Source organism: Rutidosis leptorrhynchoides, chromosome 7 (genome assembly GCF_046630445.1).
Source record: "Rutidosis leptorrhynchoides isolate AG116_Rl617_1_P2 chromosome 7, CSIRO_AGI_Rlap_v1, whole genome shotgun sequence".
Classification (NCBI taxonomy): domain Eukaryota; kingdom Viridiplantae; phylum Streptophyta; class Magnoliopsida; order Asterales; family Asteraceae; genus Rutidosis; species Rutidosis leptorrhynchoides.
In genome coordinates, this window is record NC_092339.1 from 156978405 (window position 1) to 157050493 (window position 72089).

The following is a 72089-nucleotide window of genomic DNA, read 5'->3' on the forward strand; positions in this document are numbered from 1 at the left end:
GGTTAGTTTTCTTGATTTCAATCCAAAATTCTAATTCAAAAATCATTGCGACGACATAACGGTTTATATGAATTGGAGAAAATTCATTATCACTGAAGTAAGGGAGAAAATTGACGAATGACTCTAAATCGAATATGAAATCAATTTCTGCATCCCGATACTTGACAAAAATATCATCCCCACATTCTTTTAACTGTTTGTGAAGAGAACGAACTTGAGAACGCAGCTCTTTTAACAGATTGATCTGAAATGTTGAGAACGAGAACTCTGAGGAATAGAGGTTCCTAATGAATTCTCTATAGACGTCTAACCTTCTATTAGGATTTAACAGATTTCCAGTAAACGGAGCTTTTGTTTTATCAATGTGTCATTTCTCCTTGGGATTAAATTCAAACAAGTCTGGATAATTGAAAATAGTTGGATATTCTTCCCGTATTCCATCTTCCATAATCAGGAGTTCGTTAAGACTGAGCCTCCCTTTTGGATCGTGAAGAGGGTCGAATCCTGGTTCATTTGAGTAAAACTTATCCAAAAGCAATGAAATGTCTAAGTCAGATAAAATTATCCGGATTCTTGGGCTACAAGGATCAAGAACTAACTCTCGATGAGATTCATCAGGGTTCGGATTTGTTTTGGTTTTATAAAGGAAAACTTCTCTGTTTCTGAAGTCGTGGGAGAGCAATTGCCTTTCGCACTTTCTTCGTAGTCGGTTAAGTTTGAACTGGAATCTACAGAAATTAACACCATAATTAATATTTTGGTTTTATAATTATAAAAGGGTTTACTATAATGGCGACTTTAAATCCTATACCGACAAACTCCCAGTTTGTTAAGCATGTGTGGTTCTTATCAATTTTCTTTGAAACAAGTGGCCAGGCCGACAACGGAGAGGCATGATCCTTTTGGTTCCAATATAATTGGAGACTGGTCGAAGAATCCAACAACCTAGTCCGTATATAATTATCTTTCTTAGACACCACTCAAGAGTCTCAAATATTTTGACAGAATCAACGATTACCTTAACAGATAGAAAATAAGTGTAACAGACTGAAACCGGGGTTAGAAGTAAGATTACTTAATTGCCCTTAGGTTTATAATTGTGGTTAAAATATGCTTTTATTTTACTAATATGTTTATTATTAATTGATTAGTTGGTTAAGACCGGTTTATGACAAGGGTCACAGAGATGGTTTGTTTGTTAAATTTGGACTCCGTTAGGGTTGCCAAATTAAGTGCGAAAGATATTAGATAACTGATAAATACCCGTGTGTTGTGGGGTATGGGTTTTAATACCATCTTAATAGTGTAAACTGCTTTCTTCTTCTCATTTCTAGAGAATTCTCAAAACTAGTACGTACCAAACTCTTTCACTCTCAAACCCTAATCTAATCCAAGTCACAAATTGAATTAAGAGGCTTTAGGATCTGAATCTTATCATCCTTGTGATCAATTATCCAGGTTTGTTTGCTTAGATTCGTGATTTAATTCTTAAAGAAATGGGTTTGGGTATAAAGTGGGTTTTTGATGAAATTAAGCTTGAATCTTCATGATTTGTGTTTGTTATGTTTAATTGATATTAGAAATAGTTGCTATATAGTTATTATGATCTAATTATGCTGTGAATTGAGTAAGAACTTGTTAAAAATGATGAATTGTGTGTTAGAACTTGAGTTTATGATAAAGTGAGTATTTTGGGATGAATTAATCCCAAATCTTGATTGTAAATGATAGATTTTGATGTTTATAGTTAGGAAAAGTATTTATGCATAATTAGTATGTTTCCTTATGCTTGAATTTGGACTATAAACCTTGAAATCGAGTTTTTTTGGCTTAAAATCACTAAGTCAGCGAAGCTGATGGTGAAGAAGAATCCGCTCGAAAACAGTGCTCGAAACTCGCTCGAAAACATGTTACTGCTCGAAAAACTCGAGTTGCTCGAGAACCTTCTGCTCAAAAAACTCGAGTTGCTCGAGAACCTTCTGCTCGAAAAACTCGAGTTGCTCGAGAACCTTCTGCTCGAAAAACTCGAGTTGCTCGAGAACCTTTCGCTCGAAAAACTCGAATTTGCTCGAGAACCCCATGTTGCTCGAAAACCTTGCCTGTTATGTGAATATTTTCCATTGAATGTAAAGTTGTGTATTAATACTTGGATATAATACTAACTTGAGATATTATGTGATGATTCACAGGTGCTAAACAAAAAGGTGAAGGCTCAGAAAGATTAGACCTCTGAGAACCTTCAGTTGCTGGTAATCGGTGAGTGGGTCTATCTCCGGATAGAGTATTAAGTAGCTGACACGCTACTTGTTCAGACTCTTTATTACTATGATTATGTTCATTACGATTGCCACGCATAGTTAGATATTGCCATGCTAGTTAGGATGATTGCATGACTATTTATCTGTGATCTTATGTGCACACTATTTGTTGGACACCAACCAATGCGGCAAGGTTGGGAACCCACCGAGGCAGCAAGGTAGGGTTGATGTGAGGTCGACTGTGGTAGCCTGGTCGGGTCATGAGTTACTGATTGTTCAGTATAGCATAGAAGGATGCATGTGTTGCGTCTGGACGGTTATGCAGTGAAATCAGTAAAGCGAACTATCGGTAGACTGTAGCTTGATCAACTACGTCGTGTGCTCGTACAAGCCGCCGATCCTCATATTGTCAGTTATTCTATGCTAGTTCAGGACGTTAGCATATCTGTGATCCCTTGCATGTTCAGTTGCTTATGCTTGGTCTGTTAGATAGTATCCATTCACTTAGCTGTGTGCTAATTCCCCCCACATTTCCACCCCTTGCAGGTTTAGGTACTGCTGGTTAGGATGGGTGTTGCTGTTGGGTTGAAGACATGTTTGACTACGTGCTTAACTCTGATGTTTTCTGGTTTTATAATGTTTTCATGTAACACCAACGTTTTAGAATATTGTAATAACGTTAACTAAGCTAAATTGATAACTATGGTTTGTAAATGTTATCTAAGGGTATTTATGTAATTCAGTCTTCCGCTGTGATATATATAAAAAAAAATCAGGGTGTTACAAGTTGGTATCAGAGCTGGTTTAACCTGACTGGCAGGTTAATCGTAGAGGGGGTTCTCACAGTGGCAACCTGTGACGAAGCATTGGCTCTTACCCCTTGCGATCCCTTTATGTGTAAAGGGTTGGCAGGCTGTGCGGAGACGCGGGCTGTAAAACCAGGCTTTGAGGTACACTCAGTGGTCACCATGTGCGCAGGAACGGCACTGAGTGGGATGCGTCCCCAACTTGTTTTACAAGTTGGTATCAGAGCGTGGTTTAGCAGTAAGTACGTGCACGTATTTGTTCCTAAACCCTGAATTAAGTCAAACATGTCCGTGGGGTGGGGCTAAGTGAATATAGGATGTTGTGCATGTTAGTGTTTAATAAGCTAACAGTTATCCACTAAGCTTTTATGCGAGTGTTTTGTAGCGCAGATGGCAGATAACAGGGATGCGAACGTTACAAACCCGATCCACCCCGGAACCTTCAGTGCTCCTGATGTGGAGGATGAGGTAGAAGTATATGATGCTGATTATGTACATGAGCTTGAAGAAAAGTTTAAGGAAGCTCAGGAAAAGATTGCTGAGCTTGAGTTAGCTAGACAATCGGGTAATGAGGATACACCGCCAGGTTTTGCCACTGCACAGTCGCATGCCGTACCACAGATAACCCAGAACCACTACCAATACCCTTTACAGAACCAATTCCCTCAGCCTATCATGCCACCACATAACTACTACCAATACCAACATCCCATGATGATGAACCAAGTTCAGCCACCTACATACCAACAACCATTCCTACAACAGCAATTCCAACAACAATACCAGCCACCAAAAAGATGTACCTTTAAATAGTTCAGGGATTGTGGACCATCTCCTTTCTCAGGAAGTAATGACCCAGCCGTGACTCTCAATTGGTTACGGGAGGTTGAAAAGGCATTTGATGCATGTCAGTGTGAGCCTGAGTTAAAGGTGATTTATGCAAGCAGGTTGTTGAAAGATAGAGCAATGGTGTGGTGGGATTCTGTGATAGCTAGTGTCCCTCCAGAGCAAGTTAAGATGATTACTTGGGAACAGTTTTATGCGAAGGTATGTGAACAGTATTGTAATGTGTTTGACATGAATAGAATTAAGATGGAGTTCCTAGAAATGCGGATGACACTGCAGATGACAATTGATGAGGTGATTGAGAAGTACATGGACAAGCTAAGATTTGTGCAACAATGGGCGCCGGATGAACAATCCCGAATTCAGCACTTTGTAAACATGATCTTGCCATAGTATATGACCTTTGTGAGGTCAGCACTGACATTGTCTCACGCTTTTGTGATGGCAAAGATGGTGGAAAGTGATGTAAGAGCAGCTAGGGGTATGAATTGGGGAAATGTGGTACCACATGGTAGTCAGGCTACCAGTCAATCAGGTTCGAAGTCTAAGAAATCGTTTGGGTTTAGACAAAAGGGTAAGGGTAACCAAGGTGGATCAGGTTCAGGTTCTGGAAAGAAAGAATGGTGTAAAGGTTGTAAGTCTTCACATAGTGGTCAGTGTTCTGAGGCAACGAGAATATGTTTAAGATGTGGTATGGTAGGTCATGAATCTCAGGGGTGTTCCTTCAGAGAAAATGTTTGTTGGAGTTGTCATCAGCCGGGTCATCGTTCAGCAAGTTGTCAGGCGTCAAAGGGCGCAAGTTCCGGGGCAGGGTCAGGAGTGCGTTCGGCATCTGTCGGGGGTTCCACAGCCTCAAGTGGACATAAGAGAAAGAACCCACCGACTGCGGAAGCCAGGGCCTTTCAGATGACAGTTGAGGCCGCTACTAATAATGATGATGTCATAACCGGTATGTTCTTGATCAACTCAATACCTGTTAGAATATTGTTTGATTCGGGTGCAAATAGGACATTTATGTCTATAGATTTCTGTACTAAATTAGGGTTACCTGCTACTGTGCTGCCTGAGCCTGTTAGAGTAGAGGTAGCTGATGGTAAGACGGTTCTAGTCACAATGTATGTGTCTGGAGCTAGTATAGAAATTGATGGTAGACCGCTTGCTATGTCCTGTTTAATGTTACCTATCCCTAGTTTTGATGTAGTATTAGGGATGAACTGGATGAGCCTACATAAGGCCCACATTAAGTATGATAAGAAGATTGTGACTTTCTGTTTGACCGATGGAACCCGTATTGTGGCCCGAGGGGAACGAAGTGGGTTCAGTTTTCCATTGATTTCTATGATGAAGGCGAGGAAGTCACTTTCTAAGGGATGTGAGTCTTTTATGGCTTATGTTATTGATGCTAAGATAGAGAAGAAATCTGTTATTGATATTCCTGTGGTTTCGGAATTTCTTGAGGTGTTTCCTGACGAATTACCTGGATTGCCGCCGGTAAGAGAAGTAGAATATAAGATTGAGTTAGTTCCCGGAACAACTCCAGTAGCTAAGGCTCCTTATAGGTTAGCACCTTCTGAAATCAGAGAGATGATGTCTCAGATACAAGAACTGTTAGACAGAGGGTTTATAAGACCAAGTTCTTCGCCGTGGGGTGCACCAGTGTTGTTTGTAAAGAAGAAAGATGGTTTGCTGAGAATGTGTATAGATTATCGAGAATTGAACAAGAGGACCGTTAAGAACAAGTATCCTCTGCCTAGAATCGATGATCTATTCGATCAGCTGCAGGGTGCATCGTATTTCTCGAAAATAGATCTTAGATCCGGTTATCATCAGGTTCGGGTTGCAGAATCAGATATACCGAAGACAGCGTTCAGAACTAGATATGGACATTACGAGTTCTTGGTTATGCCATTCGGGTTGACGAATGCTCCAGTAGTCTTCATGGATCTGATGAACAGGGTTTGTAAACCATATTTAGATCAGTTTGTTATTGTGTTTATCGACGATATATTGGTATATTCAAAGACAGAAACTGATCATGCGACATATCTTCAATTAGTGTTAGAGTTGTTAAAGAAAGAGCAGTTATACGCTAAGTTCTCGAAGTGTGAGTTTTGGCTTCGAGAGGTGCAGTTTCGGGGTCATGTTATCTGTGCGGCAGGTATTAAAGTGGATCCGTCGAAAATAGAAGCGGTAATGGGTTGGAATTCGTCGAAGACGCCGACAGAAGTTAAGAGTTTCTTGGGTCTTGCGGGTTATTATCGCCGATTTATAAAAGATTTTTCTAAAATAGCGGGTCCGATGACCAAATTGACTAGAAAGGATGTAAGTTTTCGATGGGGAGATCAACAGGAACAGGCTTTTCAGACTCTGAAACAGTTGTTGTGTCAGGCTCCAGTGTTAGCATTGCCAGAGGGTTCAGATAACTTTGTGGTTTATTGTGATGCGTCATTTGCCGGGTTGGGATGTGTACTGATGCAGAGAGATAAAGTTATCGTGTACGCTTCTCGTCAGTTAAAGACACATGAACGTAATTATCCGGTTCATGATTTAGAAATGGCTGCAGTGGTATTTGTGTTGAAGCTTTGGAGACATTACTTATATGGTACAAAGTGTGTAATATGTACAGATCATAAGAGCCTCCAGCATATTTTCACGCAGAAAGAACTGAATATGCGACAGAGACGGTGGATGGAACTTATCAAAGACTATGATTGTGAAATAAAGTACCATCCGGGTAAAGCAAATGTCGTAGCAGATGCGTTAAGTCGTAAAAAGTCTGATGAGAATGTGAAATTTCTGCGTTTGAGTATAACTTCATATTTGATTGATCAACTACGAACAGTTCAAGCCTGTGCTTTGGAGGATGAACATATTAAATCTGAACTTATGACTAAACAAAAATTTGACCTAATTGATGATTCTCGTGGACTTAAGACTTTAAATAACCGTATTTGGGTGCCTATGCTTGGAGACTTGAGGGATTTGATCATAACTGAAGCTCATAAATCTAGATTGACAGTACATCCAGGCAGTAATAAGATGTATCATGACCTTAAATCTATGTATTGGTGGCCGACCATGAAATCAGACATCGCTCGTTTTGTTAAAAAGTGTCATATTTGTGCGCAAGTGAAGGCAGAACACCAGAAACCGTATGGTTCGTTGCATCAGCTGCAGATTCCAGAGTGGAAATGGGAGCATATCACGATGGATTTTGTGACAAAATTACCTAGAACTCAGAGAAAACACGATATGATTTGGGTAGTAGTTGAACGTTTGACCAAGAGTGCTCATTTTCTTGCTACTCGTGAGACAGCGTCATTAAGCGAACTTGCTGATTTATATATGAAAGAGATAATTAGTCGGCATGGTGTGCCATTATCGATTGTGTCAGACAGAGATTCTAGATTTGTGTCGAACTTCTGGAATAGTCTACAACAGAATCTAGGTACACGTGTGAATCTGAGTACTGCTTATCACCTTCAGACAGATGGTCAGAGTGAACGAATGATACGGACGCTAGAGGATATGTTGAGAGCATGTGTATTAGAATATGGTGGTTCGTGGGATATACATTTGCCGTTGGTTGAATTCGCGTATAATAATTCTCATCATTCGAGCATAGGGATGCCACCTTACGAAATGTTGTACGGCCGTCATTGCAGAACTCCGACTTGTTGGTTAGAAGCTGGAGAGAAACAGTTTGCTGGTCCAGAGATTGTTCAAATGACAGCCGAAAAAGTTGCTATCGCGCGAGGAAAGTTAAAAGCTACCAGGGATAAACAAAAGATGTATGCTGATCCACGTAGACGTCCGGTAAACTTTGAGGTAGGTGATCGTGTTTACTTGAAAGTTTCGCCGTGGAAGGGTGTTATCAGGTTTGGTAAGTGAGGAAAGTTAGCTCCGAGATTTATTGGACCGTTCAAGATTATTCAGAGGGTTAATGACCAGACAGTTGTGTTAGATCTTCCTTCTGAGCTAGCTGGTATTCATAATACCTTCAATGTGTGTTATTTACGTAAGTGTAAAGTCGATGACGAGACACAAATCGTACCGCTAGCAGATTTGAAAGTTGATATGAGTAACAAGTTGATTGAGGAACCTATCCGAGTGGTCGACAGAAAGGTTACTAAGTTAAGAAGGAAAGAAATCCCGATGGTTTTGGTAGAATGGAAGCACAGTTTAGGGTCTAACTTGACGTGGGAGACAGAAGAGTTGATGAAGACCCGTTACCCTCATCTGATTGACCAAGACCAGATTCCGAGGACGGAATCTCTTTAAGGGGGGTGAATTTGTAACAGACTGAAACTGGGGTTAGAAGTAAGATTACTTAATTGCCCTTAGGTTTATAATTGTGGTTAAAATATGCTTTTATTTTACTAATATGTTTATTATTAATTGATTAGTTGGTTAAGACCAGTTTATGACAAGGGTCACAGAGATGGTTTGTTTGTTAAATTTGGACTCCGTTAGGGTTGCCAAATTAAGTGCGAAAGATATTAGATAACTGATAAATACCCGTGTGTTGTGAGGTATGGGTTTTAATACCATCTTAATAGTGTAAACTGCTTTCTTCTTCTCATTTCTAGAGAATTCTCAAAACTAGTACGTACCAAACTCTTTCACTCTCAAACCCTAATCTAATCCAAGTCACAAATTGAATTAAGAGGCTTTAGGATCTGAATCTTATCATCCTTGTGATCAATTATCCAGGTTTGTTTGCTTAGATTTGTGAATTAATTCTTAAAGAAATGGGTTTGGGTATAAAGTGGGTTTTTGATGAAATTAAGCTTGAATCTTCATGATTTGTATTTGTTATGTTTAATTGATATTAGAAATAGTTGCTATATAGTTATTATGATCTAATTATGCTGTGAATTGAGTAAGAACTTGTTAAAAATGATGAATTGTGTGTTAGAACTTGAGTTTATGATAAAGTGAGTATTTTGGGATGAATTAATCCCAAATATTGATTGTAAATGATAGATTTTGATGTTTATAGTTAGGAAAAGTATTTATGCATAATTAGTATGTTTCCTTATGCTTGAATTTGGACTATAAACCTTGAAATCGAGTTTTTTTGGCTTAAAATCACCAAATCAGCGAAGCTGATGGTGAAGAAGAAGCCGCTCGAAAACAGTGCTCGAAACTCGCTCGAAAACATGTTACTGCTCGAAAAACTCGAGTTGCTCGAGAACCTTCTGCTCGAAAAACTCGAGTTGCTCGATAACCTTCTGCTCGAAAAACTCGAGTTGCTCGAGAACCTTTCGCTCGAAAAACTCGAATTTGCTCGAGAACCCCATTTTGCTCAAAAACCTTGCCTGTTATGTGAATATTTTCCGTTGAATGTAAAGTTGTGTATTAATACTTGGATATAATACTAACTTGAGATATTATGTGATGATTCACAGGTGCTAAACAAAAAGGTGAAGGCTCAGAAAGATTAGACCTCTGAGAACCTTCAGTTGCGGGTAATCGGTGAGTGGGTCTATCTCCGGATAGAGTATTAAGTAGCTGACACGCTACTTGTTCAGACTCTTTATTACTATGATTATGTTCATTACGATTGCCACGCATAGTTAGATATTGCCATGCTAGTTAGGACGATTGCATGACTATTTATCTGTGATCTTATGTGCACACTATTTGTTGGACACCAACCGAGGCGGCAAGTTTGGGAACCCACCGAGGCGGCAAGGTAGGGTTGATGTGAGGTCGACTGTGGTAGCCTGGTCTGGTCGTGAGTTACTGATTGTTCGGTATAACATAGAAGGACGCATGTGTTGCGTCTGGACGGTTATGCAGTGAAATCATTAAAGTGGATTATCGGTAGACTGTAGCTTGATCAACTACGTCGTGTACTCGTACAAGCCGCCGATCCTCATATTGTCAGTTATTCTATGCTAGTTCAGGACGTTAGCATATCTGTGATCCCTTGCATATTCAGTTGCTTATGCTTGGTCTGTTAGATAGTATCCATTCACTTAGCTGTGTGCTAATTCCCCCTACATTTCCACCCCTTGCAGGTTTAGGTACTGCTGGTTAGGATGGGTGTTGCTGTTGGGTTGAAGACATGTTTGACTCTGATGTTTTCTGGTTTTATAATGTTTTCACGTAACACCAACGTTTTAGAATATTGTAATAACGTTAACTAAGCTAAATTGATAACTATGGTTTGTAAATGTTATCTAAGGGTATTTATGTAATTCAGTCTTCCGCTGTGATATATATAAAAAAAATAAAAAATCACGGTGTTACAATAAGGTCCCCGGCAGCAGCGCCCAAAACTTACTTCTACTTATGATATGGCCAAATCGTACGGTTTTATTTATGCGATGTCGTTAGGTCGCAACACGTCAGAATTAGCTACCAAAAGAGAGTAATGGTTTTATTATTTATATTTAGCTGGGGCTTTCTAGCTATAACTCACCTACTTGTCTTCCTTTTAACGAGTAAGTGATAAATATAACTCAGGTTCGTATTTTTGTATGTTTGCTCAGTAACGTGGGACAAAAGTGCCTATATAGTTAACCCTAGTGACAAGAGGTGATAGATTAAAATTAACTAATAATGCGGTAATTTAACTATAAAGATAAAGATAGATGGGTATAGAGAATGGAATTCTGATGGGGAACTATCACAAGAGTTTAACTACCTAGGATGAACACTAAACCTCAATCAACTGGGCTATGAACCTAACTGATTTGTCACTAAGAGTTTAGGCTTTGAAGATTCTGGCTAAGATGGATATCCCTACTCCCAACGTTAACCTTAGAGAGTTTAAACGACCTTATGGATAAAATCCTAGGTACATGAACAAAGTGGTATATCCATAAAGGAAAGTCTCAGCTTTTCTTAATCCTAGTTGGTCTAACTAAAGCAATATTCCTCCACTTAATACTACGCTATGCCTTAACATTAACAGATGTGCAATCTTAGATATTCTAAGGTACTGTTAATTGGATTAGAGGTCTCTCCTTTGTGATCACTTATTCAACCCTGGATCATCTTACAACATCTCAAGAACGTTGCTTCTAATGCGAATCATGCTTTAGAGCATGCCAGTGTTCACTAAACTCTATATTACCTACTCTAATCACAACCTGAATGGGCAGCTCTTCTTTGACGAATAAATGGTTATTCGTACGTAGGTACTATATCCCTATTGTGATGTTAAGCACACATAACTACTTACCTTGTATCCTAGGGTTGATCAGGTCCTAATACTAGGTTATAGCCACGTGAATAAGCGGAAAGGGTGATCCGTAAATTAAACTTCTAAACCGTCAGGGTTTCAGCATAACAGTAGGATAAGTTTCAGATAAAGTATTCAACATATAATATGTGACAACCCGGAAATTTCCAACCAAATTTAAACTTTATTCTTTATATGTTTCCGACACGATAAGCAATATTTGTTAAGTTAAATTTCAAGAATTTTAAACTATGTTCATACATTCATTCAACCTCGACCAAGTTCCAACGATTCACGAACCATTAAACGAATATGATTATATATGTATGTGTGTATATATATTATAACTTGAAACGTAAACAAAATATTAGATTAAATACTTTACATGATTGTATCTGTTTCAAAATGTTTATCAATGGAATTAGAAGATAAGATCAAATGATTGAATTATCAGATATATTAAATTATGATTAAAAGTCTCTGTTGAAAGGCCCACATTGATTTGAGAAATCTTTCCAATTTAACAATAAATGGTAAAATGATTTATAAATAAGAACAAATTGTCAATCATTGAGAACTAGACAAATGATAGTGGAAGATTGAATCTCATAAAGACTCGATTGATCTATTTAGTTTCAAACGTACAAAAACATTTTCAGTTTAAAAAGAACTTTATTATTAAAACGTATATAACTTTTATAAATATCTAGAACCACTTTTGACAACTCATTACTTAACTAGAATGATAAAGATAACGATATTTATATTTTATTTTATTATATATATATATATAATGATTTAAATTAATATTATATATATTTATACACGTATTATACGTACATAGTTTTATACTTTTACTATACTTAAACTTTACCTTTATTTTATTTTTACTTTACTTTAACTTTAATAATTCATTTTAATAATTCATACTTTAATAATTCACTTTAATAATTCATACTTTAATAATTCACTTTAATAATTTATACTTTAATAATTCACTTTAATAATTCATACTTTAATAATTCACTTTAATAATTCATACTTTAATAATTCACTTTAATAATTCAAAAATCTATTATAAATAGAATTCAATAGGTTTCATTATTTCATAGAAACTTGAAAATATTTTTCTCTAAACTCTCTCAATCAATTTACATATATATATTTACTCCGTATTATTTCAAGATATTATTAGTATACATAAAATATTACGACGGAGTGCTGTCCGAGTGATTTCGAAATTGTTTTTCGAGTAGGATAGGATTAAGGAAATTATGGGTTATAGCTATGGAGGTGATTGAGTATGGTTCATGGGTATGCTCGTGAGGTCAATATAGTGTTTATCATTTCTGTTGCATCTACGTACCTTTCCTTCAATATTGAATCTCAATATTGATACGTGAGTACTCATAATTTAACTTTTACATACTAATAGTGTATTCCTGACTAGTGCTCGAGTATTTAGGATTATGCATGCTTGTACTTTTGATATTGCCCTTAGACAGGTTAGGTTGAATCTTGAATTAGTTACTCTTGCGGTTGAGATAAGGTATAAGATATGCATGTCCTTGGAAAGCTAGCGAAAAATTAAGAACTTTTCCTTTAGATATCGAATGGTTTCGATGAACGGATTAGAAGTTATAATCAATTGAATTTTCGATATTTTTATTAAAACTGATTATTATTATCGTCATTTTTATCGTCGTTCCAGTTTTATCTTATTATTATCATTATTATTATCTTTATCAATAAAAGGGATTTATCATTAAAAATTGTTATTTTTTTATTATTACTATCGTTATTATCGTTAAAGTTATAATTAGTATTATTATTATTATCCAATTATTATTATTATTATTATTATTATTATTATTATTATTATTATTATTATTATTATTATTATTATTAGTATTATTATTATTATTATTATTATTATTATTATTATTATTATTATTATCATTATTTATATATATATCATTATTTAAAAATGGTTATTGTTATTGTTATTATTATTATTACTATATTATCATTAAGATAATTATTAGTATTATCATTAGTAATGTTATAGTAACTATCATTATTAATACTAGTGTAACTAAAACAAATATTTGTAACACCTAATTATTTTGATTACTATTATTATCATTATTATGAACACGATATAAAAGACGATTAAAAGCTATTAAACGAAACGATTAGGAAATAATGAGTAAGAGTATCATGATGAAATTAAAATATTATAAGATATTGATTTAGATAAAATTATCGTTCTTATTATTTTTTATCATTACTATTATTATTAAAAGTATCGTTAGTATTAAAACTATCATTTTAACAAAAATTATCATTTTAATAGAAATGTCATTGTTACTATAAAATATCATTATTGTTATTATTTTAAATAGAATTATTATTTTAAAGATAATATTAAAAATTATCGTAAATATTAAAGTTATCATAATTAGAATTATCGTTTTATCATAATGTCATCTTAGTAATTATAAATATTGATATTTTTATAATAATAATTATTATTACAAAATAATACAACTTTTACTTACTATCATTATAGATATTATTTTATCAAATAAATATGTGATACCAACATATTTTACTACGTGTAATAACTTACTTTAATAATACCTATCATATTATCTTTATGATATTAAATGAACCCTATAAATTTTATTACTTAATATATATAAAAGTATATTTTATTATATAAATTTAATATAAAATTTTATTTATTAATAAATAAATTATATTATTTACTCTAATAAATCTTTTAAAAATATTTAAAAATATAAAACGACGATATTTAAACTATATATTAATCATGTATAGATTTTTGGAAATTATTTTGAGTCAAATTTACTTTTGTTGACTTTTGCATATTAGTCTCGAGCATTAGGATTGTGGTACACTATGATTTGACCTAATTTGTTAGACAAATATTGACCAACACATAAATATATATAATTAATTTAGGTTCGTGAATCCGAGGCCAACCTTGCACTTGTTCAATGACGTTATATGTATTTTTACTACAAAATACAGTATGGTGAGTTTCATTTGCCTTTTTACCCTTTATATTTTTGGGACTGAGAATACATGCGCTTTTATAAATGTTTGACGAAATAGACACAAGTAATTGAAACTACATTCTATGGTTGAATTATCGAAATCGAATATGCCCCTTTTTATTAAAGTCTGGTAATCTAAGAATTAGGGAACAGACACCCTAATTGACGCGAATCCTAAAGATAGATCTATTGGGCCTAACAAACCCCATCCAAAGTACCGGATGCTTTAGTACTTCGAAATTTATATCATGTCCGAAGGAGGATCCCGGAATGATAGGGGATATTCCTATATGTATCTAGTTAATGTTGGTTACCAGGTGTTCACCATATGAATGATTACTTTTGTCTCTATGCATGGGACGTATATTTATGAGAACTGTAAATGAAATTCTTGTGGTCTATTAAAATGTTGGAAATAAATGATTATGATAAACTAATGAACTCACCAACCTTTTGGTTGACACTTTAAAGCATGTTTATTCTCAGGTGTTAAAGAAATCTTCCGCTGTGCATTTTCTCATTTTAAAGATATTACTTGGAGTCTTTCATAGCATATTTTGAAGAACGTTGCATTCTAGTCATTGAGTTCATCAAAGATTATTATTAAATCAATTTATAGTTGGATAGTGGATATTATGAAATGGTATGCATGCCTGTCAATTTTCGATGTAAAGAAAGTTTGTCTTTTAAAAACGAATGCAATGTTTGTAAAATGTATCATATAGAGGTCAAATACCTCGCAATGTAATCAACTATTGTGAATCGTTTATAATGTATATGAACGGGTCCTTTCAGTTGGTATCAGAGCGGTGGTCTTAGCGAACCAGGTCTGCATTAGTGTGTCTAACTGATAAGTCGATATGATGCATTAGTGAGTCTGGACTTCGACCGTGTCTGCATGTCAAAAGTTTTGCTTATCATTTTGTGTCGAAAATTAACTACTTATCATCCTCAGAAAATTACCTGCTTATCATTTTTAGTCTAAGACACGTCTTGCTGCATTGATTGCATGAATAGTGTATAGACAAAAATTCATATCTTAGCATATCTGCTAAATCATATCTTATCGTATCTGTTACTTTAAACTTTGCCTGACATATCCCGCAAAGTCCTCCGTAATCTACGAAATCTTTTGATCTATATATATATATATATATATATTCTATGTAATTAGAATACCATCCGTTAGCCAAAATCATTTCATATCGGAAAAAAAATCATTTATCCAATCGTACGAAATGGAATTCGTCATCAGTTCAAGTCACTCAGATTCCGAAATGGAATCCCATTCAAGCTCCGAAAGCAGTGTGACCGGAATAGATCAACCAATTAGTCATCACCTATTCTGGATGAATTGGGGATGGGTTCGTAGCCTCCTCAATCATTGGAGACAAGAAGAAGGTGATCCCTTCCATCCACCACATTGCCCTCTTGACGAAGAACCTGAAGCACTTACCGACGAACCTGTCCGAAACACCATTTTCTCGCTCATTTCCAGAGTATCTCGTCACGATTATATATTACATCAAATTTTAGATTTTATTTATCTGCTCGTCCGAACCGACAATCACCCCAGTGTAATAGAAGAAGTCAACGAGCTTCGCGCTCGGGTAATGGCTTTGGAGAATATGATGCAGAGATTACAAACACCAGCAGCAGCATCAACAGCATAACCAGTACCACCATCATCAACGCCAACAGTACTAATACCACCTTCAACCACAACCGCGTCGTAAACCTCAACTTCACAATCTGTCCCACGAGCATCAACGTCATACGCACCATAGATACCAAGGAGTACCAACAACAATAACTGACGAAGTATTAATTCATAACTTCATTGGAGAAACATTTCCGCGGCGATTATGTAATCTCTAAAGTCTTAGAGATTATCTAATCTAGCCCTAACCATAAATCCGTTAAGCGAACCAAAATGATAGAAGGAAGAGTAGAAACCCTGACAAAAATGGTGCGTGATTAACAAGCTAAACTTGCTTTACCAACAACATCAACAGTACCGTCAGCGTTACCAGCATCGTCAGTACAGTCAACATCCGAATCAACAACACTGATAACATCACAAACTCCGTCAGTTCAAGAATCACTGTGGACATCATTACGAATCAATAACGTGTATATTGTATCAACGAGTTATGAAGAATTAACTCATTCCCTCTGAAGAAATTATATGTATATTATATATATATATATATATATATATATATATATATATATATATATATATATATATATATATATATATATATATATATATATATATATATATATATATATTGAAATAAATCTTTCCGTGCTAAGCTATTGAGTGTGAATCTTAACTACTCGGTTAATTCATATTACAAATATGCAATAATGTACGTCCTTCGGCCGCAACTTAACCAGCGTTAACTACAATCTCTGTCGCAACTCAAAAAATTCCAATTCATAATAAATCAAGTATATATTTGATTTTACACTTTCATCATCGATGTACCCGAAACTTTTCAGATAACATCATTCGTACTTTGCGAAATTCACAAGAATTCCACGAACCGAACATCATACATCAACACATAACGAAGTATTGATTCATAATTTCAATGTCATTAAAGAAATACTGCGTAAAAGTTATGTACTTTTTAAAGCCTTTTGGGATTATTCAATTCTAGTTTCAACCGTAAATCAAATGAGTTTAATTTAACATTAACTCATTAAATCTATGTTACATCTGAAGAAAATATACATATATATATTTTTATAAAGACTGTAATAAAATTCTTTTGTACAAAATATTAATTGTGAAATTTTTTTAACGGGTAGGTAATACCCGAGAGATATATAAATTCACAATTAATATGTTACATTCTTCGAATCTGATTCAGCAAATCATCCATTATACTCCCTACTTTCACAACAATATACATTCTTTTATAGAAATCAAAACAACCATACTCATTCAAAATTTAATTACATATTCTGATTTTGAAATCTCAATATTCAACTTGAGATATGACCAAAATCATCACTCTTAGATCCTTACATCTTTCACAAGCTATATTTTGACTTCAAAACTGTGTTAGAACATCAAATGTATGTTAACGATTACAATCTGTGTTCAAACCCTTCAAAAATTTCTGAAGACACTTCGAATGATGAGCAATCGAGATGATGATCCAACCACATGTTACCCACAGTTATGTACCCGAAAAACTCTTAAAACCAAAGTAAAAGTTTAAACAACGTATCCGCGTCAGATTCTTTGGCATTTATTAGCAAAAATAACTTTGTGACTCCTATTCAAAGTAGCCAGTTTTGTCACAGCTCCAGCAAGTCAACTTCGACTTTTCAGTTAGACTAACCTTATTATAACCTTGAGATATACACCATCGTTACCAGGGAACCTTTTACATTCCACCACATTATTAGCAGATGTACCAACAACTTCATTACCCTTTGACTTTAGCCTCTCCAAAAAGTCATTATAATTATTCATTGAAACCCCATCATTTACTCATTCGCATCTTGTAATGAGAATTGCCATACGAATCATTAGGAATTAGCAATCAGTATTTTGAAATCTCGCAGCATGTCTACGCCAACAGTTATATGTGTATATATATAACGTCTATCTTCTGGACTTAATTTGAATGTGAAGTTTCTGAAAAACACTCCGAACTATGAATTGGTTCTCCGAAAATGGAAGAAAAAAAAATGCTGATGAAGCAGCAAAAACTATAAACGACTTTAAACGGTAAAAGCTGGATGATAATGATGAAGTGTGCTGGCAAAGCGCAGAAAAAGGAAGTTTTGAAACTGAAAAACGGATTGAGCAAAGTAGGAAGGAGGCTGTGGACAAATTACAAAGACTGAACCTGACTTCAAAGGATCCAAATGATTCAGTACCTACTGAAGTCATTAACGAATACCTTGCTCCTGACTCTAAACCCCTGCGGACAATATTCTTCATCATCCTCTGATATTAGAAATTCTAAAATATCATCATATCTTTCATTATAAATATCTTCCATATTTCTGAAGATATTTTCTTAATTTTTCTTATTTGAAATCATTTACCTCTTCGCGCTATCTGTATTACATCATAAAAGAAACTATTTTAGTTTCTAAATTCTGAAACATTCAAGTTTAAAATAGGAATATTTTGAAGTAGTGTTGGGAACTGAAGCATGAATTAGTATAATATAATGACACTTGATCAATGTTATTATATTACAGTAAGCCATGCTGAATTTCTAAATGGAACGTGATGATTCACAGATCATAACATCATCATGTGCCATGTTATACGACTCTTGTATTCTATTTAACCTCTAAAATATCAAGAAAATATTTCTTGATGATTCGGCCTTTTCCAAGGTATTCTAGTAATTTGACAAGTCAAGATCGTACCATCACAATTTCCTTCCTAGAACATTAACAATGTTCATTCTGAAATTTATATCTGTGAATTCTGGACCATTACAAGCGGTGCTTAATCGCAAGAATAAGAAACGAAAGGACAAAACTCCGAAATAGAAATTGGGGTATAAATTGCAGCAAATAAAAGAGAGCATTAACTGTGAATGATAATGATTATAGAAGACAGAAGCAGAGACTTTGAAATATAAGGGAACATATAAAGCCCAACGACAAACCAGAAATTATAAACCATATATATCGATGCATATAGCAATATAAAGACACGGGAGAACTAGAAACACTATAAACCTAAGAGTATAGTAGAAGTAAATAGATTCTTCCGGCGGTAGATGAAAAAGAAGAATGACCGATATGAAAGTTAGAAGTATATCGAGAATCAGAACTGGATGGAGCATATTGATGAATACTTTAAAATATGAGTTGAGGGGGAAAGAATAGAAGGTGATGAAACATGACTAGGAACTTAGAAATCAACAGATTTAACTCACACAATGGCGGAATAAGTGAATCAAACCCTCTAGTGAATAGGTTAAGTTTTTTTTTTTGATTAATTTAGTCAAACTACAACTAAATCAAGTGTGATTAGATCAACACCTAGAGCTATTATTCACCACCTGGGTGATTTGGACTGAGAGAGAATCGGAGGAGCTCACTAGATCTGAGTGTGTGTAACAAATGAGAGGCTTAACCTAAAATGAAGAACATAAGACTTTATATACCCCTGCTGTTGACTCACCCATACGATTCATTCATCACACGTATGATTTGGCTTCATCAGCCGTACGGGTGATCACTCACTTGTGTCTTCTCATTTAGGTTGTAATTGTGACTTAGCTCAGCATCAACCGTGCGTATGAGCCTGTCAGCCGTACTAGTGAGGCTTCACTCGTACTTCTGACTAAGTCTAATATAGTCAAACATCTAAATCTCGTTCCTGCAGTTCCTGTAACCACATACAAACACGGATAGGAAAATAACGAGCAATCATGGTGGCCTGTAAACTGTTGTACCTGCAATGGACGTGGGTAGATGTCTAGGGACTTGCATAAAATGCATCAACAGGAGGTGTGAGTTGTAAAGAAACGAAGGAGGTGAATTTATAAGAAAATCTCAGACAGAACAATTAAAATGGACGATCGCATTTAAAGCGGATCCTAATTCCCTTGATTATCGGATAGTCAAATCTTATTAAGAAGATTTTCTTCAAATCCATTGAAATCTGGGAATCAATCATATCTACGTCAAATGATAAGATGAATCTACACTTACTCATTTCACTCTTCTATGTTAGCTTCATTCGTACTCTTCATATAAATGGATTGTTTATCCAAATTATTCGCTGATGATAAAACTCTAATTTTCAGCCCGTATGCATCATGAAAACATACTTATTATCATTCACGACCTTTCCACTCAAATTTCGGGACGAAATTTCTTTAACGGGTAGGTAATGTGACAACCCGGAAATTTCCAATCAAATTTAAACTTTAATCTTTATATGTTTCCGACACGATAAGCAATATTTGTTAAGTTAAATTTCAAGAATTTTAAACTATATTCATACATTCATTCAACCTCGACCAAGTTCCAACGATTCACGAAACCATTAAACGAATATGATTATATATGTATATGTGTATATATATTATAACTTGAAACGTAAACAAAATATTAGATTAAATACTTTACATGATTGTATCTGTTTCAAAATGTTTATCAATGGAATTAGAAGATAAGATCAAATGATTGAATTATCAGATATATTAAATTATGATTACAAGTCTCTGTTGAAAGGCCCACATTGATTTGAGAAATCTTTCCATTTTAACAATAAATGGTAAAATGATTTATAAATAAGAACAAATTGTCAATCATTGAGAACTAGACAAATGATAGTGGAAGATTGAATCTCATAAAGACTCGATTGATCTATTTAGTTTCAAACGTACAAAAACATTTTCAGTTTAAAAAAAACTTTATTATTAAACGTATATAACTTTTATAAATATCTAGAACCACTTTTGACAACTCATTACTTAACTAGAATGATAAAGATAACGATATTTATATTTTATTTTATTATATATATATATATATATATATATATATATATATATATATATATATATATATATACGATTTAAATTAATATTATATATATTTATACGCGTATTATACGTATATAGTTTTATACTTTTACTATACTTAAACTTTACCTTTACTTTATTTTTACTTTACTTTAACTTTAATAATTCATTTTAATAATTCATACTTTAATAATTCACTTTAATAATTCATACTTTAATAATTCACTTTAATAATTCATACTTTAATAATTCACTTTAATAATTCATACTTTAATAATTCACTTTAATAATTCATACTTTAATAATTCACTTTAATAATTCAAAAATCTATTATAAATAGAATTCAATAGGTTTCATTATTTCATAGAAACTTGAAAATATTTGTCTTTTAAAAACGAATGCAATGTTTGTAAAATGTATCATATAGAGGTCAAATACCTCGCAATGTAATCAACTATTGTGAATCGTTTATAATGTATATGAACGGGTCCTTTCATAATAAACATTTGTAACAGATAGATAGGCATGCAAGATGAAAGCAACTTAAGATAACAAGATAACTTTATTAAATTAAGGAAAGCGTTCACCGTTTACAGACGAGATCTGGACCATTACAAGTGCTGACATCCTCTAGACCGCTCCTATTACAATCTTCGGCGTTCGCCTCTGGGTACTTAATTTTCCGCTCGGAGGTGAGAAGGCATTGAAAGCTCTAGTGAGAGAAAGTGTATTGTAGTGAGAGAGTAAGGAGAGGTGTGTTGAAATTGGATGACAAAAACCCTTTAAATAGACTTGAAATTTCCCTGCAAACGGATGACAGGCCGTTTGGCAGGCCGTTTGAAAGGCCGTTTGCCAGGCCAGCCCGTTTGCAAGGGTCGTTTGCCCTGGCCATTTGGCAGGCCGTTTGTGAGCCAGGCAAGCCGTTTAGCTTGCCTGGTCAGCTGATTTTGCTGGATCGTAACTTGATTTCTTGTCTTTCACCGTTTTCGCTCTAGAATCTTCGTTTTAGCTCCGTTTCTCTTGATTATTTTTGCATCGTCTTCGTAATTACTTTATCCATAAATTTAACCGAAAAAGCGATTATTTTGCCGAAAAAGTTTTGAAATTTAATCTTTTTGGGACTCAATATCGGGGGTAAAAACATGACTTTTTAGCCGATATCAAATCCCTCAAGGCACATCATCCGCGCGAGCCCAATACATCAACAACATTCTCATCAACACCAGTAGCTGCGTCAATGTTATGTTCTTCCACTGCTTCAATGACCTGTCCTACAAAATGAAGGGCCACCTAAGGGAGGTGAAGCAACAATTCAGGGGAATAAGTGGGGACCCCGCTTGGTTGAAAGGAATACTCGGAGCAGCATTGACCCTGCGGGACGATCATGACAGGGAGAGGAGCACACGTTGGTAGTTGACTTCATAGTGATCCGCGCAGAATCAGAGTAAGATGCTATCCTCGGACAACCCGTCGATGGTGGGTCTATGTTTAACCACCCCTGCTGAGATCCTCATCTCGCAAGGGGTTATTCACGGTACTCTGGACCGGAGAGTTAAACTCAGTTGACCCTTAAATCCCCCTTCTTTTATGTCAAGCATGGACCGAACCCGAACCGATTATTCTATGCTTGATCATCTTGCACCCGCAGGCCAACGGTCAATGCGAGGTTACGAACCGAGATATTGTGTAGGCTATCAAAGCAAGGCTAGGAATGAAGCGCAAAGGATGGGTAGACGAATTGCCAAAAGTCTTGTGGACGCATAGAACAACGCACAAGAATAGCACAGGGGAAACGCCGTTTAGCTTGGTATACGGCTCTGAGGCGGGGATCCCAGCAGAGATAACCGTCCCAACTGAAAGAATGTTGTCATACAATGAAGAAGGAAATGATGAATAGCTGCGCACCAATTTGGATTATGAGGAAGAGCGCAGAGAAATGGCGGCGATTCGTGAAGCGGCCAATAAACAGCACATCGCAAAATATTACGATAAGCGTGTGCGGGCAAGAACATACAAAGTAGGAGATCTTGTGTAGCACGATAATCAAGCAAGAAGGGCCCAAAACACTAGAAAGTTGGGGCCAAACGCTTCAACAAACAGGTCGCTCACATATTTAGAATCGCATACGCGAGCAACCAGTGACGGAAGACCCTTCTTTAAAGTCTCAAATTGACTCACCGTCGCGTCACGATCACCTTCGCAGGTAGACAATCGACAAGCCAAATTCCCGCGCTCTTCAGTTAAAGCGCTCTTTTCAGACTCTAAAGAGTTAACCTTTTCGGTCAACTCCTGAACCTTGGAGATCAATGACGCCTTCTCAGCGACCTCCTCCCGAAGCGCCTTTTCTACTTCCTCAAGCTTTGAATTTAGGAACACAATGCGGTCATGGGCCTGGTCGATAGTCAGTGTGCCTGGCACGGAAGAACCAGCGCCATCAAGACGAGCCTTCGCCTCCTGAAGGCAAAACTGAGAACGCATCAAGTTCAACATAGTAAGCTGAACATCAAAGCGTCATGATGCCTCGGGCGATAAGTGTGTAAAGTAGTCAAGGAGATTAACACTCTCCAGGAAGTTGAATTGAGAAGTCGTCGTCTTCTCCGGCACTGATAGCAGATCGTTCATGCCATGGAATGTCAAGCGGGTCTCTGTGAACAAAAGACAACAGTTATTACATAGTTAACAGCGCAGAAAACCCAAACAGCTACAAAGTAAAAACTACCTTTCGCCTTCTCGGTGCGTTTCTGCTTGTGACTGCTCTCAGTTGGGGCCTCCGCCACCTTGAACCCTTTGGCACCCTCAACACCAACATTTTAAGAGCCATTATTTGCATGGCCCTCCTGATGGTCGGCGCCACCAGAGCCACCGGCGCCACTAGAACCATCACCCTGAGTTAAAGGGTTGAAGCTCGAGCGTTGCTCATTCTTGTCTACTGGGGTCTCAATATAAACACCCCTAATGTCGCAGGATGCAAGGAGTCTGTCCAGACGCATCTCTGCAAATCCAAAAGAACAAGTTAGAAGAAGACAATGGAAAGAAAACATGTACAAAGTTAGCGCCCATCTGCCACCTACCATTATTGTTGGCATCTTTGATAATTGGCAGTGCAGGCGGGTAAGGACACAAGTTAGCAATCCGCAAAATATCACTGATGTATTAGCGAATTGGAAGTTCGCGGTTATAGAAGTACTCAAGCCTTCGCGCATCATCTGGCGAGAGTGGGGGTTTGACGTTTAGCCGCGAATCTTTATCTTCCGTGTGCCATGCACAAATATATCTATGAGCAAGGGGAATAAAAAAATCTTCAATATAGAAGAACGAGTTTTTCCATTTCTTGTGCACCCCGGCTTTCAGGTGCTTCACAAATTTAACTCTATCATCAAAGGCGTAGCAACTTTGTTGGATTTTGAGATAAGAAAACACGTTCTTAAATAAAGCTAGCGAGGGAGGAAACTGATAATGATGGCAGATCATCTCAAAAAGAGTAACGCGACATGCGCTGTATAGTTGTAGCTGATCAAGACCAATGTTGAAGTGATTGAGAACCTCCATGAAAAAAAGGAGTTGAAGGATAGCGCACATTCCCTTCAACCATAACTTGCCGATACACGGTAACCTTGTCGGCAATAACTGCGTCTGCGCTGATTTGGTAGCGGCGCTATGGGATTCAAATCGGCCAAAGGGGGTACCAATCTATCAATAGCGCAATTCGGCACTTTGTCATAATAGACCCAATAGCCCCATAATTCGGAGGCTCGCCAATAGAGGAGGATTCCATCTATTAACAATATAATCAAAATACCGTAAACAAAAAAAACTAAACGCACGCTAACCTGAAAAAACTTAAAGTCAAAATCAAAGAAGCAGTGAGGAGTGAGCTGAGAAGATTTGCGCAGGATCGACGAAGACAATGAGAGTAAAAAATATGAGAAGAAGTTATGAGGTATTTATAGGGGAGTAAAAACATGAGGAACGTCCAAAGGGAAGTTGAAAAAGGGTGGTTAAAAAATAAATGGCGGATATTGAGCCACGTGTCGAAAAAAGAAGAGAGTGAGGTAATCGAAGGCTGCTGAAGTGACAGCACAGTCACTGTAGCAGACTGACAGACGCCGCCCGAATTTCCTTGCATTTAATGCAGCGGGACAAAAATATTATTTAATTGACAATAAAGCGAGAAAGAAGACGCTTGGCGCAGAATATAAAGATGATGGTCATACGTTAACTTCAACGCCATGCGTAATCCTCGCGCATACCATTAAACTGGGGGGATTTAATGATACGCATACCCGATCAGCTTGTGTAGCGCATCAAACATCATCACCATATGAGCCATGCATGACCCATGCCAAAGGAATAAGCGCTCAAGTCACAGACCTGGCGCAGGTCCTATGAAAGCACCAAGGTGACGTATACATGTCAGGCGATCCTGTAGCTGGCAGAAGGCACCTGGCAGACAAGAGTCAAGTTCGAAAAAACACTTTTTACTTTTGTCGGTTTAGCTCACTCAAGGACGTACTATTCGCAGGCCACGATCCTTTTAGCCTTATTATGTGGCAATAGAAGACAAAAAGGATTATCCTATAAATAACAGACTCAATCCACAACAAAGAAGGAGGATTATTCCACTCACAGATACACATACCGTATCGTTAACAGTAAGCGCCTACTACATAGCGCATTTCCACCCGCGCTACCGGACATATAGCATTCCACTAGACACTCTTGATATATAGGTAACGATCTATGAATATAAACCCTACAACCCAGCGTGAGCCATCACTAACCGGACAACCCGTCTATGGTGGGTCTATGTTTAACCACCCATGCTGAGATCCTTATCTCGCAAAGGGTTATTCACGGTACTTCGAACCGGAGAGTTAAACTCAATTGACCCCTAAATCCCCCTTCTTTGATGTCAAGCATGGACCGAACCCGACCCAATTATTCTATGCTTGATCTGTACACTATCAAGCCCCACAGTTTAAATTTACGAAGCATTAGAATTTTTTAAATCTCGTGAATTTAAACTCTATGCTTGAGTTAGGTGTTTGATTAGACGGCTCTGATATATCATTATGGCATCTTTATTGTGTAATTCCCTTTTTGTCCTCGATGTTTTAGCCTTTCACTATGTTAATATACTAAGGGTAAGGGCGTAATTTCATGGACGATTACAAAGGGGTTTTTGAATTTCGATTTTGATGGGACGGTTTCTTACAGAGGAGTAAGTAAGAGGTTAGTTTTTTGGGTGTTTTTATTCACAATTCCTTCTTTTTTGTTCATGATATCTCTTCCTTTTCTCCAATCAAGTCCACATACGCTTCAGTCGTCGATCAAGGTACTACTTCTTCTCTCTTTTTTTGATTTTAAGCATGGTGAAATTAGGTATTAGTATCCATGCTAGTATCGTTACCTCTAAATAGTGTTCTAGCTTGATGGTAACCCTGAGATTGTATGGTAAGGATATGATTGTGTCGAAGAAGGGAACAAAGATGTTGGATTTTACAGGCCGACTATGAGGGTATGTATACTCAGTTATTTACTGAGTGTAATCTTAGAATCCCAATTTTATCCTTTTAGCGTGTTAGATCACTCTAAGGTGCATGTTTCAATTTTGTATCCTCTGGCGACTAAGAAAATCATGGCCTTTGAGATCATATGCAGAGCTTACGGTGGTAAACCGTCCGTCGATCTATTCCTTTGTTTCTTTCAAACCGATGACGCCGGTGATTGGGTTACGGTAGCCAAACGAAGAAAGAAGAAGGGGAGTCTTGTCGATACTCTATGTGTTTCTCTCCACAAGTCCATGATGTTCGTAACTAGAAGGGATCCTTTCTATTTGTTAAGTTTTCTCTGTTATTTCCATCTGTTTATCATAACATTGTTGATGTCAAGAGAGTTGTTGTTCCAAAGGAATATAGTAATCATGTTCCTAAAGCTTCAAAGAGTGACCCTCTTTTTGATAGAATATGTCATCATCCTATCATTGCTTCTACCTTCCCTGATCCGATGTTGTTTAAGCTAAGAATGTCTACAACGTGGGAGCAAGGAAAAGAGAATCCCGTGTTTTTATTTTGAAATAAGGGTAGGTTTTTTTTGTCTTAGGGTAACAGTTTCATACTTCATTTTTGTGACATCTAACCCTTATCTTGTTTAATCTTTGCAGGTATGGCTTTTGTAACAGACTGAAACCCGGGCTAGATGTAAGATGACGGTTTTGCCCTTAGAGTTTTATTATGTGCCTTATTGTATCTTTAATTTATACTAATACTTAGTGTTATCTGGTGGTTTGGTTAAGACCAGTTAGTGACAGGGGTCTGGGAACCCGTTTGTTTATTTAATTTGAACTCCGTTAGAGCCGCCTAAAAGAGTATGAAAGATATTAGTTAACTGGTAAATACCCGTGTGTCGTAGGGTATGTGTTTTAACACACTTTTGAGTGTGTTACCAGCTCATTTCTTTCATTTTCATTTCCAGAAACTTCTCTCTCACTTAAACCGTACCTAACATTTCTTCATCTCAAACCTTAAATCATTGATCTCGTTTTTGTACTTGTTCGTGTTAGAAAATCGTTTACTGGTGACTTCAGTGTGTCAAGCAAGGTATTAACAAGTCAATTTCGTGTCTTAAATATGTCATTTTTAGGGTCTTGATCTAGGTTTTAATAAAATGTGTTCTAGTGTCAAATTGGTGTAAATTTGTTGTTGTTTTTGTGTAAATCTTATGGGTTTTAGCTCCAAAACGTTTTATAAACAAGACGTGGTGGGTTTTGAGGTAAAAAAACAAGTCTTAGAACGAGATTTGGTACTTTGGCTCGAAACCATGAAACTGTTGTTGCTGCAGATGAACTGCATACGGATACAGCTTGCATTCGCACGGACATGTGTTGTATCCATACAGATGGAGTGTTTATGTACGGATGCGATTCCAGTGGATCCGTATGGATGAGAACTAGATTCGTACGGATGGGCAGTGGATCCGTACGAATAGGCCTGTATCTGTACGGGTGTGCATCAGTCGTGTGTATTTCATTTTAAGTGTAATTTTCTAGCCGTTATGCTGCCTTTGTGTCTAATTTGGTTAGAGCACTTTACTGAGTTTGTTTATATTGTTCTCAAGCGATAACAAAAAGGAAAAATCTCACAAGTTTGATAACTAAGCTGTTGTTGGTAATCAATGAGTGAATCTATCTACGGATAGAGTTTAAGTAGCATGTCATGCTATTGTGTTGTATCGTATTGCCATGCTTTATTGTATTTATCTACCTCGTTTAGCTATGCATTTTTATGGTTGTTATGTGATCTTATGTGCATATTGTGTTTGACACCAGCCGGGCCTGTGGAGGCTAAGGATTCGTAATCGGGCATGTGGAGGTTGAGTTCATGTCATGTTGTCTATGTACTACTTCAGCAGGAAGGACTATCGGTTGACACTAGCCTGATCAGCTAGGGTCGTGTGTCCGTACAAGCCGCCGATTCAAAAAAAATAAATTTAATTTTTTTTATTTATTTTTATTTTTTATAAGGTTCGGGAACCAACCGCGTACATATTAATTATTAACGCAATTCGACTAACGGTTATCAATGAATTTGACGATATTACCTTAATTGTACAATTTTTCTAACATTCATTCTTTTCGGGCAAAAACTGAAACTTGTTATCCTTTTCGAGTATCTGGAAAAACCATATTACCTTTATTGTCAAATTTGATATAATAGGTTAACTTTTCGGCCCATTTTCCCTTAAATTTATTACAAAACTTTAGAAAAATATTATTGTTTTAATTCTAAATACTGACTTGAACTTTAATATTAACATTAATCAGTTATTCTGAACTTAAACGTTCCTTCAGAGAAGATATTGATAAATTCTGAATCATGACTTGAGTGTGCATGTAACTCTTTAAGCTTCAATGATTGTATACTTTCCCTTCATTGAGATTAGCTTTTCCATTTCTCCTTTCATTTCACCAATATGATTTGCAAATGTGGAAAGTACAAAAGATTCTCCATTTAGCACCTTTTTCTATTTTAATCACACACTATATTTGCATTTGATTGTGTTTAATTTAATAATACATCCACAATAACTATCAAACATCTTATTATCATTTAAAATCAATTATTATCAAAACTAATAAATCATTCTGATTTTAAATCATTAGCCATTTAAACATTATGTTTAAAAGTTATGTTTATTATACGCACCATAAGGGTGTATTTATAATTTGTGTTTAACGGAAAAAAAATGTGTTGAATCATTCAAGATTTAGATAATCAATTAGTTAACTTCTGAATGACAAATGGCGTCGAGTGACACAAAATATGTGTTAATATCTTTCTTAACTTGTATTTAAAATTCTTATCAAACAACTATATGTTTTTCTTTATTCATATAAAAAGCTAATCCATTAACTTTTATATCATTTGAAATATATATTGTTCATTTATAACGTTATCAAAAAGATTATCTTATTTATAGTCAAATTCAATTATAATCATTCATATTTTATATTGATTTATTCAACGTTTAATTATTATATTATCAAAGTAAGCTTAAATAATACTTCAATGTATTTGGCTTACTTCTCTTAATAAGCTTAAATAATACTTAAATGTGTTTGGCTTACTTCTTTTAAGCGTTTAAGATAAAGATATTTGTTACAATAAATGTTTTTATATACTAAAAAGTATATTAATTTATAATGTTTATTAACAATAGATTTTATTCCAACTATATTGGTAAAAAAACTATATTTATTTAGTTGGGTGGTTACCGTTCTTCTAGGTGTTCGTGAGGTCTCAAATTCGAGTCTCACATGGAGATCCAATAATGAAATTTGCTTTGCAGTTGGTTATGGAGACATCGTTGTCTGAGTTTGTCCTTTGGTTCAAGGGGTGCTTCCTAAGAGTGACTACATGCAGAGCCTGTCCTATACAGTTTGTTCTGTAGATCATTTTTGACATGTGAAACGGATATGATCGAATGATGAGAACTCATTTGGTGGTTCCCACCAGTAACTCCAATCTCGATGTTAAAAAAAAAAAAAAAAAAAAAAAAAAAAAAAAAAAAAAAAAAAAAAAAAAAAACGTTAGAAGAATATTATAATTAACTTACAAGTCAAGAATTTCACTTAGATATGTATGTGTTAATATTAATATTAATATTAATATTAACATTAGTTTTAATAATATATTATTGATATGTTTCCTTTTTTTTTTTTTTTTTTTTTTTTTTTTTTTTTTTTGAAAAGAAAGGTAAGGTATATTGATATAACCAAATTTTGTACAATGTCAAGATGGAGTCCAGTAAACTGGAAAAGCAACTACATCAAGACACACCATCACGAAACTGTATGTTGTTTGCGAGATATCAAACAGAAAACTATGCTAGCACAAACATGAATTATACACGAATTAACTTATGCTAAGATATACACTCGGGTTGCTTAGCCAAGTGAGTCAATCGATCTTCTTCCCTCTTATCCTTTGAGATATCCATTCGAAAGACTTGGATGAATTTCATTAAGAGCCATCGGGGCATTCCACGAAGATCCGTGGAAAATCATATAGTTCCGATTTCTTCAAATATAATATGCAAAAACTCATTCGACCGCTTGCTAAAATTTTATCCCAAGACATGACATAGAAGCCGAAGCATTACCTTAAAGAATTTCAATAACACTAAAGTTTGAAAAATTGCCAAGCCCTCACCATCGAAAATCACGACTCCAAATCTCCATCGAATGATTGCAGAAGATCAACGTATGATCAATCAATTTCAAATTATCATCGCATAAAGGACATCTAACACTATTGACGAGTTTATTAAATGATACCATACTCTAATTAAAATTTGAAGTAAATATAATGACTCTAAAGTTGTGTATTTAAAAAATAAGATGAACAAAATCCCTACAAGTTATTTTAGAGTTTATGACTAGACTAATGCAAATAAAAAACTTATTTACCAAATACATGTCTATTGAAAATTATATCCCAAACTAACATATTACTCTATGTACATCAGATACTGTTAAAAATTTATTGAAGAATATTAAATGATACACTCATATACTCGTATGTCTTAATTACTGAATTCACTCATATATCTCTTATAACATTCATATATCCCATATAAACACTCATATATCTCTTAAAAATTTAGAATTATTGTTTAGGTTGGCTTTTTGTTAGATTTAATATATTTTGTGAATTGTCTATTATTTCTTGAATAAATGAGTTAATTTGAAGTAACTAAATTAATTATAAAGAGTAATTAGTAAATGTGTTTCTATATTTAAGGTTATATTCTCATTTCTAAAAATTGTTTAATTGGAAATTAAGTGATATGACTTTCTCTTAGGGGTGTTCGTTAGGTAGGCCGGTTTGTGGATTTTATGGTTCAAATGGATTGGATTAATCGGTTTTTTTTTTAAAAAAAATTGAAAACCAAAAACCGAACCAAAATTTGTCAAAATCAAACCAAACCAACTTAATATAAAATCGGTTTATATGGTTCGGTTCTCTAATTAAACCAATTTACAAACTTAGGAACTAATAAACGGAAAAATGATTAATAACCTTTAAAATGAAATAAATTATAAATTTATGGCATTGTATTGATTTGCATTCAACTGAAATAAGTAAACAAACAATGCATGATTTACGTTTCTGAAGAAAACCAACACCAATTTGAATTAATACATTTCCTATTTTATGTATATGACTAAATGGAAATGGATTCTGTATGTTATAAATTATGGAGTATGTCGATATAAATGTTGATAACCAAATTATTCGGGTTTTCGGTTAAAACCATGTTTGAAATTCAAAATCCAAATCCAATCCACTAACCATTTTATATACCGGGTATCATCAAAATCCGAACCAAATCCGAATTAGCCAAAGTATTTGGATCGGGCGATTTTTCGGGTGTAACCGTTTAATGAACACCCCTACTTTCTCTAATGCCTTCAAAAGATTATGTATTTTAATTTATATCTAAAAGGAAATAATTTTTTTAAAAGTGTGAAATTGAGGTAATAATGTCACCTTATTAGCGACAGTTAGTCAAATTTCGTTAAGTGTTCAAATTTCGTTACACGGTTGGCCTTTATAATAAAAATAAAATTTTAAAAATGGTCATTTCAATATCATTTTTTAAATTTTTTACTTTTAATTTATTTTATTATTTATATTTATATTTATATTTTTACTTTTTTGTTTTTTATACTTTTATTTTTTATATATTTTTAAGTATCTTTACATTTTTTATTATTTTATTTTATTTTTCTATATTTTTTTATTATTTTAGGAATCAATTATGTAATGAAATTTGAGCACTTAACGAAATTTGACTAACTTTCGTTAATAAGTTAACAATATTACTTTAATTTCACATCGTTAAAATATATATTTTTTAGAATGAATTAAAATATATGATCCGTGTAACGACCCGTCAAAATCGCTATTGACGCGGCACGTTAATCATTGATTCCACAGTGAGGTTTTGACCTCTATATGATACGTTTTGATAAAATATTGCATTCATTAAAATAAGTGACTTTCTAAACATAGAAAGTTATAAACATGTGGGCGAGTGCTTAGGTATAAGCAAAACCCCAAAATACACAAGTCTTTAATTTACAGGTTGACATCACAGTCCAATTATTTATTACACAACGCAGTTTTATTTTGAATGCAATAAACTTTGTACAAAGCATGAGAGACTCCATGCAGGCAACAAGCACATCACAGCGGAAGCATTCTAAGGACCTGAGAATAAAACATGCTAAAAAGTCAACACGGATGTTGGTGAGTTATAGGTTTAATTGCTCGAGTCATAAACATATATAAAGATAGACCACAAGATTTCATCAAAAGTTTATCAATAGATTCTACGTAACAGAGCACCCTGGTAACTAAACTTAACGCTATAGTGATAATTACTCCATTCGTTTTAATACGCGCAAACCAACGTGTCTTAAACTCAAATAACATACGTCCGTTAAAAGGCTAGCGCTCTAGCTCGGACGGGGATGTCAAGCCCTATGGATCCATATACAATTATTCGCGCCCACCAGTCCATATCCTATGTACTGGCAGCTACTAGTTACCAAAGCTAAGGGATTTTCGGTTTAACTCGGTGTAGAATTTAGTATGTACTTGTGTCTTATTGCGTTTAAAATAAATTGCATGTATTCTCAGCCCAAAAATATTTAAAGTATTTAAAAAGGGAGACTATAAACTCACAGTTCAATATTGCGATTCAATATTGTAGGCAAATTGCGTAGACGTAATGATGGTAGACGACCGTATGGTTGGCCTTGGATTCAAGAACAATACCCCGAATAATACCCAATATTTCCTTAGCTTAAAGCGGTTTGAAACCCGAATTAAAACACCCTCGAATATACCTTATTATTATTAAACTTAAATTATAATTATAATTATAAATTTAAATTTAAATTTAAAGTACAGAAGAAACTAAATTGTAAGGAATTCGTCGAGCAAAACTGGCATATTTATATTACTTTTCGATTTACTGTAGCTCATGCGATCGCATGAGTTTTCAGTGTTTTTGCCATGCGATCGCATTGCCGCCTTTTCTGTTTTTGTTTGCTAGTTCGTCGGCATCAAATAGTGTGTTACTGTAGCAAATAGTGTGTACTGTAGCAAATAGTGTTACTATAGCAAATAGTGTTTTGCTGTAGCAAATCACTGTAGCACTGTAGCAAAATAGTGTTTTACTGTAGCAAATAGTGTTTTCACTGTAGCACTGTAGCAAATACGGTTTCACTGTAGCAAATAGTGTTTTACTGTAGCAAATTAATTTTTACTGTAGCAAATAGGGTTTTACTGTAGGAAAGTCGTTTTTACTTGTACATATATATATACATACATATAATTGTTCATGAATCGTCGAGAGTAGTCAAAGGTAATTGTATATATGTAACAGTTCTAAAATTTTGAGACTCAATCTAACAGACTTTGTTTAACGTGTTAAAATAATAAATCGTATAGAGAATTGGTTTAAATAAGTCAAAAAATTTCGGGTCATCACAATCCGTGATTCCTTGTAGAACATCATGTACCTGAATTGATAATTTATAACACTTATGTTACTTTTTAAACCTATTTTAAAGTTTCTCAACCAGAAAGTTACTTGGTGTCACTAAAACCTCCGATAAATTACATTCAACTAATTTTGAACTATAAAAATTAAAAATCCTAATTTACTCTAAATCAAATGACCATCAAATATATAATCCTTTTAAATTTTTTCTAAATTGTTAATTTAACCTTTTATCCATCTTTACATCATATACAAACTAGTTTATCACTCGCGATTTCGCGGAACTCAAAAAAATAAAATAATACAAAATTGAGTAGACTGTTATAATAAATGAGGATATTTAAAAGTACTTATGGCGTTGAAATTGAATAATATCATCAGAAATTGAATAATATCAACATCTGTAACAGGTTAAATTTTCGCACACGTTTGTAGCTCATGAATACCAAGACCCGTTGTTTATAAAAACACACAATTTAACTAAAAAAACTAACACAACAATAAAAATTAAGAACTTCATGCAAAGTTTTAGAAACCTGAGTGGTATCGCGGTGGTGTTTAACACCCTCGCCGGGTAAGAGGTCCAGGGTTCGAACCTGGCTTCTGAATGACTAAATTAAACATGGGCTGAAATAAACTCCATTGAGGTCAGCCCAAAGGGACCCGATCCGGGACTAAGGTCCGGCCCGCCTGCCCCTCGGGATGGTTTAAGGGTTCGGATCCCTGATTCCCTGTGATCGTGGTTCGGGTTTCCTGCCCGAACGTATGTGTGTGCAAATGATGACTAGGCTTCGGTCCGGACTGATGCAATCTTGCCGTTCAAAAAAATAATAATAATAAAATGGGCATACCCAGAAATTGTTTAAACGGCTATTACAATTTCACGAGTTAGATTTTATCCGCACCGAGTATATGATGTATCCATTACGTGCTTCCGATCCGTAAACAAATAACTATTTTGATCCGAGCCTATTGAAGTATAATGTTTTTATCACGGATATTAATTATTAACTTAATAAAATAATTATTATTATATTAATAATTTTAATAATTTACAAATGGATCAATTGTGAAAATAATTAGTTAGCCTATCTATTAGTATTATATATACATAATATTTAATATTTAATATTTAATATTTAATATTTAATATTGAATTATATTACCCCTACCTGGAACCACTGCCCGAATGGATGTGTTCCCGGGTACCGTCGATCGGTTTCGGATTTCCGCCCGAACGTGTGTGTTACGAGCAAATGATGAGGGTCGTTGAAAGAAATGATCTACTGATGCCAAAAAAATCGCCGTTCAAAAAAATATATATATATATAAAGTTAATATATTAAATATAAAATATCTATCTATCTATCTATATTATATAAAATAACAAAGTTAACTTTAGCTAATCATTTTTCAAAAATTTAAAATGGAAAAGAGAAAACCATTAGATTAGAGATTAGCTTTTCATATGGACCATTGGATTAGTTGATCATTCAACAATTGTCTATCTCTTCATTTTCAATTGTTGAGTGACAGTATTGCCCTAGCGATTCGTTATTGTTTTTTGTTTTAATATATGGAAGGAAAGAAAGAAAGAAGATGAAAAATTGTAGTTAAACTAATAACAACAGATTTATTTGCAAATAAATGAGTCAATGTTGATCTAATGGTGAATTTTAAAAGAAGTTTTTTAATCTAAGAGTTATTACTCTGTCATATTATCCCTTAATTAAAATACTTTGTTAATATTACTTTTGTTATAATAGATATAGAGAGAGATAGAAATAGAGATATAGAGATAAAAATAGAGATAGAGATGATACATTACGATAAGAGTATATATTATGTTACAACGAGTATAAGCTAAAAAAAAAAAAAAAAAAAAAAAAAAAAAAAAAAACTATAAATTTTATTTATCTAGATACAAGTCAGAGCGGCAAGCTAAATACGGTGAAGGATTATGGTATTATGTAACTCTTGTTCTCATCCTTTGGTAGCTGTAGTTGTAAAACGGATTGTCCCTTAACGGATTCCATGACCTACATGAAATCAAATTGCAAGTATGCAACACAGCCTTTTGGGCCTGGGTTAAAAAGCAAACATAAAGTCCAATTAAAATTAACCACGTGTCCGGTTCATCATACGCTGTATTGTAAACCACACGTATTTCAAGGACTCGTTATTTTTATAGCCCTAAATTTCTCTTCGTATACATAAAAAAAAACACCGCATTCATTCTTTGAAACTCGCAATCTCTACTTTCTCTCTCTAAAATTCCGATACTCTCTTTAAAATAACCCTAGTTGGACACTTGTATCCCAATCCTGTTAGAACATAGTCCCCTCAAAACCAAGTTACCATATCAAGAATTACAAATTTAGCACCAGACATCCACGTATGAGCCGAGTGGTTAGCACTCTGCCAAACTGGCTCAATTGAATCTGAACCATCCCTCAAACTAAAGCCCTGGTTGGCTAACGGGCCAAACGGGGCCTCAGTTACCATATTAAGAATTACATCCGTTGTAGAAGTGATATCCAAACTTATGGTGGTCACATTTGTGGACCAAATTGGTAACATGGACTCATTCAAGAGCATAAATAAGCATTTTTCGACAAAACTGTTAAACAATTAAATGAAAAGAAAACAGATTCTTGAAACTTAATCCCACAAAACAGTTCATAATTATCTATAGTTATGAACTGTAGCACTGTAGCAAAATACGGTTTCACTGTAGCAAATAGTGTTTTACTGTAGCAAATTAATTTTTACTGTAGCAAATAGGGTTTTACTGTAGGAAAGTCGTTTTTACTTGTACATATATATATACATACATATAATTGTTCATGAATCGTCGAGAGTAGTCAAAGGTAATTGTATATATGTAACAGTTCTAAAATTTTGAGACTCAATCTAACAGACTTTGTTTAACGTGTTAAAATAATAAATCGTATAGAGAATTGGTTTAAATAAGTCAAAAATTTTCGGGTCATCACAGTACCTCCCCGTTAAAGAAAATTTCGTCCCGAAATTTTAAGTAGTACCTGTTTCATGAGCGATATCAGTGAACAAATGTGGATACTTTTGCTTCACCTGATCTTCACGTTCCCAAGTAAACTCGGGTCCTCGTCTTGCGTTCCAACGAACCCTAACTATCGGTATTTTGCTTTGTTTTAATTGTTTGACCTCACGGTCCATGATTTCAACAGGTTCTTCGATAAAATGGAGTTTATCATTGATTCGTATTTCGTCAAGAGGAATTACGACATCCTCTTCAGCTAAACATTTCTTCAAATTTGACACGTGAAATGTGTTGTGAACACTACTAAGTTCTTGCGGTAGCTTTAACCGATAAGCAACTGTTCCAATTCTTTCGGTGATTTCAAAGGGTCCTACGTACCTAGGACTTAGCTTTCCTCGTTTACCGAATCGTACAACGCCTTTCCAGGGTGACACTTTCAACATGACTTTGTCGCCCACTTGAAATTCTAGCGGTTTTCTTCTTACATCAGCATAACTCTTTTGGCGACTCATGGCCGTTTTCAATCGCTGTTATATTTGAATGATCTTTTCGGTGGTTTCATGAATAATTTCTGGTCCAGTAAGTTGTCTTTCTCCTACTTCACTCCAACAGATAGGAGATCTGCACTTTCTACCGTAAAGTGCTTCAAATGGCGCTGCGTTGATGCTCGTATGATAGCTGTTATTGTATGAAAATTCTGCCAACGGTAAGTGTCGATCCCAACTGGTTCCAAAGTCAATCACGCATGCCCGTAACATGTCTTTCAATGTTTGTATTGTTCTTTCACTTTGACCATCTGTCTGTGGGTGATAAGCGGTGCTCATATCTAATCGAGTTCCCAATGCTTTTTGTAATGACTGCCAGAAACGTGATGTGAATCGGGTGTCACGATCAGATATGATAGAGATGGGTACACCATGCCTGGAAACTACTTCCTTCAAATATAGGCGTGCTAATTTCTCCATACTGTCTGTCTCCTTTATTGGTAGAAAGTGAGCTGATTTAGTTAGACGATCAACTATAACCCAAATAGTATCATGACTACTGGCAGTCCTTGGCAATTTCGTAATGAAATCCATGGTTATTCTTTCCCATTTCCACTGCGGAATTTCTGGTTGTTGCAGTAATCCTGACGGCTTTTGGTGCTCAGCTTTGACCTTTGCACACGTTAAACATTTGCTTACATAAGTAGCAATTTCTGTTTTCATATTAGGCCACCAATAAAACTTCTTGAGATCGTGGTACATTTTTCCGTTTCCTGGGTGAATTGAGTACCTCGTTTTGTGTGCTTCATCCAGTACTAGTTGCCTTAGGTTACCATGTTTTGGTACCCATATCCTACCAGCAAAATACAGGGTTCCATCGGCTTTTTCTTCAAGTTGTTTTTCTAACCCTTTGCTTATTTCGCCTTTTTCGTTTTCTTCTTTTAAAGCCTCTAACTGTGCTGCTTGAATTTGATTTGTGAGATCAGTACGAATTGTAATATTCAAAGCTCGGACCCTAAGAGGTTTTACTCTTTCTTTTCGACTTAGGGCATCAGCTACAACATTAGCCTTTCCGGGGTGGTAACGGATTTCACAATCGTAATCGTTTAACAACTCTACCCAGCGACGTTGCCTCATATTGAGTTGTTTTTGATCAAAAATATGCTGAAGACTCTTATGGTCGGTGTACACTGTACACTTGGTGCCATATAGATAGTGTCTCCATATTTTGAGTGCAAAAACTACTGCTCCAAGTTCTAAATCGTGCGTCGTATAGTTCTTTTCATGAATTTTTAGTTGTCGTGAGGCATATGCGATGACTTTTGTGCGTTGCATTAATACACATCCTAAACCTTGGCGTGAAGCATCACAATAGATCACGAAATCATCATTTCCTTCCGGTAATGACAAAATGGGTGCAGACGTTAACTTCTTCTTTAATAACTGGAATGAGGATTCCTGTTCTGTGGACCAATTATACTTCTTTCCCTTTTGAGTCAATGCAGTTAAGGGTTTGGCGATTCTAGAGAAATCTTGAATGAATCTTCGGTAGTAACCAGCAAGACCTAAGAATTGGCGAATTTGTGTTGGAGTCTTCGGGGTTTCCCATTTACTAATGGCTTCGATCTTGGCGGGGTCAACTTTAATTCCATGTTTACTGACAACATGGCCCAAAAATTGTACTTCTTGTAACCAGAAATCATACTTCGAAAATTTTGCGTACAATTCTTCTTTCTTGATTATCTCCAGTACCAGTCTTAAGTGTTGCTCATGTTCTTCCTTGTTCTTCTAGTAAATCAATATGTCGTCGATAAAAACAATGACAAATTTGTCTAAATACGGTCTACAGATGCGATTCATTAGATCCATGAATACTGCTGGAGCATTAGTTAATCCAAAAGGCATGACTAGAAACTCATAGTGACCGTAACGGGTTCTGAACGCGGTTTTAGGAACATCTTCTTCCTTCACTCTCAGTTGATGATATCCGGAGCGTAGATCAATCTTAGAATAAACACTTGATCCTTGCAATTGATCAAACAAATCATCAATCCTCGGTAATGGGTACCGATTCTTGATCGTTAATTTGTTTAATTCTCGGTAATCTATGCACATTCTCATAGATCCATCCTTCTTCTTGACGAACAGAATAGGAGCACCCCAAGGTGAAAAACTAGGACGAATAAATCCACGGTCCGATAATTCTTGCAACTGGTCTTGTAATTCTTGCATTTCTGAAGGTGCAAGTCTATATGGAGATCGGGCTACAGGTGCAGCTCCTGGTATGAGATCAATCTGGAATTCTACACATCTGTGTGGAGGTAGCCCTGGTAATTCTTCTGGAAATACTCCGGGATATTCTCTTACAACCGGCATGTCATTAATGCTTCTTTCTTCAGTATCGATCTTCTTTACATGTGCCAGAATAGCATAACAACCTTTTCTTATAAGTTTCTGGGCCTTCATACAGCTGATAAAGTTCAGCTTTGAGTTGCTCTTCTCCCCATAAATCATTAATGACGTTTCATCCTTACGAGGGATGCGGATTGCTTTCTCAGCGCAAACAACTTCCGCTCTTGTTTTGGACATCCAGTCCATGCCAACGATTAAGTCAAAACTTCCTAATTCTACGGGTATCAAATCGATTTTGAAGGTTTCACCAGCGAGATTCATTTCGCAACCATGGCAAATTTTATCGGCTTTTATCAGTTTACCATTAGCTAATTCAATAGTATATTTATCGTCTAGAGGTAATGATGCACATTTTAGTTTAGAACTAAAGTCTTTACACATATAACTTCTATCAGCACCCGTATCAAACATAATAGAAGCTAGTTGATTATTAACGGTAAACGTACCCGTGACAAGATTAGGATCCTCACGTGCTTTACTGGCACTAACATTAAATGCCCTCCCACGTGCGGGTTCTTTGTTCTTCTCCTTATCAGGGCATTGATTTATAAAGTGACCAGACTTCCCGCATCCAAAACATTTCTTGACATCGGTCAGTTTTGTCTTTACTTCAAAAACGGTGGCATAACAATCTTTCGCCACATGTCCTTTCTTGTTGCACTTATCACAGACCACTTGACAATAACCTGCATGATGTGTGTAACATCTTTTGCAGAACGGATGGGGTCCCTTATAGTTTGGACTTGCAGTTGCCCCATCTTGTTTACCTTTAAAAGTTTCTTGTTTCTTCAGGTGAGTACTTTTGCCCTTATAGTCTTCTCATTTCCTCTTTCCTTCAGTTGTCTTGACTTCGGTAATTGGTGCCTTAATCGAACTCTCTGTGATCTGGTCCATGAGTTGGTGTGCCATTGTCATGGCTTCCTGCATCGTATTCGGTTTGGACGATGTAACATTTCCTTTGATATTGATCGATAAACCGTCAATATACATTTCTATCTTTCGTTTCTCATTTGGCACCAATTCGGGACACAACAAGGCTAGTTCCATGAAACGCTTTTCATAGTTATTGAGATCGCGCCGATAACCTTCAGATTACGTAACTCAGATTCCATTTTTCTGATCTCGTTTCGAGGACAGTACTCCTCGATTAGCATCTTTTTCAGTTCTTCCCAAGAGATATCATATGCCGTATCTATTCCTTCTGCTTTAGCATAATTGTTCCACCAAGTAAGTGCACCATCTTGCAACGTGCACGAAGCATACTTTGACTTGTCTCCGTTCGCACAATTACTGATTTTGAAAACGGACTCCATCTTTTCAAACCATCGGGTTAGACCGACTGGTCCCTCAGTTCCACTAAACGTCTGTGGTTTGCATCCTTGAAAAATTTTGTATGAGCATCCGTTTCGTGAATTTGTGTTTACAGCTGCTGCTTTGGCTGCTGCTTCGGCTGTTGCTTTTGCTGTTTCGGTTGCAGCAATTCTTTCATTCACACGTTTCTCGACTAGTTGCTCAAACTCAGCATCCGACATTTGAGACATGTTTCTTCAATAAACACAACAGATATAATTTAATCATATAGAATATTATAGGTAAAATGAGTTGTCAATAGTTAATCGTAGCATATTAATAATATGAACCGATTATTATAAAAGCCTTTTCTTCTTATTAGCATTTTATAATTATTTCTAGGGTATTACCTACCCGTTAAGTTCATACATAATAGCTAGTACAAGGAATTAACTACTAAAATCCTAATAATATTCCACTATGAAAAATTATAGCGAGTTACTACATTATTATGTAATAATAATAATAAGAAGTAGTAATAATACAAATAATCATTCCATGCATTTATTATTAATAAACCAAAATAATACAATACCATACAATACTGATATTTTACATATGCTTATTTTACATAACAAGATAGAGTAGCACACATAAGCAATAAAATAGCGCATGGAAGATTTATGGTTGCGAGGTCGTTCATTCAGAACTATCAGAAACTTCTTCCCATTTGGTTCTCTCTGCCAATTGTTTATGTGCACATGGTCCGACAGACATTCTGGCAGTGTATTTTATTTTTAGTTGGGGTTTTGAGGTACCCGTTGCCTCAGTGGGTTTAATACAATAAGGGTGGTTACGGATCGAATGGTCCTGTTCTTTTTTAATAATTAAGGACATTTTATTATTGTGGTTGTTTTTATTATCTATAGCAAGTTGGAATTTCTCCTTAGTGATCTCTTTTATTTCATTAGCGAAATCCTCCTCCTTACTGATCTCGTCTGATGACGAACTGTCTGAGTCATGTGTAGGAGAATATGATAACGAACTGCAAGAATATGTACCGGTGGTCATGAACCGAAATCTGCCAGGCGTAATCGGCACAACCCGCCCGTCGGCGGTATATCTGGACCAATGTCCATATTTGTTTAGAAATGGACGATCCTCGTTTACTCCAGGGATCATGGGTCCATGCCAACGATACTGTGGCTCCGGAAAACTAAAGCTGGGTGGAGCTGGAACCTCCTCTGGGTTTACCGGGAGTTGAGATTCCCCGGCTAACACAATTTCTTCTTTAATAGGTATTGGAACGCCCTTTTCAGTTGTGGATAGAATAGATTCAGTGTCCGATTCCGAGTCGTACAAAATGATAGGATTAGAGGAAGTCATCTATCACATAATTGAAACAACAATTACGTTAGCATATAAATATATCACATATAATGTTTTTGACCAAATAATAAGCAAAAATCAGTAAAAACAGATATGGTCATAGTCCAGACTCACTAATGCATCCTAACAATTACCAGTTAAACACACTAATGTAATTTCTGGTTCCCTATGACCTCAAGCTCGGATACCAACTGTAACGACCCGTCAAAATCGCTATTGACGCGGCACGTTAATCATTGATTCCACAGTGAGGTTTTGACCTCTATATGATACGTTTTGATAAAATATTGCATTCATTAAAATAAGTGACTTTCTAAACATAGAAAGTTATAAACATGTGGGCGAGTGCTTAGGTATAAGCAAAACCCCAAAATACACAAGTCTTTAATTTACAGGTTGACATCACAGTCCAATTATTTATTACACAACGCAGTTTTATTTTGAATGCAATAAACTTTGTACAAAGCATGAGAGACTCCATGCAGGCAACAAGCACATCACAGCGGAAGCATTATAAGGACCTGAGAATAAAACATGCTAAAAAGTCAACACGGATGTTGGTGAGTTATAGGTTTAATTGCTCGAGTCATAAACATATATAAAGATAGACCACAAGATTTCATCAAAAGTTTATCAATAGATTCTACGTAACAGAGCACCCTGGTAACTAAACTTAACGCTATAGTGATAATTACCCCATTCGTTTTAATACGCGCAAACCAACGTGTCTTAAACTCAAATAACATACGTCCGTTAAAAGGCTAGCGCTCTAGCTCGGACGGGGATGTCAAGCCCTATGGATCCATATACAATTATTCGCGCCCACCAGTCCATGTCCTATGTACTGGCAGCTACTAGTTACCAAAGCTAAGGGATTTTCGGTTTAACTCAGTGTAGAATTTTGTATGTACTTGTGTCTTATTGCGTTTAAAATAAATTGCATGTATTCTCAGCCCAAAAATATTTAAAGTATTTAAAAAGGGAGACTATAAACTCACAGTTCAATATTGCGATTCAATATTGTAGGCAAATTGCGTAGACGTAATGATGGTAGACGACCGTATGGTTGGCCTTGGATTCAAGAACAATACCCCGAATAATACCCAATATTTCCTTAGCTTAAAGCGGTTTGAAACCCGAATTAAAATACCCTCGAATATACCTTATTATTATTAAACTTAAATTATAATTATAATTATAAATATAAATTTAAATTTAAAGTACAGAAGAAACTAAATTGTAAGGAATTCGTCGAGCAAAACTGGCATATTTATATTACTTTTCGATTTACTGTAGCTCATGCGATCGCATGAGTTTTCAGTGTTTTTGCCATGCGATCGCATGGCCGCCTTTTCTGTTTTTGTTTGCTAGTTCGTCGGCATCAAATAGTGTGTTACTGTAGCAAATAGTGTGTACTGTAGCAAATAGTGTACTGTAGCAAATAGTGTTTTACTGTAGCAAATCACTGTAGCACTGTAGCAAAATAGTGTTTTACTGTAGCAAATAGTGTTTTCACTGTAGCACTGTAGCAAATACGGTTTCACTGTAGCAAATAGTGTTTTACTGTAGCAAATTAATTTTTACTGTAGCAAATAGGGTTTTACTGTAGGAAAGTCGTTTTTACTTGTACATATATATATACATACATATAATTGTTCATGAATCGTCGAGAGCAGTCAAAGGTAATTGTATATATGTAACAGTTCTAAAATTTTGAGACTCAATCTAACAGACTTTGTTTAACGTGTTAAAATAATAAATCGTATAGAGAATTGGTTTAAATAAGTCAAAAAATTTCGGGTCATCACAATCCGTGATTCCTTGTAGAACATCATGTACCTGAATTGATAATTTATAACACTTATGTTACTTTTTAAACCTATTTTAAAGTTTCTCAACCAGAAAGTTACTTGGTGTCACTAAAACCTCCGATAAATTACATTCAACTAATTTTGAACTATAAAAATTAAAAATCCTAATTTACTCTAAATCAAATGACCATCAAATATATAATCCTTTTAAATTTTTTCTAAATTGTTAATTTAACCTTTTATCCATCTTTACATCATATACAAACTAGTTTATCACTCGCGATTTCGCGGAACTCAAAAAAATGAAATAATACAAAATTGAGTAGACTGTTATAATAAATGAGGATATTTAAAAGTACTTATGGCGTTGAAATTGAATAATATCATCAGAAATTGAATAATATCAACATCCGTAACAGGTTAAATTTTCGCACACGTTTGTAGCTCATGAATACCAAGACCCGTTGTTTATAAAAACACACAATTTAACTAAAAAAACTAACACAACAATAAAAATTAAGAACTTCATGCAAAGTTTTAGAAACCTGAGTGGTATCGCGGTGGTGTTTAACACCCTCGCCGGGTAAGAGGTCCAGGGTTCGAACCTGGCTTCTGAATGACTAAATTAAACATGGGCTGAAATAAACTCCATTGAGGTCAGCCCAAAGGGACCCGATCCGGGACTAAGGTCCGGCCCGCCTGCCCCTCGGGATGGTTTAAGGGTTCGGATCCCTGATTCCCTGTGATCGTGGTTCGGGTTTCCTGCCCGAACGTATGTGTGTGCAAATGATGACTAGGCTTCGGTCCGGACTGATGCAATCTTGCCGTTCAAAAAAATAATAATAATAAAATGGGCATACCCACAAATTGTTTAAACGGCTATTACAATTTCACGAGTTAGATTTTATCCGCACCGAGTATATGATGTATCCATTACGTGCTTCCGATCCGTAAACAAATAACTATTTTGATCCGAGCCTATTGAAGTATAATGTTTTTATCACGGATATTAATTATTAACTTAATAAAATAATTATTATTATATTAATAATTTTAATAATTTACAAATGGATCAATTGTGAAAATAATTAGTTAGCCTATCTATTAGTATTATATATACATAATATTTAATATTTAATATTTAATATTTAATATTGAATTATATTACCCCTACCTGGAACCACTGCCCGAATGGATGTGTTCCCGGGTACCGTCGATCGGTTTCGGATTTCCGCCCGAACGTGTGTGTTACGAGCAAATGATGAGGGTCGTTGAAAGAAATGATCTACTGATGTCAAAAAAATCGCCGTTCAAAAAAATATATATATATATAAAGTTAATATATTAAATATAAAATATCTATCTATCTATCTATATTATATAAAATAACAAAGTTAACTTTAGCTAATCATTTTTCAAAAATTTAAAATGGAAAAGAGAAAACCATTAGATTAGAGATTAGCTTTTCATATGGACCATTGGATTAGTTGATCATTCAACAATTGTCTATCTCTTCATTTTCAATTGTTGAGTGACAGTATTGCCCTAGCGATTCGTTATTGTTTTTTGTTTTAATATATGGAAGGAAAGAAAGAAGATGAAAAATTGTAGTTAAACTAATAACAACAGATTTATTTGCAAATAAATGAGTCAATGTTGATCTAATGGTGAATTTTAAAAGAAGTTTTTTAATCTAAGAGTTATTACTCTGTCATATTATCCCTTAATTAAAATACTTTGTTAATATTACTTTTGTTATAATAGATATAGAGAGAGATAGAAATAGAGATATAGAGATAAAAATAGAGATAGAGATGATACATTACGATAAGAGTATATATTATGTTACAACGAGTATAAGCTAAAAAAAAAAAAAAAAAAAAAAAAAAAAAAACTATAAATTTTATTTATCTAGATACAAGTCAGAGCGGCAAGCTAAATACGGTGAAGGATTATGGTATTATGTAACTCTTGTTCTCATCCTTTGGTAGCTGTAGTTGTAAAACGGATTGTCCCTTAACGGATTCCATGACCTACATGAAATCAAATTGCAAGTATGCAACACAGCCTTTTGGGCCTGGGTTAAAAAGCAAACATAAAGTCCAATTAAAATTAACCACGTGTCCGGTTCATCATACGCTGTATTGTAAACCACACGTATTTCAAGGACTCGTTATTTTTATAGCCCTAAATTTCTCTTCGTATACATAAAAAAAAACACCGCATTCATTCTTTGAAACTCGCAATCTCTACTTTCTCTCTCTAAAATTCCGATACTCTCTTTAAAATAACCCTAGTTGGACACTTGTATCCCAATCCTGTTAGAACATAGTCCCCTCAAAACCAAGTTACCATATCAAGAATTACAAATTTAGCACCAGACATCCACGTATGAGCCGAGTGGTTAGCACTCTGCCAAACTGGCTCAATTGAATCTGAACCATCCCTCAAACTAAAGCCCTGGTTGGCTAACGGGCCAAACGGGGCCTCAGTTACCATATTAAGAATTACATCCGTTGTAGAAGTGATATCCAAACTTATGGTGGTCACATTTGTGGACCAAATTGGTAACATGGACTCATTCAAGAGCATAAATAAGCATTTTTCGACAAAACTGTTAAACAATTAAATGAAAAGAAAACAGATTCTTGAAACTTAATCCCACAAAACAGTTCATAATTATCTATAGTTATATGTATGTGTTATTGCTACTTCTAAGAAACATGTGAAATCTAAAGAACCGTGTTGCATGTAATCATAAACCCACTTATTGTTCCCTTCTGCACAGAACCCACGTTTACAAGATAAAACTGTTGGATGGTCTCTACTGGATGAATCACACATCCCCTTGAATACTCAACCAAAACTACCTCCCCTTAGCTTCAGGGGGAATATAGTGAAGACGAGTAGGGGCACCAGCCCCATCTATATTTAAAAAAAAAAAAAAATCTACACTAATCGAATTTAATTTTTTATAATTTCTTAGAGCAATACAAACCATCGTTTAACAGATTATATACAGATTATCATCAGATTAACCTACAATGGTTTAGCTTCACTCCACAGTAGCCCTTAACTAACTGACCCTACAAATGACACTTTCTTTAACCTTTTACTTTTTAATTTCTCATCAATAAAACTATCACAATCAAGACTACGCTCACATTTGCCTTCAACTCTTTCGCTTTCTTCCTCAATCGGACGTATTCGATATAAACTAGATGTTCCATAAATGTTGTGCAGATGGTAACAAGGATCAATATAAGACGATGATGAAGACACGATACCTTTAATGTTGCTTGGGCATAGAAACTTAACAAAATTCACAATCTCCGGGAAACATGAATGATCAGAATATGGAACTGTGTAAATGTACTGACCGTGTTTTTCGATATTATTTGTATATCTATTACGCATATTTGTATGAAGATCGTCATCCAACTTTGTCTTCATTGAATAATGACCACAAGATTTATCTTTATTTCCAACTTTCTTTAGTCCCCAACGAAAGCCAGATGGCATGATCCCAATGGTGGGATGCCTACTATTTAATCCTTCTAAAGTGTTAACATTAAAACTGTAACGAGGAACAGCTCGCACTCTAGTCAGAGTCGTTTTGGTAGTGAAGTTGTCATGTAGTCCCAGAAGATGCATGGTCTGTAAACGCTCGGGCCACACGCAAATCTACCAAAATATTATGAACTATAATATGATAATATGACATTGTAGGTAACAAAAGTGTAACAAACAAAGCCAATGATATGATCCAGGGTTGCATAACTAGGAATCACTCGGCGAGTACTCGGTTTTTGCAACTTGGGGAGTACTCGGTCAAAATCAGTCAAACTTGGTCAAAACTAGGGATTACTTGGAAAATCGGTCAAAACACAGCCAAAACTCAAGCGGCCAAAATTGGTCAAAATCATTCAAAGTCAAACTTGGTCAGCATCCAAGTACTCCCTAAAAAGTCCCGCCCAAGTACTCTCCGAGTAGTGATTCTTTCAAATTAACTATGCATGTAAAACAATGGTATATTGACCAACACCTAGCAGGCTAACACATACATTATTGTGTAAAAGTGAATGAGTTTGCAGTGAACTGATTGATCAAAGATAGTAATGAATTACCTTTACTTTCAGCATTTTTGATATGTAAAGTAATAAATCCTCTTTTCCCAAGGTGTCTACGCCAATGATGATGTCATGTTCAGGATAAGAGTTGATGATATTGACTATCTGCAGGTGGTTCACAAATCACAATAGAACAAGATAATTTTAGCGTACGTAATTGGTGACTTGTAGGACGCTAGAATCGGGATTAAAATGTTGTGCAATAAACGAACATTACCTGCTGAGCAGCGATTTCCCTTGAAGGAAATGAGTAGAATGGGTTGCAGTACGTGTTGTCTATGTAAAGGGTATCGACTTTATAATTCTTAAGAGCAGTAAGAAGCATCTTTTTTCCCATATCTGCAATCTTACATTTTACTTCCCACCGAAAATCCCCAGTGTAAAGCGTAACGCCAAACTCACCGCGGAATAGATACATAACTGCACCTGTCACATATCAAAGGAATGATATAAACAAGAAAAGTAGTACAAATAATGAACTAATCAGATGTTGACTACGTTTGACTTTGGCCGATTTTACAAGTAATCCCAAATTTATGCTGACTAATTAATTGCTATTTTGGCATATTAATCGGATGTTGACCGATTAATCAGGTGCTGACCAATTAATCCCCGTTGACCGAGTGTTCGATCGACCGATTTTGATTAATAGAATTGGACCTCTAAATTATGATTAATCATGTAATTGCGATGAAAATTGAAGAGCAATAAGATAGAAGACTAACCAGGGCAATGATTAGCATCAATGGCTAAAACCTCGACGCTAGTTTTGGATCCACAAGACAATGAAACCAAAGGTATCGAATACCATTTTCCAATTTCGAGAGCTCGTAGCAACGAGATATTGAAATTGGGGAATTTGGAAGGGAAAAGTCTAGCAGTGATACGAGAGCAATAAATTAAACCGTTATTCCAACCGGGAGATAAACCAGTTGTATGATCGGCGTGAAGATGAGATAGGAAATAGGCCTGACTTCCTTCTTCCCACCGATCCACTGATATCATTCCGATTTCAAATTTGGGTTATTGTTTGGAAATTTAGGGTTTAATGAGTTCGAGACAGCTTTCTGTTTTGGCGGGTGTTGAAATGTAGAGTGCAAAGAATGGTAGATTAAGTGTAACAATTAATAGATGTAGTGAGTAGCTCTCACTTATCTTCTTCATTTATTTATTTATTTTTATATTTTTATTATGAAAATTAAATGAAAATGTAATTTAAAAAATTAAGTGTATCAGTTACTCGTATTATATTATATTACTAGTAAAGTGAGGGATTTAAAGAAATTACAATATATGATTGGTTCACACATTATGCCATGTCATTTTGTACAAGTTTGTTGTGATCTTTTTGTAAGTCTAGCATTGCACAACCGGAAGAGGTTATAGTTATTAGGTTGCTCCCATCCATCCCGCCCACCTGGGCGCCAATAGCAGCAGGCCGCCCATCTATACGTGTTCTTGCTCGTGCGTTTGAATCAGAAATGTGAACGGAGGAAGTAGCCGTTGTGGAGTCCAACGGTCAAACTTTTGGCTGTTGGAAATTATATATTTTTTTTCTTTTTTATTTTCTCAACTCTATATATAAACACATATACATTTTAAACTCATACATCTCAAACACATATAGGAGTACATTTCATATACATTTCTACACTTCTTAAACTCAAAAAATGAGTTCCAAAAAAACTCCAAATAAAGGAAAATCAAAACAACGCACTCAAGTTCAAGAACGGGGATCGGTCGAGCACGATATGTTTCAATCTTTAATGGATTCTACGCAACAAACAACTGGGTTTTCTCAATTTGCAAACACGAATCAGTTTACGCATTTTAATTATCGTAGTAATGTTTTAAATTTTAATTATTGTATTTTTTTTAATTATCATTGAAATTTTAGTTTTATGTTATTAAATATTTATTATTTATAATATATATAATTAAATTAATTTAATTTTCGACAAAATAAAAAAATTAAAAATTAAAATAAAAAGGGAAGGAATGAGTGTCATGGTTGTGAGTGTTTAGTCATGAACTTAGTCATGGGAAAGAAATGCTGATGTGGCACTGAATGACTAAGATGGAGGAACTTCTCCATTGGGAGCAGTCTTACCATTTCCAATATTTTGTTAATTTGTTAAGTATGATCAATAAATTGACATAAAATGTACTTTATTTGCGTAAATACAGTATAAAATAGAATTATAATACTTTTACTAACAGTACTGCTGGATTTTTAAAAATATATCATCACATATTTCATAAACATATAAAACAAACATCACAAGCAATTATAAGACCAAGAACTAACTAACAGATTAACAGAATATCGAATTAACTGCTAACGAGTTGATGAACGAAAGACTAAAATTCGTATCTGGTCAGACGGAGCCTGAGTGGTAGACTAATAAGTCTACTAAGAGCACTCCCAATGGAGTAATTCCTCCACTTTAGTCCAGGTCCGTCACATCAGCGCCACCTCAGCACTTCCTTCCCAGGACTAAACACTCCCAACAGTTATACCTTTCTTCCATATTTTTTAATTATTTTTTATTTATTTTAAACAATATTTATTTAAATAACACTAAACTTATATTAAAAATTAAAAAACATTACAATACTTGAAATTAAAAAAAAAATACATTAAAAAAAATTACATCAGAAATAAATAACTACTCTTCGCCTTCTTCTTGATCTTGGACTTCTTCTTCGTCATCGGGAATGTGTGATCGTTAATGTGATGCCCCGTACAAAACCATCGTGTACGAATCATCAACAACATGATCATTACAAGGTCAAACACTATATGCGTTTTCAAAACAAGTTTGCATTCATGATAAAAGCTGACGTCATAACCAACGTCAATTGTTTTACGACCAAAAGTATGCTTCTATGAACGGAAGCAAGTAATAATAGTACGTGACCCTTAGGTCGTTACAAATCATTGTTCAACAGTAATAAAGTTTGAATGCAAGATAAAATGTTTCATGCGGTAACAACTCTAACAAGGCAGCGGGTGGCTAATCAGCAAGACTAGTACAACAGCGGAAGCGGCTAACCTTAAGCACCTGAAAAAAAACATGCTTAAAAACGTCAACACAAAGGTTGGTGAGCTATAGTTTAAGTATAACAGTATGTAAGGTAGGCTACGAGATTTCAGTGCTACAAAGAGAAAACAGTATGTAAAGTATATGTTTAACCGTGGGCACTTGGTAACTAACTTAACGTTTATAACCCCCTGAAAGTACACTTGGCGAGTGAGTATGTTTACGAAGTGTTAAACACCCGTTAAATGCTAGCGCTACTAGCCCGAGTGGGGATGTCAAACCCTATGGATCCATATCTAAGATTCGCGTTCACCGGTTCAAAAACCAATGACTAAACGTTACCGAGCTAAGGGGAAAGTTTATGCCGTTGTATAACCCACACATATATAAAGTTTAAGAACTCGTGCCTAGTATGAAAAACGTAAAATGCGCATGTATTCTCAGTTCCCAAAATAGTTAAAGTAAAAATGGATGCTATAACTCACATTGATAAAGTAGTAGTAAGTTGACACGGGAAAAGTAAGCAAGTATGGTTGTTCGAAAAGGTCCTCAACCTAAGTCAAAAGTCACTAAGTCAGTAAATCGTTCCCGATAGGTTTAAAAGTATGTAAATTAGGTCTTAAGGGTCATCATCATTCATCATTAAAAAAAAGTATAAAGTAAGTTTCATCTTAGAAAAGAGTTTAAAACAAAGGCTGACTTCGATCAGTCACCACGGCCTCTATACCTACTGAAATAAGGTAAGACCAGTGGACATGGCTCCGTATATAAGTCCTTTAGTTGCTGTAAAAATTCCAGAAGCAAACTCGTCTTTTTTTGACCGTGGCGACGTTTTAAGTGCGAGTAGGTCAGAATTTTCAGCACAACGTTAAAAGGACATAGTGACGTTCGGAGGGCCATAGATCCTAAACCGTAACTCGGATTAAGACGAGTCTTAAACGAAAAGTTATCTACTCGAATAGGGATAACTGAAAATAAACTTTACAGTAGCCCAAGTATTCTGATCAGTTCCAGAAAACAGTAAACAGTGTGTTCCGGTGGGTTCTTGGTGCTTGATGTTCATCACGGTTCTCATCCTTGATGCATATAGCTTCAAGTGTACAACTCGTTGATGTGTTTACATCATCTTTACCAAGTTTTGACCATCATAACACAAGTGTAAGTCTAAGATAAGTAGCACAACTCAATTAAGTATTGCAAGTAGTTTGATGAACCAAAGTTACATCAAGATCTTAGATCCGACACATACATGAACTCTAAAAGTAATATTAAGCTACAAACTTGAAAGTAAACTAAATAATCAAGATCTTAAGTTGTAGAATATAGTTCTTAGTTAGATCTTGAAGATCCAAGACCCAAAAGTCTAGATCTAAAGTTACTAAGTTAAATCCTAAGTCATAACACTTGAATCTTTACTTTAATGAAACCATGAGTTATGAAACTTAGATTCTCATCTTGTAAAGTGTATGTAAGCTTACAAGCTCTTATTTACAACAAATTAAGAAGACCATAAGCTATAGAAACTTAGATCCAACACAAGTATATAAAGTTATAACTAGAAAGTTATACTTCCATGTTCTTGAACTTATAAAGTTAACTTTTAGTTTCAAGAAGTATGAGATCAAGATTAACTTGTAATACTTGACAATTAAACCAACAAACACGAATTTAAAGTGCATAATATGAAGAAATAAACTAAATAAACAAGTAACAAGTTCATGGTTGTTCATACTTTTAAAGATTTAAGCCAAGGCTTTGATCTATAAGAAAGTAAACTTTAAGTTTACAACATGAACTTCAAGTATGGTTTTACAACTCATGAACTTTAAATCTTTAAAAGCATTAAATGTAGAACCATAAACTACAGAGTTTAGGTTCTTGTTTGTTCTTGTAATGACAAGATAATATGAAGAACAAACTAGAAAGTTTGATTCTTAATAACTAGTAAGTAACAACTACAACAACAAGTAAGTAAACCACAACAAAGAACAAGTAACTTAAACAAGTAAGAATGATGATGAAGAGTGTTTTAAGTTTCGGTTTTGGACAAGAAAAAAAAGAAGAAGAGAAGCTCATGTTACTTACAATATTTGAGAGAGAAGAAATGAGAGAAAGTTGAGAGGAAAATGCAAGTTTGTGTGTGAAGAAATGAGATGGAATACAAGTGATAATGCTAAAAACGAACATATATTTCATAGCATTATTCCTCAAGAAAGACAAGCTTTTAGTTGCAATTGTTCTATTTACAAGTGATATTCGTTTAAATAATAAAAGGTGAAGACAAAAGACAGATTCGACGAATTGAAGACGCAAACGACCAAAAAGCTCAAAAGTACAAAAGACAATCAAAGAGGTTCCAATTATTGATAAGAAACGTCTCGAAATTACAAGAGTACAAGATTCAAAACGCAAAATACAAAATATAAAATTGTACGCAAGGACGTTCGAAAATCCGGAACCGGGACCAGAGTCAACTCTTAACGCTCGACGCAACGGACTAAAAATTACAAGTTAACTATGCATATAAATATAATATAATATATAATTATTATATTAATTATATATATATTATATATATATATTATAAAACCGTCGGCAGAGAAACTCCAAGGGTGTGAGCTGTAAATACATTCTCCGCGACTCGCGGAGTTTGAAGAGGATTTTTCCGCGAGTCGCGGAGCCCCAAAAATCAACTCTGGCTATAAAGCAAACCGAATTCTGATCAAAATTTCATAATCTTTTTCTCTCTTCTCTCATATATACGTAAAATATATATATATAATTTATATTTAAATTTTAATCCTAATAATAAGGGTATGTTAGCGAATGTTGTAAGGGTGTAAGTCGAAATTCTGTCCGTGTAACGCTACGCTATTTTTAATCATTGTAAGTTATGTTCAACCTTTTTATATTAATGTCTCGTAGCTAAGTTATTATTATGCTTATTTAAAACGAAGTAATCATGATGTTGGGCTAATTACTAAAATTGGGTAATTGGGCTTTGTACCATAATTGGGGTTTGGACAAAAGAACGACACTTGTGGAAATTAGACTATGGGCTATTAATGGGCTTTATATTTGTTTAACTAAATGAAAGTTTGTTAATGTTAATATAAAGATTTACAATTGGGCGTCCCTATAATTTACCATATACACTCAATCGGACACGATGGGCGGGGTATTTATATGTACGAATAATCGTTCATTTAACCGGACACGGGAATGGATTAATAGCCACTAGAATAATTAAAACAGGGGTGAAATTACATTCAAGGGTAATTGGTGTAATTGTTAACAAAGTAGTAAAACCTTGGTTTACACGCAGTCGATAACCTGGTGTATTCATTAAACAAAGTATTAAAACCTTGTTACAATTCGAATCCCCAATTAGTTGGAATATTTAACTTCGGGTATAAGAATAATTTGATGAGGACACTCGCACTTTATATTTATGACTGATGGACTGTTATGGACAAAAACCAGACGGACATATTAAATAATCCAGGACAAAGGACAATTAACCCATGGGCATAAAACTAAAATCAACACGTCAAACATCATGATTACGGAAGTTTAAATAAGCATAATTCTTTTATTTCATATTTAATTTCCTTTATTTTATATTTAATTGCACTTCTAATTATCGCACTTTTATTTATTGTTATTTAATCGCACTTTTATTATTCGCAATTTCATTATCGTTATTTACTTTAAGTTTTAATTTAAGTCTTTTATTTATTTAATATTTTACATTAGGTTTTAACTGCGACTAAAGTTTTAAAATCGACAAACCGGTCATTAAACGGTAAAAACCCCCCTTTATAATAATAATATTACTTATATATATGTTTGTATTTTTATAAAAGTAAACTAATATAGCGTTGAGCTTTGTTTAAAGATTTCCCTGTGGAACGAACCGGACTTACTAAAAACTACACTACTGTACGATTAGGTACACTGCCTATAAGTGTTGTAGCAAGGTTTAAGTATATCCATTCTATAAATAAATAAATATCTTGTGTAAAATTGTATCGTATTTAATAGTATTTCCTGCTAAAATTAATAACTATTTTATATACACCTCGCATAACATCAAGTAATTTTTGGCGCCGCTGCCGGGGACTATCTTAAAAGCCGGAAGCGCAACGCTAATATAAAAAAAAAAAGATTTTTTGTTTACTTTTATTAAAATTCGTTTTGTAAAAATACGTTTTAAATATTCGAAAAATATAAAAAGAAAAACAAAAATATAAGTATTTTTAAGATTTTGTTAAATATTTAAGTTTTATAAGTTTCTTTATTTTTATTTTAGTTTATAAAAATATAAGTTTTATTTTAAAATCTTTTATTTATTTAAAAACAGAAAACAGAAAATAAAAAATAAAAAATAAAGAAAAATGCGTAAAAATTCAAACCTGTCAGCTGAATTCTGAAACCCCGCGACTCGCGGGGTTTGATGCAATAAATGCCGCGACTCGCGGAGCTTCTCTGACAGGCGACAAAAAAACCCTAATCCTGCATTAATTACGATTATTAATTATTTATTATTATTATTTAACCCTAATAATTATTATTATTGTTATTAGTTTTATTTTTACATTTACTTTTTATTTAATTTATGTATTTAGTATTAATTAGTTTTATTAAATTGTAAAATTAGTAGTTTTATTAAAAAAAATAATATAAAAATAATATTTTTATAAAAATTGTACTTTTTACAACTTTTTATATATTTTTATATTTTGTCCCTTTTTAATCGTTGTAGCATAACTTTTGTATTTTTTTGCTCATATTTAATTTTAAACTTAGTATTTGCTATAGTCATTTTTACTCCTAGATTTTTAGGCTTTGCCGTAGAATTCCTTAAGTGCTTTTTCTTTAGACTAAGATTTAGGTGCTTTAGAATTTTGCGACGCCTTTTTAAGTTTTAGTTTCTTTTTAAGTTATTTCCATTTGGGATTTAGTTTTTCCTTGTAAGCTTTAATATTTTTAGACCTTTTACTATGTATCAATTATTATTCCAATTAGTAATTTCAATTTGCGATTATAATTTTAAGTTAGTTGTAGTAATAAGGTTAGGTTAGTTAAGTATTTTTAAGTTTTTATAAGTTTCTTTTATTTTTCCGTCACCTTTTATTTTTCAACCATTTTTTCTTTTTCGACCTTTTTCGACGAACTCTTTTTCTCTCTTATTTCTCGCTATTCTAGTTTTTAGGACATAGATTTTTATTCTACTTCTTATCTAAATTTCTTAAAATTACGAAAATTTATTTTAAGTGGTTAAATTAATAGACATCAAAATTTTCTGGTTCGTAGTAATAGTTGGATTTGTACGTGGACCGGGTTATTGGAGCCAAACAGTCCTCAATTATATTGAGACCAAACGAATCCTGCCCCTCTGCTGCATCTTTTGGCTATTCGAAACGTGGGCAAAATCAGAAAAGTCTATTAATTGGATAACTTATTATAATTTTTCTTTCCTTTTAAAAACTAATAGGATATTCAGTGAATGCACCGAGCAAGACGTTCACCACCTTTTGTACGTTCACCACCTGTAACTAGATCAAGACATTTAGCAAATATAACCGCCGTTGATTTTTCTTTAGAATCGTCATCCAGTCGACCAAGTACTTCAGTTCAAATTTCCGATAATCCATTTTTTAAACCCGACCTCACAATTGAGAATCCAGAGAATATTCAGGAACGGTTCATAGATCCTGAACCATTAAACTTTCCTCCGGAACCACCAATCATTCAAACAGAGATTGTTGAGGAACGAACCATTAAATCAGAATCATCTAGTGATACCGATTCAACAAATTCAATTATGGAGAATCTGGAACCTTTAAGTATGGAAGACCGAATGAGAGCTAAACGCACTGGCCAAGGTCACGCAATTACTCATCCAGACATTAATGCGCCAGATTATGAAATCAAAGGACAAATTCTACACATGGTGACTAATCAATGCCAATTTAGTGGTGCGCCGAAGGAAGATCCAAATGAACATCTACGTACCTTTAATAGGATCTGCACACTATTTAAAATACGAGAAGTGGAGGATGAACAGATATATCTCATGTTATTTCCCTGGACTTTAAAGGGAGAAGCCAAAGATTGGTTGGAATCGTTACCTGAAGGGGCGATCGATACATGGGACGTTTTAGTTGACAAATTTCTTAAACAATTCTTTCCTGCATCTAAAGCCGTAAGACTTCAAGCAGAAATTGTTACGTTCACACAGAAGCCAAATGAAACTCTATATGAGGCGTGGACAAGATATGGAAAGTTATTAAGAGGATGTCCGCAACATGGTTTAGACACCTGTCAAATAGTACAAATATTCTACCAAGGATGCGACATCACTACAAGAAAAGACATAGATATAGCAGCTGGTGGTTCTATTATGAAGAAAACCGAAACTGATGCTTACAAAATTATTGATAACACTGCTTCCCACTCACATGAGTGGCACCAAGAAAAAGATATCATTAGATCATCTAAAGCAGCTAGAGCCGATTCTAGCCATGACTTAGATTCCATTTCCGCAAAGATAGATGCTGTGGAGAGACGAATGGAAAAGATGACTAAAGATATTCACTCAATACGAATTAGTTGTGAGCAGTGTGGAGGACCACATTTGACAAAAGATTGTCTCAGTATTGAATTAACAATGGAACAAAGAGAGAATATTTCATACATAAACCAAAGGCCTGGAAATAATTATCAGAATAATTATCAACCGCCAAGACCGATTTACAATCAAAACCAGAATTATAACCGAAATATTCCATACAACAACCAACAAGGTCCTAGCAATCAACAAGTATCCAATAATACTTATAATCAGCAAAGACCGAATTTTCAAAACAAACCACCACAACAAACCGATGATAAAAAGCCGAATTTAGAAGATATGATGACGAAGCTAGTTGAAACTCAAACACAGTTTTTCACATCTCAGAAACAAACCAATGAACAAAATGCTCAAGCATTTAGAAATCAACAAGCTTCTATTCAAAATCTGGAACAAGAAGTGAGTAACCTAGCAAGGTTAATAGGTGAAAGAAAATCGGGAAGTCTACCTAGTGATACAAACGCTAACCCCCGGAATGAAACAGCTAAAGCTATTACCACAAGAAGTGGTACAACACTTAAACCACCTGAAATACCTGTAACTTCTGATGAAACTATTCCTACTCCACAAGAACCACAACCTGATCAAGATAAGGAAAAAGAACCGGTAGTTGAAAAGGTTAATGAAAATAACACAGTTAAGGATAAACCTTATGTTAAACCATACCAACCACCACTTCCTTACCCGAGTAAAATGAAGAAAGAAAAACTTGAAGCCGAGCAATCCAAATTTTTGGATATGTTTAAACAGATAAATGTAAATCTTCCTTTCATTGATGTGATTTCAGGAATGCCAAGATATGCTAAATTCTTGAAAGATCTAATCTCAAATAGAAAGAAAATGGAAGAACTCTCGGCTGTTACTATGAATGCTAATTGTTCAGCAGTGCTGTTGAATAAGATACCAGAAAAACTATCTGATCCAGGAAGTTTCACAATTCCATGTTTTCTGGGTAGTCTTAGTACAATAGAAGCATTGGCAGACTTAGGTGCTAGTATAAATCTAATGCCGTATTCACTATACGCTAAACTAGACCTTGGAGAATTGAAACCAACCAGAATAAGCATACAACTAGCCGATAGATCAATAAAATATCCTAGAGGGATAATGGAGAACATGCTAGTTAAAGTTGGTACTTTAGTATTTCCAGTAGATTTTGTTGTTTTGGACATGGAAGAAGATTCTCAAGTTCCTCTCATATTAGGAAGACCATTCTTAAACACGGCTAAAGCAATGATAGACGTGTTCGGTAAGAAACTGACCCTAAGTATAGAGGATGAGAGTGTTACCTTTTCAGTTGATAGAGCAATGCAACAACCACAATCTGCAGATGATACATGTTATTATATTCAAACTATAGATGCACATGCAGAATTATTAGAAGAATTTCCAGAATTACAAGGAACAGGAGAATGTTCTTTAGGAGAAGGTAATGAACCAATTGATGAAGCTGAAATATTAGCTACACTTATAGCTAATGGATATGAACCAACAACAGAAGAAATTCAAATGCTAAAAGAAGAAGACAGATATCGATATAAATCATCGATAGAAGAACTTCCGAAATTAGAGTTAAAGCCACTTCCAAACCATTTGGAATACGCTTATTTACATGGTGAATCTGAATTACCTGTAATAATATCGTCTTCTCTTACTGAAAATGAGAAATCACAACTCATTTCTGTGTTGAAAGCTCATAAACCAGCCATTGCATGGAAGATTCATGATATTAAAGGAATAAGTCCTTCGTATTGCACACATAAAATCCTTATGGAAGAAGGTCATAAAACGTATGTGCAACGCCAACGAAGACTAAATCCTAATATGCAAGATGTAGTTAAGAAAGAGATTATTAAACTGCTAGATGCAGGTTTAATTTATCCAATCTCTGATAGTCCATGGGTAAGCCCAGTTCAATGCGTGCCTAAGAAGGGTGGCATGACTGTCATTACAAATGAGAAAAATGAGCTTATTCCTACTAGGACTGTAACAGGATGGCGTGTATGTATTGATTATAGAAAATTAAATGACGCCACCAGAAAAGATCACTTTCCCTTACCTTTCATAGATCAAATGTTGGAAAGATTAGCCGGAAATAGTTACTATTGTTTTCTAGATGGATTTTCCGGATATTTTCAAATTCCAATAGCACCCGAAGATCAAGAGAAAACCACATTCACGTGCCCTTATGGTACTTTTGCTTACAAACGCATGCCATTTGGACTTTGTAACGCCCCTGCGACCTTTCAAAGGTGTATGATGGCGATTTTTCACGACATGATAGAAGAATGCATGAAAGTATTCATGGATGACTTTTCAGTCTTCGGTGATACATTTAAATCATGTCTAGTTAATCTGGAACGAATGCTAATTAGATGCGAAAAATCAAATCTAGTACTTAATTGGGAGAAATGCCATTTCATGGTTAAAGAAGGCATCGTTCTTGGACATAAAATTTCAAAAGAAGGAATTGAAGTGGATAGAGCTAAAGTAGATGTAATTGCTAAACTTCCACATCCCACAAATGTTAGAGGAGTTAGGAGTTTTCTAGGGCATGCCGGTTTTTACCGACGTTTCATAAAAGATTTTTCTAAAATTGCCACTCCTATGAATAAACTCCTAGAAAAGGATGCGCCATTCATCTTTTCAGATGAGTGTATCAAATCTTTTAATATTCTTAAAGAGAAACTCACTAATGCGCCGATCATGATAACACCAAATTGGAATCTACCATTTGAACTAATGTGCGATGCAAGTGATTTTGCAATGGGAGCCGTTTTAGGACAAAGGATTGAAAAACGATTTCAACCTATATATTATGCTAGTAAGACGTTACAAGGAGCACAAACGAACTATACAACTACTGAAAAAGAACTCCTTGCTATTGTCTTTGCTTTTGACAAATTTCGATCATATCTCGTTCTAGCAAAAACGGTGGTCTATACCGACCATTCTGCTCTTAGATACCTATTTTCAAAACAAGATGCTAAACCAAGATTAATCCGTTGGATCTTACTCTTACAAGAGTTTGATATTGAAATCCGAGATAAAAAAGGAGCAGAAAATCTCGCCGCTGATCATCTTTCTCGTCTTGAAAATCCCGAATTAGAAGTTCTGAATGAATCAGCCATACAAGACAACTTTCCTGATGAATATCTATTGAAGATAGATTATAAAGAAATTCCATGGTTTGCAGACTATGCAAACTACTTAGTTTGTAGATTCCTTGAAAAAGGATTATCGTACCAAAGACGAAAGAAATTCTTCAGTGATATAAAACACTATTTTTGGGAAGATCCACACCTGTTTAAAAGTTGTCCCGATGGAATAATACGCCGATGTGTATTTGGAGATGAAGCTAGTAAGATTTTAAACCATTGTCACACAGGACCAACAGGAGGGCATTATGGGCCTTAATTAACAGCAAGAAAAGTTTATGAAGCTGGATTCTATTGGCCTACAATTTACAAAGACGCACACCTTCTTTGCAAATCCTGTGATGCTTGTCAAAGGGCCGGAAAAATAAGTCAACGTGATGAAATGCCACAAAATGTCATCCAAGTATGTGAAGTATTTGACATTTGGGGTATTGACTTTATGGGTCCATTTCCAAAATCTAATAATAATCTATATATACTCGTAGCCATTGATTATGTATCTAAATGGACGGAAGCACAAGCTCTCCCAACTAACGATGCACGAGTTGTAGTCAACTTTTTAAAACGTCTTTTTGCAAGGTTTGGAACACCGAAAGCTTTAATAAGTGATCGGGGTACTCATTTTTGTAATAATCAACTTGAGAAAGTTCTTAAAAGATATGGAGTAACTCATAAAATCTCCACCGCATATCATCCACAAACAAGTGGACAAGTTGAAAATACAAACCGAGCTTTAAAACGTATTCTAGAGAAAACCGTAGGATCAAATCCGAAGGAATGGTCCATTAAATTGGAGGATGCACTCTGGGCTTTTAGAACAGCCTACAAAACTCCAATTAGAACCACACCTTTTAGACTTGTTTATGGAAAAGCATGTCATCTTCCAGTAGAAATTGAACACAAAGCATTTTGGGCTTTGAAAACATGTAATCTTGATTTACATGAAGCCGGACGTCTACGATTAAGTCAACTAAACAAATTAGAAGAATTAAGACATGAAGCATACGAAAATTCGTTAATCTATAAAGAAAGAACGAAGAAATGGCATGATAAAAGAATCAGAAGTTCAAAAGAATTTAAAGAAGGAGACAGAGTTCTTCTTTTCAATTCACGATTCAAGCTATTTCCTGGAAAATTGAAATCAAGATGGTCTGGACCATTCATAGTCAAAAGAGTTTTCCCATACGGAATGATAGAATTAATAAATTCAAATGGGATAGAATTTAAAGTTAATGGTCACAGAGTTAAACATTACATACATGGTCCGATGGAAGTCGACAACGAAGTTAATAACAATTTCGACACCACAGCTAACTAAGTGTGGGGAGAATCAAGTCTTTAAAGGATAATATGTATTTCTGTTAGAGTTAGATTGTCTGTTTTCGTGTAGTTCTCGAAAATGGGACCCGAATGGTCTTTCCCTAGCAGACCCTAAAGAACTAGTCTTCTCCCCCCCATTCTGAATTTTTATTTTTTTAGGTTTTTACGAAATGAAGACTGCCTGTGAACTAAACCATGGTCTAATGCTACACGCTTTGATCACTAAACGTAATAATGACATACTACCGAGCGAATTAGTATCAGTAATCAGAGAAAGAATGGACGGAGTTAGAAAAGAATCCAGATGCGAAGATAATAAGTTACAATTTGGTAAAGGAAAATCAAAATCCGCAGCGAAAAGAAGAGCACGACACCTAGAACGATGTCACAAATGCGGAAAATGGTCACATGGAGGTAAATGTTCCAATAATCAAACCTATTCAAATACCGAATTTGTTACTTTATGCAGAGACGGACCGTTCATATGTTTAGAAGAAAAGACACTGAATGCTCGAGGTTACGCCTATGTAGCTATGGAAAACCAATTAAACCGACTATCTTATGAATGGGATAGATCATATAACTAAGAAATCTATTTCACAGGTATGTCTGTACAGTTTTTATTTATTTTTATTTTTAACCTTTTGATAATAAACGCTAATTTGTTCGCTAAAAAGTATTAAATTGGTATTAAATAAAATTAGGTTTGGCGACCGAAATTATTGATATCATTCAAAAATTTATTACATCACTGCGAAATTTAACGTTTATTATAAGGTATAAATATCTTTAAACAATCAACCCAAAATATTTCAAAAATTCGTCATGAGTTAAATTAGGTCTTGGAACCGAAATTACTTTACCGAAAAGAGGGGCGCATATTTTTGATAATATTTGATTGATTAAAGTGGGATAAAAAGACAAAAAGATTTTTAATTTTATTTTTACCATGTTTTTAAAATTAATATTTAAATCTTAAATTAATATTGTAAACTTTGTAAAAACAATATATTTAAAATTGTAAATATTTGAAAAATTAATATAAGTTTGATATGAATTTATGAATTTTTAAATTAAGTTTGGTGTGAATTTTTAATTTTTAAAATATAAAATTTTAATTTTATGCATTTTAAATTTTGAGTTTGGTGTGAATTTTTAATAATAATTTTGAATTTTATATTTAAGTTGTGTGAATTTAAAAACAAAAATTTACTTTATCTCATTAAGTTAAGAATATAATTTTTAAATTCGTCGTAAGTTGAAGACTAGGTCTTTGAACCGAAATTGCTTTACCCAAGGAAGGGACGAGAACTTTTATTATCATTATTTTTAATCTTATTGATTTAAAGTATGCCAAAAACATTAAAAAACCCAAAAATCTTAGCTTTTAAAACAATCGCTACAAAAAGACAAATTTTAAAATTTTGTCGAAGGACGGACTAGGACATCGATCCGAAACGACCTCGTCCTAAATAACAAGGGAAACAAAATTTTAAAATTAATTACTTAATTGTTTTAATAAGTTAATGATTATTATAAAAAAAAAATATATATATATACCAAACTCCGCGACTCGCGGAGTTTGGAGGGTTAATCTCCGCGACTCGCGGAGGGATCAAAACCCAGAAAAAAAATAAAAAGAGTTGAACGATCAGTACACTCCCCCACCCAAAAACACTGCGAAGAACACAGCGAAAAAACCCCGAAATACACGAAAAACACCCCCAAAAATCCCAATTTTTAACCGTTAATCACCAAATTTTTTGCTAAAATCATGTTGAGAAGGATGCTATCTAAGAATTACTCAAGAAAAACGGTAAATTTCTACACCTATACACCATTTAATTAGAAATTTGATGTTCTTGAGCTATTTTTTCCCCAATTTGATTTTGATGCTTTTTAGTGTAATTAGACTTAAATTGTTTATGTATTATGCTTGTATAACCTAGATTGATGCTGTTTAACATGATTAGAAGCCTTAAACTTCAAATTTTGAGTAATCTAGGGTTTGTGTTCTTGAGCAAATTTGGGGCTTTTTGATATAAACAGGTTATGGCCGATTTTTGTCATGAATTGTTGCTAAATTGAGTAGTGTAACATGTCTAGGTAGTTAAATGATCCAAACTTTGAGCCTAAACATGATTTTGAGAATTAAAGTGGACTTTTTCAAGTCTAAAATTCATGAACTTGATTTTTGAAAGATAATGCCATTTGAGACTTGTTTAATTGCTAGTAATGATTATTTTGACATGTTATTTGAGTTGAATGCTTATGAACTTGGCGAACATTTTCGTATATGCTTATTTGAAAAAGTGTAGATTTGATAAAAATGTGAAAATAAGCTTAAGTTTGATATAAATTGATAATGTCATTGTAATTATTTTGATTGATGATTTTGCTGACACTAATGCATATTTGGATGCACAAAAATTGTGTTTGATGTGTTTTGCAGAATGAAAGGGGTGAATCTTCATCCCAAGCCCGCAATGCTCCTGCTGAGAATTTGGAACAACAGGAGGTGGATAACTACTACAAGCAGGATGTACCTCATCCAGTCATGACCTTTTCCGATATGCATTTGGAAGAGTTGCACCCGAACCTGAGATTTGACAGACTTTGGATAGATTATCCAAAATATCAACGGGGTTTGCATACTCTTCATTCTAAGGTTGTTGAGGTACCGAGGGTCATAGAATGGGGACCCTTAGAAGCTGTAGAATTGGCCGGGCCAATTAGGGAATTACTTGTACAGAGGTATGGTAATTCTTCTTTTAATGACTGGATATGTTTATTCACCATACGTAGACCTGTATATAAAGTATGGTGTGAAGAATTGTTATGTAGTATAGAGTTGAATGATCGGGTAGCTAGTTTAACCGATCGTTCTTTTATTAGATTTTTGTTAGGCGGTTCGATGCGCCACATGTCTTTACTGGACATGGCTCAGGCTTTACGTATATATACGCTTGAGGAGTTAGCGTCTGCTGATTGTAGAGGATTGATACTAAACGGTAGAAAGATAGATGAGAATTTTGATACACACGGTGTGTGGAGTCAAATGACAAGCCATCACCGTTTCAAAGGGGGAAATTACTCTTATTTGGATATAGATAGAGCCGAATTAAGAGTGATACATAGGTTTTTAGCTAATTCGATTACACAAAGGGGTAAAAACAAGGAAAAAGTAAATGAACATGATTTGTTTTACCATATGTGTATTCGAGACCCACAAAGCGCTGTAAGTATACCATATTGTGTGGGTTATTATTTATCAGCTATGGTTCGGGGGATGCGACCACATAGCATAATAGGAGGTGGTATTTTTATTACTTTGATTGGTGAATATCTCGGTGTGGATATAAGTCGGGGGGGATTATTACTAGAAGAGCCGGAACCCCGCGATACTATAGGTTTAAATGTATACCATGGTGCGAAAGTTTTGAAGAGGCGAAATAACGCCGCAGTACGATACCATGGTAGACATCCACAGGTGGAGAGAAACCAGCAACAAGGTAATGTAGGAGGGGGGAATGAGATGCAAGAAATGCATAGGTTTATAGCTTCTCAGGAATACGAAAATGCTAGACAGAGAGCATTTGAAGATTGGCAAGTTCATCAGAACCAGATCATAGCTCATTGCCAACATATAGGTAGAAACTATATTCCTACACCGAAACCCATCTTCCCTCCTTGGTCGATAGAGATGCAGCCACCATATCCTACGTATGACCCTGCCGAAGCATTCTATAGCACTTATGGTTATGCCTGGAACCCCTATTGGTACCAATATCATCCTTAGTTTACTTATTATTTTTTATTATTTTGTAATTTGTAATTATTGATACATTTAATACTTTTGTTAATATTGTAATCATTTTTATAATTATCTAACTTTTATTCTTAGACTTTAATAATTTTTGAATGTGGGGTAATATACCAAACTTCAAAAATATGTATATATGTTTGCAGTTTATCTTATGTACACAACAGGGTAAAACAACGCATTTTCAAAGACTGGCATTAAGTTCAGCAAAAGCAACTAATTTTGACGACAAGATGCAAAATATATGTGAAATAACAACAAGACGGAATGAACAAATGATGTGCACCATTTATCATTCAGCAAACAAACGCCAATATATTTGGAAACTTTGGTAAAAATTTAATCATTTTCACACAAATCACCCTCAATAATTTAAATTGTTACTGATTTCTTGCAAATGAGGGCATTGCAAGATCTTAAGTGTGGGAAGGGGTTAAATTCTTTCGGATTTTAAAATTTTTACTTTATACACTTGGTTACCATTAAAAATACTAGTAAAGCAGTAGTTGTATTAGAATCTAGTGCTCTCTGATAAAAAAGAACAGCCCTAGTCTTATATACTGACTACCCAATTCTAGTAAAATTTTTCAAAATTTTCAATTAAATGAATTCAAAATCATGTTTATACATATTTATGAACGATAAAACTAGGTTTTAACACCGAAATTATTGTTATCTCAGAAAGAACATAAATTAAGAAACAAACTAAAATGTCAAAATTCATTTAAAATGGAATAGAGGACGATAAAAAGGAAAATAAAAGCCAAGTGTGGGAAAATTTACCAAGTTATCTTAAACATATGTCACATATATCTGTAACAAATAACTGAAAATACTTTTGCTTTGGACTAAACTAAACTGTTTTACCCGATGAAAGAAAAGAAGAGATGGATCTACACGATGAATCAATTCCATCATTAAAAGGAAGTAAAGTCTTCCGAAAAAGACACGCGCTTCTTGATTTAGGTCATGAAGTTGTCGTCCAGACCAGCTGTAGGTTGACGAAAAATCTAGAAAAGTCATCACTAAAATCAGCAGGAAATCCACGGACCTCAGCATTAAATAGGGTCGCCAAGTGGTCAGATTTATCCTAACCATGAGAAGGATTTATCTCGTACAATGGGGGGGCACCGTGCAAATTAGCTTGATAAGACCAATGAATCAGATCCCCAGAAAGGATAATCTCCTTAAAGATTAAAAATCAGCTTTTAAGACTGATATTACTCAATCCTAGAGATTGACCTTAAAGATTGAGAATTACAAACTCATGGAATTCAATGATATCTAAACTCGAGCTTGAACGAGAAAATATTTTGATCAAAATTATAAACCGATTTGTTTTCTGAAAACCCTATTTTCAATGCGTTCATTACCATTGAACGTAAAATCCTAGGAATTCACCTGGAATTCATTAGGTCACCTGAACTAAATCGGGTGTCAACCGTAAGAACGGTGGTTGCATAGCATGGTCAAAGACAGGACCTTGTGCCATACTGAAAAATTATAAGGGTGAGCTTTACTATTGCTCCTACCAAGGATAGTAATTGCGTCCGACACGTTATAGACCATAATCAAAAGCATGTCACGGGACATTGCCTTAACAGTTGCTTGTTCAACGCTTTCCTTTACAACCGGACGGTAGTTTACCAAAAGGTAATATACGGGACAAGTAAACTGGACGTGTTGCTTTCCAAATACAAGGTTAGCAAGTGGGTGACACAAAACCGCAAGTTTTGAGCTAAAATTTTCAAATTTAAAACCCACCAAACCCACAAAAATATTTTGCAAACACCGGTAAAGGGTTATCCCGGAAAACTTATCTAGGGTAAAAACTAGATTTAATTTTCAAAAGATCAAATGTTTTCATAAAGATCCAATTTCCTTAATGGATCTAAATTTTTATAGTCATGTGGGACTGTAAACCATATCGTTACTACCATTGTTTATACCGCCGTATAGAAATCACTGATGTACAAAGTGTGAAGAATAAAGAAGTGATTCTAGTATTTCAAGACAATATTGCTTGAGGACAAGCAACGCTCAAGTGTGAGAATATTTGATAATGCTAAAAACGAACATATATTTCATAGCATTATTCCTCAAGAAAGACAAGCTTTTAGTTGCAATTGTTCTATTTACAAGTGATATTCGTTTAAATAATAAAAGGTGAAGACAAAAGACAGATTCGACGAATTGAAGACGCAAACGACCAAAAAGCTCAAAAGTACAAAAGACAATCAAAGAGGTTCCAATTATTGATAAGAAACGTCTCGAAATTACAAGAGTACAAGATTCAAAACGCAAAATACAAAATATAAAATTGTACGCAAGGACGTTCGAAAATCCGGAACCGGGACCAGAGTCAACTCTTAACGCTCAACGCAACGGACTAAAAATTACAAGTTAACTATGCATATAAATATAATATAATATATAATTAATTATATTAATTATATATATATTATATATATATATTATAAAACCGTCGGCAGAGAAACTCCAAGGGTGTGAGCTGTAAATACATTCTCCGCGACTCGCGGAGTTTGAAGAGGATTTTGCCGCGAGTCGCGGAGCCCCAAAAATCAACTCTGGCTATAAAGCAAACCGAATTCTGATCAAAATTTCATAATCTTTTTCTCTCTTCTCTCATATATACGTAAAATATATATATATAATTTATATTTAAATTTTAATTTTAATTTTAATCCTAATAATAAGGGTATGTTAGCGAATGTTGTAAGGGTGTAAGTCGAAATTCTGTCCGTGTAACGCTACGCTATTTTTAATCATTGTAAGTTATGTTCAACCTTTTTATATTAATGTCTCGTAGCTAAGTTATTATTATGCTTATTTAAAACGAAGTAATCATGATGTTGGGCTAATTACTAAAATTGGGTAATTGGGCTTTGTACCATAATTGGGGTTTGGACAAAAGAACGACACTTGTGGAAATTAGACTATGGGCTATTAATGGGCTTTATATTTGTTTAACTAAATGAAAGTTTGTTAATGTTAATATAAAGATTTACAATTGGGCGTCCCTATAATTTACCATATACACTCAATCGGACACGATGGGCGGGGTATTTATATGTACGAATAATCGTTCATTTAACCGGACACGGGAATGGATTAATAGCCACTAGAATAATTAAAACAGGGGTGAAATTACATTCAAGGGTAATTGGTGTAATTGTTAACAAAGTAGTAAAACCTTGGTTTACACGCAGTCGATAACCTGGTGTATTCATTAAACAAAGTATTAAAACCTTGTTACAATTCGAATCCCCAATTAGTTGGAATATTTAACTTCGGGTATAAGAATAATTTGATGAGGACACTCGCACTTTATATTTATGACTGATGGACTGTTATGGACAAAAACCAGACGGACATATTAAATAATCCAGGACAAAGGACAATTAACCCATGGGCATAAAACTAAAATCAACACGTCAAACATCATGATTACGGAAGTTTAAATAAGCATAATTCTTTTATTTCATATTTAATTTCCTTTATTTTATATTTAATTGCACTTCTAATTATCGCACTTTTATTTATTGTTATTTAATCGCACTTTTATTATTCGCAATTTCATTATCGTTATTTACTTTAAGTTTTAATTTAAGTCTTTTATTTATTTAATATTTTACATTAGGTTTTAACTGCGACTAAAGTTTTAAAATCGACAAACCGGTCATTAAACGGTAAAAACCCCCCTTTATAATAATAATATTACTTATATATATGTTTGTATTTTTATAAAAGTAAACTAATATAGCGTTGAGCTTTGTTTAAAGATTTCCCTGTGGAACGAACCGGACTTACTAAAAACTACACTACTGTACGATTAGGTACACTGCCTATAAGTGTTGTAGCAAGGTTTAAGTATATCCATTCTATAAATAAATAAATATCTTGTGTAAAATTGTATCGTATTTAATAGTATTTCCTGCTAAAATTAATAACTATTTTATATACACCTCGCATAACATCAACAAGTAAATAAGTGAACAAAAATTAAAAACAAAACCACCCTCCAAGACCCTCTAGGCCGACGGTTTCAAAAGAAAAATGGGGGGAGGGAAAAGTCCACAAGTTACTTCATGTATTTGGCTCAAAAAATGGTAATAAGGTGTGTTTGCATGGGAACAAGTTGTAATTGATACAAGTAACTAGATTCCTTCAATAGTTATTTAATCTAGTTAAGTCTAAGTATGATACTTGCATAATAAGATGGGCTAAATAATCCATTAAGGATGTAGGGTGGGCTTCTAAGTCCATTAACATTAATAAAAGCCCAAGTTCAAGTAATTAACAAATTAATCCAACAAAGCCCAAGTAATTAACTAGTAACCTTAGTTAATTAAAAATGATTAATAAAACTTAATCATGAATGCAAATAATATCCGGAATATTATTCGTGAAAAGTTTGTGTGTCACAAAGACGTGTCGGGCAATTAATAGTCAATCGCGGTCAAGTAAATGTATATAAACAATACATTCATTAAAACACAAGTATTAATAATAACCATTATTAATAAAAGATGAAAAAGTCAGGATCGTTACATTACCCACATGTTAAAGAAAATTTCATCCCGAAATTTTAAGCTGAGGTAGATGGAGGAGTCGGGAAAAGGTGAGGATACTTCTGCATCATTTGATCCTCTCGTTCCCAGGTAAACTCAGGTCCTTGTTTGGCATTCCATCGCACTCGGACGATCGGAATCTTGTTGCGTTTTAAAGTTTTGACCTCACGGTTCATAATTTCAACAGGCTCTTCCACGAAGTGGAGTTTATCATTAATCGTAAGTTCTTCCAGTGGTATGATAAGTTCGGGTGCAGCAAGACACTTCTTCAAGTTTGATACATGAAAGGTAGGATGAACCGAGCTCAATTGAGTTGGAAAGTCCAGACGGTAAGCAACGGGTCCAACACGCTCCAAAATTTTGAAAGGACCAATGTATCGCGGGTTTAACTTTCCGCGCTTCCCAAAATGAATCACACCTTTCCAAGGTGCAACCTTCAACATTACATGATCACCGATGTTGAATTCGAAATCTTTACGTTTACGGTCAGCATAACTCTTTTGACGATCACGGGCCGTCTTAAGTCTAGCCTGAATTTGAGCAATCTTCTCCGTTGTTTCATGGACTACCTCGGGTCCGGTGATTTGCTTTTCGCGTACCTCGGCCCAACAAATAGGAGAACGGCATTTGCGGCCATACAATGCTTCAAAAGGTGCGACATTAATACTCGAGTGATAACTGTTGTTGTAGGAGAATTCGGCTAGCGGCAAATGCCTTTCCCAGGCCTTTCCAAAATCAATGACACATGCACGCAACATGTCCTCCAAAGTCTGAATTGTGCGTTCACTTTGTCCGTCGGTCTGTGGGTGATATGCAGTACTCATGTCGAGACGTGTCCCTAATGCTTCTTGCAAAGAACGCCAAAATCTGGAAGCAAAACGGGGATTGCGATCTGAGATGATCGATAAAGGTACACCATGACGAGATACAACCTCTTTGATGTATAGTTGAGCGAGTCTCTCCATCGTATTCGTTTCCTTCATGGCTAAGAAGTGTGCAGATCTGGTAAGACGGTCAACGATAACCCAAATGGTATCGTATCCGCCCACCGTTTTTGGTAGTTTAGTAATGAATTCCATCGTTATCCTATCCCACTTCCATTGTAGGATTTTCGGTTGTTGAAGTAATCCAGAAGGCCTCTGATGCTCGGCCTTAACTTTCGAGCAAGTTAAACACTTACCAACATAAGT

The 72089-nt window shown here is 34.7% G+C and overlaps 1 protein-coding gene and 1 long non-coding RNA gene across 4 annotated transcripts; one reads left to right on the forward strand and one right to left on the reverse strand.

The window, feature by feature from the left end:
* The first annotated feature begins 25957 nt into the window (after positions 1-25957).
* On the forward strand, positions 25958-27983 carry LOC139858304 (uncharacterized). Of its 2 annotated transcripts, none has more exons than XR_011762892.1 (2): positions 25958-26047; positions 26876-27983. It is a non-coding gene; the product is annotated as an uncharacterized lncRNA (long non-coding RNA). The 2 variants fall into 2 exon arrangements; XR_011762891.1 differs by lacking the exon at positions 25958-26047 and adding an exon at positions 26054-26794.
* An 18990-nt stretch (positions 27984-46973) lies between these two features.
* LOC139858460 (uncharacterized) lies at positions 46974-49436 on the reverse strand. Of its 2 annotated transcripts, none has more exons than XM_071847311.1 (4): positions 49051-49436; positions 48543-48751; positions 48323-48430; positions 46974-47852 (listed from the first exon to the last, which is right to left on the reverse strand). In XM_071847311.1, the coding sequence occupies exons 1-4, from the start codon at positions 49328-49330 to the stop codon at positions 47268-47270; spliced, it is 1182 nt and encodes a 393-aa protein (XP_071703412.1). In that variant the 5' UTR covers positions 49331-49436; the 3' UTR covers positions 46974-47267. The 2 variants fall into 2 exon arrangements, with proteins under 2 accessions (XP_071703412.1, XP_071703411.1); XM_071847310.1 differs by having other exon boundaries at positions 46974-47879.
* Between the last annotated feature and the right edge of the window lie 22653 nt (positions 49437-72089).

Excerpts from the sequence above, each read along its gene's own strand:
- LOC139858460 (XM_071847310.1), bottom strand. The coding sequence starts at position 49,330 with ATGATATCAGTGGATCGGTGGGAAGAAGGAAGTCAGGCCTATTTCCTA. Across the intron at positions 48,752-49,050 it reads TGATGCTAATCATTGCCCTG|GTGCAGTTATGTATCTATTC; the intron begins GTTAGTCTTCTA and ends GATATGTGACAG. Across the intron at positions 47,880-48,322 it reads CAAAAATGCTGAAAGTAAAG|ATTTGCGTGTGGCCCGAGCG; the intron begins GTAATTCATTAC and ends ATATTTTGGTAG.